This window comes from Amphiura filiformis, chromosome 7 (assembly GCF_039555335.1).
Source record: "Amphiura filiformis chromosome 7, Afil_fr2py, whole genome shotgun sequence".
Taxonomy (NCBI): Eukaryota; Metazoa; Echinodermata; class Ophiuroidea; order Amphilepidida; family Amphiuridae; genus Amphiura; species Amphiura filiformis.
The window spans coordinates 40,651,555-40,723,643 of record NC_092634.1 but is presented as its reverse complement, the minus strand read 5'-3'; the positions used below and the strand labels follow the sequence as shown (position 1 = coordinate 40,723,643).

The following is a 72,089-nucleotide window of genomic DNA, read 5'->3' as shown; positions in this document are numbered from 1 at the left end:
AAATGAAAAAGATAAAAAGTACAGAATATAATAAAAAAATAATTTCCCCACCGGGGGTGCTACTCCTCATAAGACTGTGGTAAATATTCCTATTTTGGGTCTCTATCTCGACATGCCAAGAAGGTGTGACCCCCGTGTAACAGTGGTATACCACATGAGGTATCCGTGTTCTATAAGCTGCATATCCTATCAACGACTGCTATACCTTGTTTAGGACTTTCAAAAGAAGTACCTGCATGTGCAACCATGACTGTTTCAAACTAACCCACTTAGGGTCAAAGGTCATTAAAGGGACCATTGAAAGAAAATATTATTTGGTATCAAAATAAAGCCCATAAAATATAGAATCAATATCTAAAACAATTGAAGAACTAACTATTTTAGAAATTAAAATACAATGAAAACAACGTACTCGATTTACCCCCTTCCGACGCTACATCGCGCGTCATTTATCAAAAGTAGAAAATTGGGCGCTTTTCTGATGACGTCATTGTGGTTACGCGTTTTGTGTTGCGTTGACATTTTTGCCGGGATAATTTGACAACAGCGATCGCGATCTAAATATCAGATGCAATAATCATGATAATACAACCACTTATAATTTAATGGTCAAGTAAAAACAACAGTCCAGTTGATTGTCCACATGTTATCAAAAAGAGGAAGTGGGGGACCTTTTTATTTATCATTTATTAGTTATTTTTTACAATGCAAATGAATCATTCAGGCCTATGTTGGACAGAAGCAAATCTAAACTATTGACAATATTATTAACTTTTGAAACATTTATAAAAAGAAGTTTTCCCTTATAATAAAGAAAATAGCATTAAACATTTCAGACTCCCTCAATGGCAAATGGATTCTATATGTTATTAGCTTTATTTTGAGACCAAATATGTTTTTCTTTCAATGGTCCCTTTAAGGGGGGTAAAATCTTACAATTGCCTTTAATATCTCGACATCTGTAAGGGGTGTGGGGCTCAAACTCAGTGACAACATATCTCATGACCAGGGGAACATTTTACAGGGGTCAGGTCAAAGGTCATGCAGAGGTCAAATTTTAGAAATGCATTTTCTGAACATCTGAAGGGGTAGGCCTACAGGGCTCAAACTCTGTGATAATAAACTTACTGACCAGGGGAACATTTTGGAACGCTATTCAGGGGTCAGGTCAAAGGTTATCTGGGTCAAATAATATAATTTAATTTTCTGGGCATCTATAAGGAATATGGTACTCAAACTCGGTGTGGTGACAACAAACTTCATGACCAGGGGAACATTTTTGGAACATTTTGCAGGGGTCAGATACCTCCAAAACACCAACATGCCCCAGCTAGGTTTGTGGTCTATGTATGACCACCATTTGCCACTAGTGAAAATTTGATCGAAAAAGTATAAAAACCTGCGTTTTTTACCCGTAACACGCGCAAAGTGGATTTTTTTTAATGGAGGGCCTGGATGCGCGACCCCTGTGTACGATCATGGAAATAGACTATCTGTTATTTCCATGGTACGATGTGCCTTAATAAATAATCGGCGAAATTATATTAAGTTGAAAGCGAAAATATTTTCACAATTCTAATTTTAACACCAGAATAATGTTTCAAAGATGTGATTTTATCTGACATTACTGAAAAATGGAGTATCGAACGACTGCTTCCACTACGACTATGCATAACAATAAAAAGTGCAGCTGCAGGTCATGCAGTAGCGTTTTGAGTTAGTCCATGGTAATGCAAACTGGCCTTCAGATATTCTTTATTACCAACTTGAACTTTTATTATTATGCGGCATTAAATGTCGGCTCAGCGATAACAAAATTATAATGACAACTGCAATATATAATAATAATGCTAAATCTGTGTCAGAATGCTACATGAAAGACGACGTTTAACATAATTAAGAAAGCGATCAGATTGATGATTTTATATCTGTCATTGTTAGGTGAGATAATCCCACAGATTCAAGCAATTCCTACATTCAATCAGAGAAGATGAAAAGAGAGGAGATTTAGATTAAGCTGATTATCCCAATTATTGACTCCCACGTCAGCATTTGAAGTAAACAAACACATAAACCTTCATGGCTGAAAAGTTTCATCCTTAAGCATGTTAAGGGAACAACCCAAAAGTTCGATGAAGCCCTATAATAAACGAAAGTCCTTTCGTTAGGGAGGCATAGGAGGGAAGGGGTCAAAAAGTCCGATTACGTTTGTAAAAAAGTAGTTATAACATCGGTCAAAGTTGATCTTTTTTAAGGATTTAATATATAAATTTTAGTATTTTCTGAAGTACGATATTGACATGTTACAGTGGTTGCTTCGAAATAATTTTAAATCAATACACTAGAGTGCAGTACTCGCAACCTGCAATTTGTAAGTTCATTTTTAATCAGCTGTACCGCACCTTGATTCTTTTTTTTATTTGAAAAGAAAATCCAGCAAGTCATAATTTTTTTCGTGCCCAGAAAGGTATGAAGAAAAATATTTTAAAATAAAATAGAATATTGGTTTCTTCCATAAACGTGATCAATATCATTGCATTGTTGCACTCCTCCACATCCCCATCCACCATAGCGACGGTCCTGTATCCTATGAATCCGGGTTGGAATATTCGATATTTGAAAACTTACGTTAGAAGGGAGGGGGAGGGGGTTAGCCTTCTAACGAAAGGACTTTCGTTTATAGGGCTTCATCGAACTTTTGGGTTGTTCCCTAATTTATTCAGTGTTATTTTGCATGCATCGCTGAACAAATTTTCTATAGGGAGTATAACAAAGGATTTAATGTTGAATAGAATAAATTATGGTTTGTTATAAAACACACATCCGAGTTACTAGGATACAGTAAACAAAAAATATATAGGGCTAAAAATGATTTACTAAAATGGTTTAAAAGCACTTTGTATGTAGATATATTTTATAAGTTCAGGACATGAGGTGATGAACATATTTATGTACTTCATAAATGTGCAAGAAAAAAAGAAGAGGGGTACTGATGAAAATCAGGGTATTATACCCCCTTAAACTTTGCTCCTTCAACAAAATGGTAGCTTGTTCTGTTTCTACATGTCTGTTTTTCCACATTGCTGGTAATAAATATCGAACAGTCATAATTTGCGGTCATTTCAAATCATCCCCAAGTCATCGAGGTTTAAGAAAGTTCTCTCATTGTTAATTCATAGGCCTACCTATACAAAATACAATGCCTGGTAACCCACCACTTGAACAGGATTTAGCCAAAGCAAACAAAGATCAGCGCTATTAAAAAATCTATAGCCATCAGTGGCTCCGGAACCGGGGGGCCTGGGGGCCCGGCCCCCTCAATAATTTTGGTGAGGGGCCCAAGTACCCTAGCCCCCCCCCCAATAATCTGAGGTAAAATTCATAGTTTTATGGTAAAATTCATAATTTTAGGATACAGTTCACTATTTTAAGGTAAGATTCACAATTTTAGGTATAATTCAAAATGTAAGGTACAATTCATGTTAAAATTTATGCATTTCAAAAGCTTCCGCGCTTCGCACCGACCATGATTTTTTTTTTGGAGGGGGCGGCACCGGGTCTGATTTGGGGGGGGGGGGGTGGCCACAGGCCGTTTTTCGGCAATATTCCTATGGGATTTTTTAAACTGATTTCAGATCGATTGGGGGACACGTGCCACTGTCTGCACCCTCCGCAAGGGTGCATAATTCGGCAGAACTTTGACGATAATTTTGCCATTTTGGACACTAATGTGCATTCGATCCTTAATTTTGTTTCAATTAGCAAGCACAATAAGGTGGATACCAATTGACCTTTTCGGTAAATCCCATAACCCTTTGCGAGTACACCTGAGAACTCGTCATTTTACGTCACGCCGACTTGCAATGCGCAGTAACGATGTTCGATAAACGATGTGCGCATCAGCGCAGAGCGGCGTGACGCAAAATGACGAGTTCTTAGGTGTACTCGCAAAGGGTTATGGGATTTACCGAAAAGGTCAATTTTATATACATTGATGACATTTTCAAATTTCTGCCCTGCGCAAATCGTGTATTTTTGTAAAAAGATTATCAAAAACTTGTATTGTGAAATATGTCCCTGGTGAAATGATATTAATGCTTTCTAATTTTGTTTTCAGGATATACCGTGCTATAAATTAACAAGAGTGAAATCATGAAGACTTTCTCAACCATATTGATTGTGGTCTTATTCGCCACGATGGTTGCCGGTTATCCAGGTAAATAATATATCGAGTTACGAAATGAAGTTTGCAAATTTTCTTCGTAGGTCAACTTCACATAATGTATCGATTGCAGGCCTTGCCGTCTAGATTTTAAAGGCGAGTGGTTAATCACTCGCTAGCACGATGCTAGGCGAGTGGTTGAATTTTCACAATACACTTATTGGGGGTAAAATCAAGTAGAGCTTCGGTTTTAAAATGGTATTCACGTTCAAATGCGCGAAGCGCGCTAAAATTTGTATACTTTCTTCGCTTTGAGGGGTACAAAATCGATTAAATACTGAATTTGCTGATTCGCTGGCTGATTTTGTGAGATTCGCAGCGAGCGATATTTAGTGTCCATGGCGAGTGGAAAATCGCTCACTAGAAATCGAGTTTGGGTGAGCGGTGGCGAGCGAGAGCGATCGCTCGCCTCAAACGGCAAGGCCTGCGATTGGTTTTCTTGATCTGATTTACTTCAACGCAAACGTTAAAGGCGTTGGGATCATTTCTGCGTAATCATAGGACAGGGGATTCACTCTATTATTTCAAAAAAATATTGAAGAAATCAAAGAGCCCTCGGAGTAAAAATTGAAGTGTAATGATTGACAGGTGCTATTTCAATCAATGACACAAATTAATTTTTGTAATCGATCAAACATCGTAAATAATTATGGTACCTCTAGCTATTTTTAAGCCAAGGCTGTTTTTACTATTTGCTAGAGAACCATTGTTGAAGCTATTTCACATGATACATGTTCAAAAAGCTCCAGAGAAAGAACGGGGCCATATTATTGTTGAAATATCTTTTGCTGATTTCGAATGATAATGTCATGAAGTCGTCAATGTTAAGGTCAAATTCCAAAAACCAAAACAAAACAATCGACGCAGATATTTCCCGACTTAAGGTTCGTTCATACTACCACCGCATTTGCGATGCGGTGCTTTGCGATGCGGTGCATTGCCGCACTGCATCGTACTACAAACTACTGCATTGCGATATCGCAATGCAGTTAAATACATTTAAATACATTTACATTTAAATACATTTTAACCTGGAAATGCGACGAGTTGCGTTGAGTTGCGGCAGAAAGTAATCGATATATCGGCATCGCAAAGCAACGCATCGCAAATGCGGTGGTAGTATGAACGGACCTTAACTCGTTAGCTAAAATTACCGTTTGGAGTTTAATATTACTCATTGGAGTCATAGTGTTACACCCAAATTGTAAAGTGCGCACATTTTGATGATTTGTAGCTTGAGATTACAAAATTGAATACTTAACTTAAATGTTTTGAATGTAGGCCTACATGCCCTCTCGTACATTTTACCCCGGAATTTTACCCTCAACATTTTTTGATCCCCCCATTAGGGACTGAATTTTTGATCCCGGATCATCCCCCCAATATTTTCCAACGCCCCCCGCCAAAGTATTTATGAACACTCCCTAACTACCATAGCAATAGGTTCAAAAATTTTTGAATAGGGCCTAAAAATTCGGGATATTAAATATCTTCCTGACCAGCCAGATCTACGCATGGTCAAAGACGATTCCTTACTAGCCGCAGACCGTCCACTGGAATTAGTTGGAACACGAACCATTCGTTATAATGAACAAAATGGCTGTTGGTCGGACCTCATGTCTTCGCATCACATGTCTACTGTATCCCCATGATCCCGGGATCCCCATCAGTAAACAATAGGAAAGTGTACACAGATGAGTTCGAAGTTTCCACTGTCATCTTGTATTTTATTTCACGATTATAATTAATATTATAACTATGCCTGGTTCCGATGATGAAGAAAATTTTCAAGAGAAACTTGATGCATTACTTCTCCTGTCAGTCCAGAAATCTACCCCATGATTCCTCGCTCGAAATCACGGTCGTGGTCACCGACAACTTGAGGTGCTGCTGGATGATGGATGTATTTTGATGATTTTTACGATCGTCCGGATGAGCAAATCACTTTAAAAGGAAATTCTTAAACCTTCATGCATTTAAAAAAATAAAAACCATTCTTTCATTTCTCCTTAACGTAGACGCATTAACCAGAGGAACGATAAGGAAACACGCACATGACCATGATGATGACGCACATGACCATGATGATGACGCATGGTAAGTAGCCACATAGTCAAGTCTGGAAATTATCCCTTGATATAGACGAATCCAACGAGCCAAGTGATGAGCAGAATTACTCGGCCATTACTGGGTCCCCGGCGCACAAAACTGGTGTTGTGGCTCAGTGGCTGTCCAAATTGAGTGGATTAAAACCGCTTAAAATCGATGTTATATTGGGTCGTTAGTCTAGCCGAGCGGCGACTAGACTTTTGTTTTACTTCTTCTTTCTTTCTCTCTGTCAACATTTGACATCATTTGCTCTAGCTGCTTCATTATTTGACCGATTATAACCAAACTTCAGCAAAAGCTCCACTACCCCAGCCTTTACATTTGACATGACCCATTTGGGGTCAAATGTCACGCATGACTAACTTTTACCAAAATACTTCTTCTTCAGATCACATGGTACATTGAAGAGACTTGTTCATTGGCATCGGCTATATTATATAACACGGATTTGGGGTCAAATGTCATTAAGGGGATATTTCCGGCACATGACCAAACCTTAAATGCTTCTTTTCCTACAGATTACATGGTACAAAGATATGACTGACACATATGAATTGACATTTGCTGGAATCTATTGGGTAAACACAGATTTGGTCATGCAGGGGTCGAGTAGGGCTGAGTGATTACTGAAAATGACTTTAAAATTCACTGTTTGCTGCATATTAAGTGCTTTGATCATCAGAATAATGCCAAAAGGGTTTTAGCAGCATGTGCACATAGGATTGTAATCAGACTTGGCTTAAATGTGGAGGAGGGGTCTGTTTTGGGGTCAAAAGGGGTAAAATGCTAAAGTTTGTCCAATTTGAATCAAAATTAGTACGTGTGATCTCGATATGATTCAAAATATAATGGAGGTCATTACAAGGCCACTAGAGGTCAACCAGAGGTCAAAAGGGGTAGACAAAGTTTGTCCAAATTAGTATATGGCCGTGCGTTTTAAACTGGGTACACCGATAGGGTGGAACAGTACTTTTGTGCGAGATTTTTTGTGCTAATTCTTAGTATTTTTAAGTCAATGGTGTCACCTACCTAGACAAATTACCTATCAATTTAAAGCTTTTGCGACAATCAATTGAAAATTTTGACCTTTCGTATTGTGAAAGGTCAAAATTTTCTTCGAGGACTGTTATTTTAATAATTTGTCATAACATTTGTATTATATCGTGAATTTCAAAAAATGAAAATTATTTGATATCAGAAAGACATTCATAGTAATGCAATTCGATATGTCTGATGTGCTCTCATGTCCCACAAAAAATACTGTCGAAACGCTCAAAACGCTCATTCCAGATCCCTTAAACAAATAAAAACAAACACAATGCTACAAATTGCTAAAAAAAACAAATGCGCAGGGTCTAAGGTAGTTACTTGTTTTTTCTACACAAATTTATATATAATTATATTTATATATCTTACTCTATTACTATAGGGAGGGTAAACTGAGACTTTGCGGAGAAGATTTGGAGGATAAAGAATTCGATATTTGCGGCCATCGCCATAAACGAGACCTAAAAGGTAATATATATATCACTATACACAAATCAGTATCCTATATAGGCCAAAACGATCATCAGATCTAGACCGCACCATTTTTGTCACAATTTTTTTTTTCAAAAATGCCGGATTATTAATTGTTGACTTAAAAACCAAAATCATTTTGTGTCTTCAAAATGAAAAGTTAAACCGTGGTTACATTGCGAGACGTTGGTCCAGAAGGGGATAAAAAAAAATCCGCCCACCCGCACCTCCTCATTCAAAGCTGTGGTGTTAAAATCAAGGATACCTGAAAATATTTGTACTGAATAGGCTATTCCTATGCCGGATTATTCATGGTTGACTTGAACCAAAATCATTTTGGGTCTTCAATATGAAAAGTTAAACCGTGGTTAGTTACATTGAGAGACCTTGGTTCAGAAGGGGATAAAAAAATCCACTCGCCCGCACCTCCTCTTTCAAAGCTGTGGTGTTAAAATCAAGGATACCTGAAAATATTTGTACTGAATAGGCTATTCCTATGCCGGATTATTCATGGTTGACTTGAACCAAAATCATTTTGGGTCTTCAAGTATGAAAAGTTAAACCGTGGTTAGTTACATTGAGAGACCTTGGTTCAGAAGGGGATAAAAAAATCCACCCGCCCGCACCTCCTCTTTCAAAGCTGTGGTGTTAAAATCAAGGATACCTGAAAATATTTGTACTGAATAGGCTATTCCTATGCCGGATTATTCATGGTTGACTTGAACCAAACTCATTTTGGGTCTTCAATATGAAAAGTTAAACCGTGGTTAGTTACATTGAGAGACCTTGGTCCAGAAGGGGATAAAAAAATCCGCCCGCCCGCACCTCCTCATTCAAAGCTGTGGTGTTAAAATCAAGGATACCTGAAAATATTTGTACTGAATAGGCTATTCCTATGCCGGATTATTCATGGTTGACTTGAACAAAAATCATTTTGGGTCTTCAATATGAAAAGTTAAACCGTGGTTAGTTACATTGAGAGACCTTGGTTCAGAAGGGGATAAAAAAATCCACTCGCCCGCACCTCCTCTTTCAAAGCTGTGGTGTTAAAATCAAGGATACCTGAAAATATTTGTACTGAATAGGCTATTCCTATGCCGGATTATTCATGGTTGACTTGAACCCAAATCATTTTGGGTCTTCAATATGAAAAGTTAAACCGTGGTTAGTTACATTGAGAGACCTTGGTTCAGAAGGGGATAAAAAAATCCACTCGCCCGCACCTCCTCTTTCAAAGCTGTGGTGTTAAAATCAAGGATACCTGAAAATATTTGTACTGAATAGGCTATTCCTATGCCGGATTATTCATGGTTGACTTGAACCCAAATCATTTTGGGTCTTCAATATGAAAAGTTAAAGCGTGGTTAGTTACATTGAGAGACCTTGGTTCAGAAGGGGATAAAAAATCCACCCGCCCGCACCTCCTCTTTCAAAGCTGTGATGTTAAAATCAAGGATACCTGGAAGTGGACGGATAAAATTATCCAACATGTCAAAAAAATATTTGTACTGAATAGGTTATTCCTTCTTGAATAATTATTGCAGCCTTATTACCTGTTCTGAAATAGAAGAAAACAAGTATCCGATACAAAATTGTCATAATTATGGAAAATCTTATGAATAGGTTAAATGTTACCGCCTCATGACCAATATAAAACTCAATTATGATCTCTTCAAATACAAAACCTTATGGTGAAGACAAAAATACATACAAAAGCTGCTAAAAGAACCTGCTAGTGGTGTTAAAATCAGTCCAATTATGAGGGGTAAACATCGAATCCCAAAAACTTCTATTACCCGTTCTATGCAATGAAAAAAGTAACTAACCCCCATAAACATGATAAATAATGGCCATTAGGGACGCACCATTAGATATTATCGGGGGGAAGGGGGGGACTAGGGAGTTTTTTGAAGAAAATAAAATAGCCTCACTGATGAGTAAACAAACCAACTTTTGCCTCATTGATGAGTAAAAAAAAAAATTGCCTCAATGATGAGCAAAAAAAAAATTTCCCTTGCCCAGCTCTGTATAAAGGTATACATTAACTTCGCCGCCGATAGCGGGGAAAAAATGAACGTAAACACCGCTAGGTCACGCTACACCATGTAATAATAATAATAATAATAATAATGGAGGGTTCTTAGTAGACGCACAATCTTCAAAAGAACTCAAGGCGCACAAACAATAAAGACAAACAAGTTACATATGTGAATCCGGAAAAGCACAAAGAAAAAGATGAGTTTTAAGTTGCTTTTTGAACTGAGTAAGCGAATGTGTGTTACGGAGGCTGTTTGGAAGCGAATTCCAAACAGCCGGAGCAGCGAAATGAAAGGAGCGTTCACCAGCCGATTTCAGATGAACACGGGGAGATTTTAATAATCTTTCAGTAGAAGATCGAAGTGATCGAGCTGGTTTGTACGTGCAGAGCGTAGCAGACAGATAAGTTGGTAACGTATCTTCAAAATGCCGAAAAGCAAGAACAGCTAACTTATACTGAATCCGAAATTCTAAAGGCAGCCAGTGAAGCTCATATATGACGGGGGTGATATGCTCATACTTCCTTTTCTTCATGATTAAACGGGCAGCGCAATTTTGTATTCTTTGAAGTCTGTTAAGTTGGTCAGTGGTGATACCAGTCAAGGACGAGTTACAGAAGTCAAGACGTGATGTTATAATTGAATTGACAAGACATGATGTAGCTCTATCAGACAGATAAGGCCGAATACACCCAATACGTCTTAAAGTAGGGATGACCAATGAACCATCAACTTGATTAGAACACTCCCATAGACATGCAGGAAGCTCAACTGTGCACTGCTTGCACAGCCATTTCTAAATTGAGCTCATTCTTTTATTTTTCATAATTTTTCTGTAAAAATTGGAGATGTTAATGCCAATTATGTTTTGTAACTATCCTGCAAATTACAGCATCATAACTTATTTGGTTTTTCTGTAAGTGTGAGTCAAAATTGGTCAATCGCCACAGTGCGCTTAATTGCCAGTGGCCCAGTGCAGCACTGCTCAGAATGGCACAAAATATTCAGATGAAAAGATCAGGTGAACACCTTGACCTACTGAGCTGTAATTTGGCAGAGTTGTTGTTATTACCTCTATCATACCCTCTGTAAAAAGGAAAAAAAACCGGACAAGTAGATCTCGAGTTAAAAATTAAATCACCAGCTTCCCTTTGGAATTTCCAAACACCTTTCGAATCATGTTAAATAGACACCTTTCTGAACATAAATGTGAAGTTTCATGCTCATTTGTTGTATTATTCACCTGATCTTAACCCTAAACATTTTCTTATATTTATACCATCTGCACTGACTTGCTGCTATACACGCACAGGAGCTGTACTTTTAAAATACGCGCCTAATCAATAATGAGTCGTTCACTCCATTGTTAAAGTACTGTGCTCTCTGTAGCATATGGCGTGACCAGGCCCTGGATGTGATGGTTTTGTAGCACATGACAGTATTCATTCAAGCCTATCAAGGTCTGTTATTAGCCACTTGCTGAATGGCTGGGCATTATCAGCTATCAAAGAGATACCTTATGCTGCTGCCAATCACAATAGAGGTTAAACATTTTGTTAAAACCCCAGAAGTGATATCAGGATAAAGCTGTGCATGTTGGTACTTGATTGTTTGGATTCCTATGTTGAAAATCCCTTGTAGTACATTAGTATTTTTCTTATGTGTAGTGTATATTGTTGTGGAAAAAAGTTCACCTGGACTTTTGATTTTGTGCCACTTTGGCCATTATGGATGATTTTTGGCAAATGTTTTCTAAAAGCATGATTTCAGTGCCTCGGTTTGAAGAAATACTTAATGCTATTGACTAGTAAAGTGCCATTTCATAAGAAACCCCTTTGATACTTTCACAATATGCTTGTTTCATGTTTGCATATATATTAAAATAAAGAAATATAAAAAGGTAACTATATGCTTATACCAATTTTGCTCACATTGCTATATTTAGACTTTGTCAATTTATTTCGTTCCAATGACCGGTCAGAATGGGAAACTTTGAAAATTCATAATTCGAAAAGTTTTTGACCGATTTTGACCATTTAACCACCAAAATACTTCTGTTGATGAGTTCTTTCCAGAAAACAATCTTTTGTAGCAAAAGGGGCAACATGAAATTATGATGGTCATCCCTACTTAAAGACAAAAATTGTGAACGGCAAACTTCACTGATGTGACTGGACATGGATAACGTTTGATCCAATCTCACCCCAAGGTACTTAACAGACTCCTGTATTTTGATATCAGAATTCAAAAGTGTGATGGAATTACTAGCAACCTGCTTAACACGAGAAGTGGTGCTCACAATCATAACCTCGGTCTTATCTGTGTTTAGCATTAGCTTATTGCTGTCCATCCAACATAAAATGTCACTGATACATTCCTGAATTGCGATCTTAGTTACCTCAAACTTCTCAGGTGGACCACTTTGAAATACAATGGTATCATCGGCATACTTATGGAAAGAGCAATTGTGAAGATTGATGACGTCTGAAAGGGATTGGGAATATAAAGTAAACAAAACTGGCCCCAATACAGAGCCCTGTGGAACCCCGTACAAAAGTGGGCACGGATTTGAAGTAGAGCCATTAACAATGACAGATTGGAATCGTTGTGACACGTATGAATGAAACCATTTGAGAACATTGCCACTGATACCAAAAGTGATTTCAAGGCGTCTAAGAAGAATTGAGTGGTCAAGCGTATCAAACGCAGCACTGAGGTCAAGGAGGGCAACGAGTGAGACAAGTTTCTCATCAGAGTTTGTGAGCAGGCTGTCCATGACACTCAGTACTGCGGTTTCAACACTATGACCCTTTCTATACGCAGATTGATTTATTTCTAAGAGGTTATTGTCAAAAAGGTGTTGCTGCAATTGCCGAAGAACCACTCTTTCCAGAAGTTTTGAGATAAACGGTAGATTGGATACCGGTCTGAAGTTCTTTAGGTTATTACAGTCAAGCCCGTGTTTTTTAAGAATTGGAACTACAACAGCCTCTTTAAGTTTAGATGGAACAACACCTGATAGAAGAGACTCGTTAATGATGCGAGTGATGAGAGGAACCAGACTCTCGGCACATTGTTTGACAAGATCTGTTGGTAGTGGGTCCAGGATGCAGGTTTTATTGGGCATTTCCTTCATCATAGCAACAATATCCTCTTCACAAACCAGAGAAAAATTATCAAACACTGGACCATCATAAATAGCAAAATATGGAGGCTGACAATGCCGAGAATCTAATTCCTCTCTTAGACCTGTTATTTTGTCAGAGAAGAATTGGCAAAACTTGTCTGGCAATTCATCTACAGGAATATTAGATGGAAGGGCACGAGATTTTGATTTGCCCAGAAGCTCACTTGACACATTGAAAAGTTGTTTGGTGGAAAAACCGTCAGAGTCTATTTTACTTGCATAGTAGTCTTTCTTCGCGGCAGTAACATGCTTGATAGTATCGTTCCTTGCATTAATATACACCTCTTCGTGAACAGACAGTTTTGTCTTGCGCCAGAGTCGTTCAGCACTTCGTCGTCTACGCCGCGCATTCCTGACTTCTGTGGTGAGCCAAGGGGCGGATGGTCGGTCCTTAACACTGCGAGTGTTCAACGGAGCATGCTGATCGAGTGTCTGTCGGAGGGTATCATTATAGGTATCAAGAAGACTATCGACAGCCAAGTTATTCATGCTAAGGGACAGCACAGACAAGTCCGCTTTCAGTTGATCTGTATCAATTGCCCTCAGATTTCGCGAGGTCACAACACGTTTAGCAGGAGCAGGTCTTAAGATGATAATCTGTCCTAAAATAGCAAAATGATCCAATATCCCATTATAAATACGAACATCATTAAAAGTTATAAGAGATCTCTCATTCCGTACTACAGCCCAGTCGAGAATATGATTTTTAATATGGGTAGGTTTATCTACAAGTTGCAAGAGTTGGAAGTCGGATAACACAGCATTAACGCGTTTCACACAAGATTCATCAGGCTCATCGAAGTGCAGGTTAAAGTCACCAATGAATGACAAATCACTGTTTGAATCCGCGTATGAGGAAAGCATATCGACAAAGTCGCACATGAAACCATTAAAAGTTACATTATTCTTCTTGGTATGATGGATTCTATATAAGCAAATGCATGCAACTGAAAGTTGGTTAACACACAACTTCATTTCAACACTTTCAAAGGAAGAGTAGTTCAACGGAGTAAATTTGACATATCTGGATAAGTTGGATCTAATGATGAAAGCAATTCCACCTCCTCTTTTCCCGCAACGTGGGAAAGAGTAAGACTTGTAACCATGTGGGGTCATTGTACTTTCATATGCCTCATCACCTTCAGCGTATAGCCACGTTTTAGTTAACATTAAGATGTCTAGGTCATTATCGAGGATAATTTCAGAAATGTCAGTAGCTACTTCGCGACATGATTGAGTATTAAAACACATCCATTTCAGATGATCACGATTAATTTCCATAGGCTTACCATTTTTGCGTTGGTAACGTTTACGTGGTAGGCCAGTGCCAATTTCTAGCGATCGAAGTTTGGAAGCCAAATCTTTAGTCAAGCGTGCAGGTTGAATAGCGATCAATTGATCACGATTGTACGATATTCGTTGCTCACGATCAATGATGGATGTCGAATTACTCGGCCTTGGTTCAGCCTGTTGGTCTGGCATGTATAATGGCGTATGCAATATAGGTATGCATCGCGAAGAAAATAACACTGCCAGAACCAAGAGATGGTATCGTGCTAGAACCATAAAAGATGACCAGGAGAATGAGATCGCCATGGCAAACCATATATCCAAAATTCACAGAGCAACACACAGTACAAACACCAAAAATAAACGCAAACAGGCGGAGCATGAGATCACTCAAACCTCGCGGCAAGCGACCCAATGACCCAATGTACACTATGACTCGTCTTATACTGACAACCCCCCCCCCCCCGCAGATTATTTTTTGTCGTGCCGGGTAGTGTTGTATGTAAATCCGTATGAAGATGCGACGCGTGCTTCAAATACAGAAAATACTTGTTTTTGAAAAGCCCGAATTTGTGGAAATAATGATCATTGATGTTATTTCACAAACTAATTTTTACTTTTTAATTCATTATTCATTGTAGATGCTCTCGCCTTCCTGGAAGATGAGGGAAACAGAAAGCGCCATGGCCGTATCGTAGAAGAATGTTGTAGGGAAACGTGTTATCATGAAGAACTTCTGGAAATCTGCTGACTTCAGGTTATACTTAATATTTTGTGATGGTTTTGCCCCTCAAAACCTTTACACGTAAAAAAACATGCCTACTTTTATCTATTCCATCTCCAGTGACGCCTCATTAAAATCACTGGACCTTTGAATGTATTGTAATAGCAGAGAGGTAGTAGCATTTTACTCTCAAACAATCAATATAACAGGGTTGTAGTGATATATAGTTTTTTATGCCCCATTGAACATAGGCATAATCCTACCCAGGAAAATATGCATGAGGTGTCACTGGAGTAGAGTACAGATATTAAACATGTGGAATTAATAAAATAGAAGAAAATGTATCAAACTGTCTTTTAATCCTATTTTTTAACCTGTTGTCAAGGACTCGCATTTCTTTCAGGAATGCAGTTAAAACACTGTTTAACTGCATTACTTCGGGTATATTTATAAATGCGCTTTTATAAATACGCACGGTGATATCTACAAATATACTTTCTAGCCCTTTTCTTTTCACAGATTATCCATTGTATTTCTTTTGTTCAAGGTTCGTTGCCCCGACCATTATCTAGAGTAATGGAGGTAGCTAGCTGCCCAGAGACCATTATCAACACAATAGCTCAAGATAACCGTCTCGGGCAGCGAGCTAAACAAAAGGAATACTATACATTCTAGAAAAACACTATGGAAAGGATCACAACATACATGTAGAATCTGAGTTGGTTACTTGTCTCAGGTCATGGTATGCAAATGTTACATGACAAGAGAAAATTATAGAGGGCTACTGCAATACGTATAACATTAATATTTTATATAAGACCAATGGTGCTCAATTAATAAACATAGTTTAATTGATGCAAATTAAAATTTAATTGGCATAACGAAGTAATATTCATAAATAAAAAAAAATACTAGTAACTGTTTCGTTAAATATATACTCAGTACATGTATAAACTTGCTATTAAGTTTTTTTAGAAGGGAATCTATCTTATCCTTACCATAGAGTAAATTCCTAGCACCTTGGTCTGGGGCGGACATTTTAAAAATGAATTTAGAAGAGCAGCAACGACATCACTTGCATTACATTCCAGATGTTGAATCTACATCATAGGCAAAATTTGAGGAAATTCGCACGAGTCCGTTTTATTTTACGGCCATTTGTCTATAACTGGTCTTTACATGTAGCCCTATGGAGAGAGTGCCCGTTGAGGGCGCTATAACCCCCATTTTAGGAACAAAAAGCTAATTTAAAAAAAACGGACTCGTGCGAATTTTCTAAAATTTTCAGAGTATGTAGTATGAACATGTAGAAATATAATCAAGTAGTTGCCCTACCTGCTCTTCTCCGAAAAAATAAAAAGTCCTATACCTCAATGATAATGAAACCTAGGTGAGGGCTTAAATCATTAGCATGAGGCGCATTGATATGTAAATAGCGTATTGTCATCCAAATTTGCGCCCTGGCTTATTGCGGGCGGTAGTCATGTTATTGATAAGTGAATACGTAAAATCACCTTTCTTTATTAACTATAAGCTGGTATGTTTTGTATACCGTTTCGTTATAAAAAAAAAAGCCGAATATTAAATGTATCAAGTGTATACACTTTGAGATTTACATGCCTTTTATCGTCTGAAGTGCGGAGCTCCAGCGACTGAAACTACAGCTATAAGCTAGTTGGTGACAACGCGTGGCCGCACCCGGCTGCATCACAGAATCCTATCCCAATAATATGGAATTTTATCAAATACATTTTGAAGTAAATACGGTTCGTCTGCATATAAAAGACATGTTTATTCATAAAGATATATAATTGAGTGTACACAGTGTCATCCAGCTATGTCAAAGCAACAATGGATCTTAAAATGTTCAAGGACATTGATTTACTCGATTTCCGGAACACGCAGACTGTGACCAATCAGAAGTTGGTTCATTTTGGTGTTTTGTATGCATAACTGAAATGGCACTATGATGTGAAATTCTTTACATACATTTAAAAATACTAATTCACTCCGGAAGCCAAGTACCAATATGTCTGATAATTGCAGATTGATAATTATTATCACGCAAGGAAACGAATAGAAACACACATTCAAAACTGGAAGGTCAGATGTGATGTCAAATATTTTCTATACTTAAAATTCTACTTGTATTTCATACCTTACACCTGTCACGCATTTCCTTCGTATTATTGACAGCAAGTCCTAATTTCGACATTACTATTGCAAAATTTTCAAATGAACTTAGTAGACTTTCTTTGAAAAACATATCACTGGTGCCTGATGGGAATTTTCAAGGTTTTTTCTATCGCCATTCTCGCTCAATATATAAAATTGAAATAAAATTCTCTGCCTCATAAACGACATCAAATGTGCCACACATTGGGTATCACGAATCGTTATATATGATGTGCAGTTTAATATTCATATTTTCTTTTATACAGAGGATGCTTCAGTTTTGACAGGAAAAATATTTTCTTGAAAACCCTCTCACTCGGTTATTTCAAAACGGTAACCACGCTTCCCTAGAATGTGCAATAAATTAGCATTAACATTTTTCTTATTCTAACAGCAAGCGTTTCTAAAATGCAGTATGGCGAAATGTGGTGTATCTCTGCACTGATAGAGCAAAAAAACCCTTTCATAGCCCGATTTACACTGGTAATAAGCGACCTCAAAAGTTTTGTATTGATTTGTATTGCATTATCAAAATCAATCGATTAAGATACGAATCCAAGTAGCCAAGTCATGGTCCACACCGACATCGCATGGCTAATAATTATTTGGTGAAGCAGAGACATTAAAATGAATACACGGGATCGATACACGTGAATTGCTATGCACGATTTTGATATCAGACGAAAATCTTCGGATACTGGGTTAGAAAATGATGAATATCTCCCGTAAATGAATTTTTCTCAAGAAACCAGATGTGGTCTCATACACTTGAAAATACGTGTTGAACAGATATGATAGTTGTTAGCGTGCGCTTTGAAAATTGGCCGTGCGCTGTGAACTCAAAATTTGACCAAAACTCTTAATTTTATATTGCGTTGGTCCTGTATGGACTACAGCGCGCAGCAGGCTATAGCGGCACTCACTCAAGTGGAGACCATAACCATTGACCGCAATGTCGTATACAAGCTTGCTCACACAGCGAGAAATCAATTACCCCATATATTGTCAGTAGCCTTAGTCAGGTCACTTCGCTAATTATGTATCTCATAAGGTCCGAATAAAATGGGCATGGGTGGCTGTGGATTCAACCTACCATGGCGATTTCTACCATGAAGATATCGGAGCGATGTCACTGTGTGGTCAGGATTTGGTCGGACATCTTTGGGTAGCCGCTAGCACCAACCTGGTGTTTTGAGCGTCCAATTGTGCAAATAAAAGCCGCCTAACACCTAGAGAAGATGCAAGGACGAGGAGGGTTAATAGAATAATAGCTAATAATATATATAATGGAGATAATTCCGCAGGTAATCCCGTCGCATCTATTCATATACATAGTCCTCTTGTTCGCAAGTACATCAATGCATAGATGCCGCGTATAGTTAATCCGATTATTATGTCACTTCAACAATGAATAGACCATGCTGTGTGTTTTGTCGAAGGGAACTGTATTGTGTTATTCTTTTGTCTACCTGTGTTTTCGCGGAAGGTGTAAAACGGGTGATGGAATGCAGTTTAAAATTTCCGCCAAGGCCGAATCATTTCACATTTTGAGTGCATTCCGTCGTTTTATCTTTTCAGTTTCTGTTTCCGTATCCGTAATAGTTTTTGTAAGTCATTGTTATTCTGAAGTGGTAGTATCCCAGGTGTGACCAATCTTTTATTCTAGCCTTTTGTTAGTTACTGAAAATTTGAAGCTCGTGAATTTCAGTTTTCGTTTTGGTAAGCTATATTGATTTTTTACATCAAACCTTGAGATGTGCGGTTGGGTGCTAATCTAGACAAAAGAAGAGTCTAAATTTTACGGTCCTAAATTCGCGGTAAATTGTACGGCTTCAATTGACTTGTGTTTGGTGTATATGCACTTACGCCTAGACGTAAGAGGTTCGTAAAAATAGTCGTGCATTGAAATATATACTAACTATTTGCCAAGTTATAAGCAAAAGTCTTTCCTATTGGCGATGAAACGAGCGTCTAAAATAGTCAAATACCTCCCAATGAGGCGCGTACAATTGGTGATTTGGGAATCATGTTTTATATTGAAATGCAATACAAAAGAATTACATTGGAGCAAAGATAATGTATTCTATTCATTCGTACCAATGGCAAGCTAATCTGATAATTGGTTGGGTCTATATGCAAGGCTCGGGTTTATTTTAAATGTTTATTTTTGCAGAACTTATTTTCAGTCATGGATCATACTGATAAATTTCGCAAGGGATGGAGAGGGAGGGAAATACTTGAGACTGAACAAGTGAGAGTGGGAGGGGTGAGGAAGAAAGAGAGGAGAGGGAGAGACCGGAAAGACTAGAAAAAGAAGAACTCGAGAGGAGAGAGTGTGGACCGGGAGGGAGGGGGGAGACTGATCACCGGGGGGGGGGTGGCAGGATGAAGCAAAATAGGGAGTAGAAATAGACATTGATGGAAGGGGGATACTGTGGCCATGCACAAGTGCTCTGGGGTTCGACAGGCTCATAAGCGGACCTTTTGTGATTTTAGGGCTTATTTTACAGAAAAAAGTGGACTTTGTCATTCGGATTGGCATGCATTTTGTCAAATTAATGTAGATGAATTTACCAATGTAAAGACGAGAGGGCGCTAGACCATTAAAAACACTCGTGTTAACGTAATATTTTCTCTCCCGGTTTTATTGACATAAGCAATCACCTCTATTGAAATAAGCTGATTGGTACTTCAGAGTTAACAATGAAGTCAGATTACAGTAACTTACTGAATCCCTTGCGTTTTCGTATCTGAACAAAAGACTTACGGAAACTGAAAAGATAAAAAGACCCATTGTAGCCGACGGCTACCCAACTAAAGGCTGCTAGTCAGGTGTAGGAATGCGTGTATTTGGATTCGTCTATAGCACTTGGCATGCTTGAATTGAGAGTCCCAGTTATATAATAGATGTAGTTAAATGATGGCCCGAATGATGGGCGGGGCTATTTTCCATAATTGGATTCATGACGTAGGTCATCAACTGGTTTGGTTTGATCACCGTTTATTCGCTGTCGTAGTGCACGTTAGTAACCATTGGTTACTGCTCCAAGCCTGGGCTAATACACCTGTTCCGAATTTTGATATGCCATAGGCTTTGTGTTGTGATCATTTCGATCAGTGGTTCGTAACAAAGAAAGCGTGATCCAGTTGACTTGGCAACGGTCATATTGTAACGTGCACTACGACAGCGAATTATAATGAGAGTACGCTGCTGGGGGTAGCGAACAAATCTTTAAGGACCAACGCCTGACCATGCTGACGGCGTTGATTATAGTGCTATTTATTGTATACGCTGGAAGTTACGTAATAATCGGATTAACTACCATAGCAATAGGTGAAAACAATTTTTGAATATACCGCGCCGCACTGATATGTTCACGCGGTACCTCTGCATTGAACCATATCATGCTGATCACTTGCACCTGTAAGATTAGTATCTTTGAAAAGACCAGTATTGTATTCAATCTATGATTGCAGACATACACAGGTGATGAGTGTAACCTGCTGGTAGTGTAGCGCGATATGTTCAAAATTGTTTTCACCTATTGCCTTGCCGATTAATTACGTAACGTCGCCAGCGTATTGGTCCTGTATGGACTAATATACTGCGGTCAACTCCCTCCACGTGGAACTCGTGGTCTTTTCAGCCGGTGTCCACGTACCGTGACAGCGTAAATCGGGATGACCCTGAACAAATCCTCCAAAGCCGGGATCGCTTGCATTTGAAAATATTTTCATAGTTGGTGCCAAGCGAAATCTGAATGGATAACCATTCAAGGACGAAATATTGTCTGTCCAGAATCTAAGCTCATAAATTATACGGGCTGCAACAGAACAATGGAATCTGACCACGACACTCGTGATTCAATAGCGCGGTAGGTGGCTCGAGTCATTAGGCTGGCGACGGGACCTAAAGCAGGGGTCATTGATATAATTTGACTGGCGCATGAGGCTAGTGACCTCGCCGTGACCCGCTTGCAAAAAAAAAAAAAAAAATTCTTCTATGCAGGCCTGTAACTTTGCAATCTTGGATTGGGGGATGAAAAAGCGCTCCAAGTTCGAATCAATCAAAAAACCTAGATATTGAATCTTTTGCATAGGTTGCCATACGCACTTTGATTTGCTGGGAACAAAGCCGCTAGGAGTGATGGTGTCCTGAACAATTGCCATATTGGAAACTGCTGAGCCGTGGCTGGGAGATATAATGAGGCCATCAAACAGCGATATTTCACCTAGAGCGTGTTTATAGTGGTGTGCTGTATTTATACGGTATCCTTATACGCATATGGGATTAGGATAGAATGTGACTTATCCGTTATCTCGGCTGTTTATAGTGGCAATCAATAGCGCTATTCTGAATCCGAGGTGATTGAACTCAGCGTGTTCGAGGTCACCGCAATGCAATATGGGGGACACAAATATGGAGCCAGTTTCAAATAGTTTGCCGTCGAAACGATACCGGCCATTTTTTAAAACATTATTGCTACAGTACCGTACTATATTTTTAGGTGATGTGTTATTGCAGTGACAAATTTGAGCTCGGAGAGTTACACTACCCTGGTCCACTTCCTTGAATAACGGTATCGTTAATCCCTGTCTGTTTATAGTGGCCGTATACGGAATGAATATACTGCAATATCCATCGATATCGAAGGATATCAGTTCCGTATAATATCAGAGAGTTGATATTCTTGAGAGGGCACTCTATTCACGTGCTTTCTTTTCCAACGCTAAAAGATCACGAATTTTGGTGGTTTGCAAATGAAAAGTGTCCGCACTATCGATTGATTACGTAACTGTTATGAATAATGTATTAGGTTTTCAATGCAATCGCCTCGACCCATCAATACATATTATCTGTATTTATCAAAGTACTTGGAATAGCAATGTGGTGAGTTCACTGAACTACGCCCTAATACTGATGGAGTTTTAATGGCGTTTAATGGCGCTAATCATCTCCATACACAGATGAACAAATACAATAGGAGAAGGTCAACACATATGACCTCCTATATGACATGTTATATGAGATGTACAACAACCTGAATATCATAAAGATCAGTGTTCGTTTGTGCATATGAACTGCATATTTACAATACTAAATATTAGTCGTTATATATTATGCCAAATATTGGTATTATGACAACACGGTATATGCATTGTATATAAAACAACTAATAGTAGGGATGCCCACTCTCAATACAGTTTCCACTAGAACGATTTTTCATTTACTGTGTGCGTGCACTCACACACGTATTGTCTATGAGCCTGTTTATAGTGAGCCAGATTATCCGGTATTTAGGGTATAAGTACATCTTATACGGTATTGGTCGCCACTATAAACAGACCAATAGCGCTATTTGCCGCACATATTATACGGAACTGATATCCTTCGATATCGATGGATATTGCAGTATATTCATTCCGTATACGGCCACTATAAACAGACAGGGATTAACGATACCGTTATTCAAGGAAGTGGAGCAGGGTAATATAACTCTCCGAGCTCAAATTTGTCACTGCAATAACACATCACCTAAAAATATAGTACGGTACTGTAGCAATAATGTTTTAAAAAATGGCCGGTATCGTTTCGACGGCAAACTATTTGAAACTGGCTCCATATTTGTGTCTCCCACATTGCATTGCGGTGACCTCGAACACGCTGAGTTCAATCACCTCGGATTCAGAATAGCGCTATTGATTGCCACTATAAACAGCCGAGATAACGGATAAGTCACATTCTATCCTAATCCCATATGCGTATAAGGATACCGTATAAATACCGTACACCACTATAAACACGCTCTATGGAGAAACTGATCGATACAAGAAATCCCAGGCATGTTAAATGGCGTACATACTTGTTTTGATCCAAATGTAGGCCTATATCAGGGTGTTTCAAGAAATTCCTGATTCCACCAGAAAACATTCACCAAACTTTTTCCTGTTTGGTCAGTAAATAGAGAGGACCTTCCTGCATGAAGAGATAAACTTTTTTTAATGAAAAATTTAATGAGATGAGAACTACAACAGGTTGAAGTGACACCATTCCGTGCATCAGGTGTTCAAACGCAATTATCTCCGAATTTGGAGTGAATCAGACAAGCAAACTTACATACTCATAAAATTTAACTATTTATGAAGACAAAATGTGTAGGATGTTAAGAAATTTAAGAATGTTTAAGCCTACCGCGGCCCATCTCAAATCATGCACTTCCCCGTGCACTTCTCACTACCATGTCCATTTCATAGGGAGTATAAAACCGGGGACCATCATGGCTTCCATGCACACAGTGTATTGCTCAATGTAGTAAAGATAACCTTTGAGTTGGAGCAAATTTCTCAAAATTGGTAGTGATTAATGTTACCAAACTTATGCCATGATGAAATATAATAATTTTTGAAGATAAAATGTGCTGACCTTAAAAGATTGAACAATGTTTAAGACTACCGCTTTTCATTTGAAATAATGCACTTATTGTTCATCTCCTCTATGGAGATATTTTCCATGGCGGCCATCTATGATCATGCTTGAGGTTTCAACAAACAAACCATGGGTTTTGAGGTCTTATAGTTTTTGTTGTATGTCAACAAAATCGATTAAATTTTCAGGATGATCTTATTTTCATGTTGTTATAAGCAAATATAATGTTCCAGATAAGATAGTTAATAAATACATTAAGAAAAAGTACCTTAAAGTTGCACTTTCTGTTAGTATTCCTTTTGGACTTTAACTTTTTAACATGTTCTAGCAGCCCTATATAAAACCGTGACACTCGAAAGGCCATATCTCTGGAATGAAACGTCCGATTAAGATTATTTAAACGCCAAAATGTTTCTTTCATCAATTCCCATCCAATAAGTTAGGTCTGAATCAATTTAAAAGTACTTCAATTTTTAGTGGACATGCCTACTAATAGATCCTGCTATCATGGCGTCAGGTCATTGGTTCATCATATCCCGTATGTTTCTTAAAATTCATTCATATTTGAGACAAATTTCTGTGCCCATTTTATAGGCGTACAGGTGGATCCGGTTTTTTGGTCATTTTCATTTCTTTTTGATGAAAGAATTAAGGTTTTCCACTGCACGGAGGCCACTATGTGATACTAATTTAATGCTATTTGTAAATGAATGCGGATTCCCGGTTGTTGTTTTTCCACAGTGTGACAACTGTCCACCCATCCAGACAACATCATAACATAATAAAACGTCTGTATTTGTACGATGAGTAAATATTAAACTGAACTTTGCCTTGGAACATTGTGTAAGACGGTGTAAGATTTTGTGGGCGCCCTCAACATCAAGTATGATAGTGTAGGCCTAAACGCATGACTTTTTTAAACACCCCCTAAAACGAGTTTTACCCTACCAGCAAATTTAGGATCAATAGGCCTAAGCTAACTTAATACACTAAAGGAAGTTTTGGATGAGAAAACGGACATTTTGATGAGAAACGGCCAAAATGGTGAGAATTTAAATTTTCTCATTCTTTTGGATGAGAAACTTCCTGGTGTGTGTGTCATGTTGACGGCAAAATCCGGGACTTTGGTTGACCTGTGCTAGACTCCAGCACATGTTAATGACGCAAAGACAGTTGTGGTAACACCATGGTCGCAGACATGCAAAAAAGCTCAAAAACAGATAGTAATGAAACCAGTTTTTATTTTCCTTGCTCTAGCGAATTCACAGAGAAGGTGTTTCTAGTATAATACAGCGTCGGACTCTAGCTGAGAGGGTAGCCTAAGTCCAAACGGACTCCAAGAAGGGCTCTCCATACACAAATGAACAAACACAAAGGAAGGTAGTCTCCTCCGTGACCAGCTTGATTTCGATGGAGCGAAAACAAATTGGCTGCAGAGGAGACGGGTAATTTTGCCATGCAAATGAGGTGAGTGTCATCCCCCTGATAATATGTGCGGCAAATAGCGCTATTGGTCTGTTTATAGTGGCGACCAATACCGTATAAGATGTACTTATACCCTAAATACCGGATAATCTAGCTCACTATAAACAGGCTCCTATTGACCACGTACCAAATTATTATTTCTCTACTGGACTCGAACCCATGGCTGCATTGTACCTTTTGTCAAGGATGTACCAAGCACGGCCAAAGCATGTTCAAGAGACAATACCAGGCATTTATCATGAGGGCTACCATGCTGGTATAATGAATACTCGGATAAACTCTTTTGTTCATATTGCTAACAGAGTATTCTTGTGATGAGTTTATAAAAATTCGCTGTAATAACTTTAGAGTTTAACTGATACCATGGGGTATAGTTATATTCCATGCTATTATTCTGTACTTAAGGGGTACTACACCCATTGATTTTTTTTGCATTTTTTGCATTTTGTGAAGAAATTACAAAAAAATTGGACAAAGTGGTATGCAAAATGAAGGGGCAAATCTTCTCGTTTTATTGGTGGCATCGGTATCAACGTAGCTTACATGCTTTTAAAAGTAGAAGCCAAAAGGTGGTACATCACTGATGATTTAAATTCACTTCATTTTGGAAAGCTTAATATCAACGGATTTCGTTAAAATTTTGGATATGTGTTGCTAACACGTTAGGGAAATAAAGTTGATATGTAAAATGGGAATAAGTGGTTCCTGATTTCTTTTATGACTTCATGAACTTGGTGCTCCACAACTATCAAAAAGGAACTGGTTAAAATGCTTCTATTTTCAATGTTGAGCTATATTTTGTATTTTTAACTTGCGACATTATTTCACTGAAACTTAATTAAGCCATCAGGTAACAGGTGACCACAACCATACTACAGCAATGTTGAAACAAATTGTATTTCTTGTCACCTATACCACCATATTGGGTAGTTTTCCGTAAGCTTAGCTTTTGTGATTTTGGTAACTATTTTATATTTATTTGTGAAATCCATCTCAACTAGGCATTCTAAATTGTACTCACCATTTACATCCCAAGGTATATTAGTATATCCACCTTGCACTTCTCGATATATATCCAGTTAAAGACAGAATAATCAAAATTATTCCTCATTATGATACATTTTGTATCACAGACTCTCACATGTGTATTCAAAATTGATGCTTAAATTTGACCTGAACCAATTGACCTATAACCTGACATACGGTGACCTAATAGCCTTTTCTTCTCCTAACAACATATCAATAACAACATCAATATCAAATTGACTAATGACTATGCATCTATTGTGTAAGTGTTTATTTAATTTATTCAGTGTTATATATTTTGCAAGCACCACTAGATTTTCTATAGAGAGTATAACAAAGGATTTAATGTATTCTATTCATGACCCTACTTGAACATGTTGAAAAGAATAAATTATGGTTTGTTATGAAACACGCATCTGAGTTACCAGGATACGGTAAACAAAAAAATATATAGGGCTAAAATGACTTACTATACAATGGTTTAAAAACGCCTTTTTATTTATTTTTTAAATTTTTTTTATTTCAAATGATCCGTGCATATATCGCCTCGCTATAAATGAAAAAATATTTTTTTAGACCAATCAAACCAATATATGGGTGTAGTACGCCCTTAACTGCAAACTGAAACTCGCTTTTATAAACATCTACCTGTTTAAGTATGTCTGTGTGCTGTGATACATCCGATCGCATGCCGAGGCGTTTCATAGTAAAAGGCAGGTCCGATAAAATCCGAAGATATGACCAAATTGATGGTTGAAGGCGGAAAAATCCGCCAAAAGGCGGAAGATGCCATATGCATGTATCTGTGCATTGTACTTGCATAGACCCTAGAAAACTTTTCAACAAAACTCGAAAAATATCGTAAAACTGGAATACAAAATGTCATCATCATATTAGCCTTTGATGAAAATTTTATCAAAATAGCCCTTCGGAAATGGCTTGAATCTATTCAAATATCAACCCATTTATTTTCTACAATACAGTATGTATTCTTGGGAATATGAGAGTTGTGAAATGATCTTTTACATGCCGGGTTTTGTTTTGAAATTTTTGTATGGATAGTTTTCATAGTTCAGTTACTCAGGATGTTTCGGAAACGCCTCAAAATATCGCCATCAAACATTCCCGTATATCAAGAGATGGCGCTATTTTTTGGGTAGGGAAATATCGCTGTGCATCATCTATGTAGATAAATTAAACAATACCGCGAGCCCGCCAGTTATATATACAAGGGGGCGTGTCATTGTTGTGAATAAATAACACGCACGGTTGAGCCCGAATGGGAGAACGGTAAAAACATACTAGAGAGATTGCGAAATTTACGTGAAACGGGATACGGCAACGCCAACGGCAAGCTACATTACTCGAAAATGAGTTAGTATGCCCTCTAGAGGGTGAAATCTAGTGTGAATTGGTCAATCGTGGAATTACCGTAAGGCGATTACGTTGCGGTTGGTAGCAAAAAATGACGTTCCAAAATGACAAAAAAACGCATTATAAAATGCAGAAAATTGTTATGTTTGTCGTGTTGTGAAGCAAATCAAAGTATCCAAATAGAACAAGTAGAGTCCGATATGTAATGTAATCCATTTTGGGGGTTACAATTTGACCTAGTATAGACAAGAAGAAGTGAATAAATTTAGATTTTTTTTGGCTTTTAGGCAAGATCGTGACGTCTTACGACATAATGCGGTAGAATTGTTTTTTTGGGACGGGTGACAGCAGTTCGTGCAACGTCATTTTTCGCAATTGCTATTTCGTTGTACTAAACAGCTGTCAAAGTGTTTTGCTTATGGATACTATTCAGCAAACACCAAAATGTTTTTAAAACATGATAATGCATTATGTTTTTGGTTTTAGTTTAAACAGTTTGATAACATATCAATATCGGTTTATATAAAAATCATGAAAACTCTTTTTTAAAACGTGTTATACTGAAAAAATAATACAACAACATTTTAAACCAAAATTTTATAGTAAAATATCGTTCGGCAAACATTTTGTGTACTTATTGTCTATTGTGTTAGAATGTTTTCCAACAAGTTTTGAACAAAATGTTTTTTGAATGTTGAAACCTTTTTATACCCTTGACCCCCACATACCCTTTAACCCGACATTTAACGTGTTCTGTAATATATTTGTGTTTGCTGGGTAGTAATCGAACTAGGCACATTAGATTATCTATTTTCATTTTGCTTTAAAAAGTAAACAGGGTACTATTTATATGATAATGATAGTTTGTTTCTTTTTATTCGAATATATACACCATAACGACTTCCTAGGCATCCAACACCAAACTCTGTTTAGGTTATTTAGACAAATATCATATACGTGTGAACATAGGCCTATACTCATTTTCCAATAGCTCTCAAAACTCAAATATCGCTAATCTGGACTGAATGCTCAGAGCAATTATAGATACAGCCAGTCGTATTTGCATATCAATAGGGCCTACCGAGGAAAGTGGGTTTGATGAGAGAAGATTCGATGCACCCAAGGTGAATCAATGTGTGCTCCCTATATCTTTAGATATATTTGTCTCAGCATAGCGCCACCATGAGCTTTTACGTGTAGTCTTGGTTCAGACTCTATGCGGCTATCATAAACATACTAGGAACGACGAGCGTTAGGACCGACACAAACTGGCTGTGTAGGAGGCTAGTTTGGATGTGAACGGCATTATCACGTTCTATCGCATAATGCCGTAATCCGTATCCCGTATGGCGTTTGCAGTGAACGCCTCTTCGCAATCTCTCTAATATCTCGTAATTCCGTCTTTGTGTGACCATGAAAACCCAAGGAATTGTTGATGAGGTGGAAAATTGTCCACGTGGTGATACCCGGACTCTAAGTCGAAAGAGAAATAAAACTGCCCCTGATCCAAAAATGGCACAATATGAGCTAAATCTTCATATTTTAATTTTGACAATACGACATACTGATTAGGATGACGCAAATCTAAGATAAGTCGTCGGATAATGGGTTGCAGCAATACGGCTGTGAATTAACTTGAATTGCGCATTGTTTTATCAACAATTCGGCAATAGCTGCCTCAACAAAATCAGAGTGTTCCAAACTAGACCTGTTATTCTTGGAATAAAGGGGGGGGGGGCGGTTGGACCATAAATGGGATTTTTCCATTCTCAATAACATCTGTGACAAAAGCACTGGCATTTAATTCAGTTTTCTAAAAATGTAAGGAATTTTTCAGGCGGCGGATGACATGATCGAGCCGGCAACTTGTGAAACCGCCCGGCCGTATGGCATTTTCCAATATACTCGGTTAGTTTTGTGGGGTTCGTTATCGAACCCCAACGGTTTTAGCTTGTATGTATATTATTTATTAACATAGGCCTATTTGTTTGTGATATTTCAAGCGTTTTAAAATTTCAAAATAATCCCATTCAATTACACGGTTGACGATGAAATTTAATGAATTTAGAGAATGCAATGCGGCCACCTGGAATTTTTTAATCTACCTGTGACTCCTGGTGGTAAGTTATTGGTCTCTTGGTCATGTTGGTTGCAAAGTCTAGTGGCTGGTTCCTGGTGGCGGGGGTTGGGTTTGGCGTGCGTTTCTAAGCGCTGGACAGTTGGGTCTGATGTGACCTGCGATGCCGCATTGAAAACATGTGCGGTTGTCGATCCTATACGGGCTGTAGCGACGAAAATTACCAAAATTACGGCTGCCAGCACGCTGCAAAGGCGTAGGAAATCTGGGTGTGGTTGATGCAAATGGCAACGCACAGTGTCAACACCCTGTATTATAAATATTTTTTCCATACAGCTCAATACTCCGTTGAAATCAATATTCTATTATTGACACAGATAAAGAAAGTTTACATATGCATTGTGTTATAGGGCTTGCACCTGGAACTTAACTGACTGGGCTAAACGTGTTCCTTTATACCTATAAAGTAGAATTGTAATTCTCAAAATTATTCTGTAGTACAGCTGTAGTAAAAGGTAATTAAGTGGTATCAACTTTTGTGTGCAGCTTCTTGTTTGAATAGAAATATTGAAAAAGTAAAGTAATTTTTAGTAACACAAGCAGTCTAAACGCAGGACAACCGATTCTTTTGTTCTGCTTAGTCGCGCTAAAAGTCGATCGATACATGTTAAAATCAGCACAATTCCGAGATACACCTTTTTGCTATGAAATTTATTTTCTCGGTCAAATATAAAGCAAAATTTTTTTTTTCTTCAGTAATGTCAAATAAAAACATAGTGCTTGGATGAACGCTAAAAAATGAATTCTGCAAAAAGCTCACGGGCGAACTAAAGGCCTATAAAAATCAAAAATATCACACTAAAAGACACAATTTGATGCTTAATTTTAACACCAGGATTTAAAAAAAAAATGCTCATCCAAGCACTATGTTTTTATTTGACATTACTGAAGAAAAAAAAATTTTGCTTTATATTTGACCGAGAAAATAAATTTCATAGCAAAAGGTGTATCTCGGAATTGTGCTGATTTTAACATGTATCGATCGACTTTTAGCGCGACTAAGCAGAACAAAAGAATCGGTTGTCCTGCGTTTAGACTGCAAGTCACAACCACATTTTTTGCCAATAAATGTTACATAGTTACATACAAAGAGCTTTTAAATAGAAATAGAGTCGCAATAGATTATATAATCTTTTGTTCGTTTGATGCCGATTAGAAGTTGGGACAGGCTATTCATAAAAGTGGTACCATTGTTTCGAATAAAAGGGTTCCGCCATTAAATTGGTCACTGATCCGGCATCATATTAACGCTCTACACAACAGGCGAGTATCAATAAGTGACCACACTACAGTCATGTGTAAGGGTAGTCATGTGTAAAGTGGTACCATTAATGTACTCACGTATCCCAAATGTGTGCTTGTGTGGGTCTGAAGTATATAAGGAGGCTTTAGCTGTCGATGCAATCATCTTTACCACCCACCTGACATTAGGCGTTTCATTTAAATAAATTGAATGCTCTCGCTGATCGATAACACATTAGAATGTATGAAAGCTGCCATGTCCAGTCCATATATTACACTATAATGGTAATCGCTATACGTATACATGTAAGTATAAGTATAGGCATATGGTCGAATCCAACCAAAAGTGTCCACGGGCCAAAAATAAAAGTCCGAAATAAAAATGTCTCCACAATGTTTTCCTTTTGCCCATTGATTGATGACATATTGGCCTTATAGGAACCAAAAGTGCCATTACTAATCTTGAAAAATAAATCCAGGACGTGTGATAGTAAATGTGATATCAAAACCCAATGTTACCTACGAATACCACTAGGATGCTTTCACTATCGCAATACTAATCAACCTAAAACAAATGGAATATTCCCATTAACGCTTTTTTCGTGTAATGTAGACCACAGGGTGTCAGGAAAATGCTAGCTCAACCAGATAATATTTGTTTTTATTTTTATAACGCGATCAATATGATCTTAGTCAATTTATGCTAGTTTATTTTTGAAAATGAAGTTTAGGTCAGTTTCTGTATTTTATTTATCAAATGAGTATGAATCAATTTACCATTGTATAAGAACGAGTAGGATATATGTTTTCAAGAATATTAGGAATTATAAGCATACACCTAACGCTTTATACAATGAAAAGGTGAACAAACCCGGGTATTCGTAGGTAACATGAGCGATTTAACAATATCTATATTGAGTTTAGAGGTTTAAAGTTTGCTATTATGGTAATGAATTAATAAAATGGTAGTTTTAGATCTCTTTCAGATGGTACGTCCAAATGAATAAATGCTATTACCTTAGATCAAAATTTTTGATGCTTTTAGCAAGATTTTGACCACTTCATTTTGATATACAAGTAGTTAATCAGCAATTTTACATAATAAATAATTGTTGAATGAATCCGTATATGGGTAATAATAGTGTCCTGGGGTACCGCTTAAAGTTTTTGACAATTAATTTCCATTGGTAGCGACACTTCATTACACATATCATGTATTATGCTGTATTCGTAAGTAACATTTCAGTATTTGTAGGTAAGAATTAGACTTTTGGTGGATATCCCAATCAAAACTTCATTTTATAAAGCACTTTGAATGTATCATTTTCTTTATGTGCGTTTATCGATACTTTAGATCCTATCATGTATTAACAATGTCGGTTCATAGCGGTTGAAAGAGTATTGAAGTAAGAAACAAAGGCACTAAAGTGACTTTAATTTGCTTAATTGCACACAACTCGCTTAAAACCGTTATTACAGACTTGTGAAGTCCATCTTGGAGTTAGTTACGTCTTGTGGCCTTTCGTTTGAGGGCAACTACAATTAGCTTTATACCAGGGTCCATCATTATGTTGTCTAGATCATGAGACAATGAGAACAGTAGTTTTTTCCATGATATTCGTAGGTAACCTTAGCGAAAACGTCAAAAGTTACCTTCGAATAAATCGATTTGGACACAAATTACTCAGACACCAGAAGGTCGTTAACATTTAAAATGAAGCACACATGACAGTTGACAAATCCAAGTATTTATCCCTTCTAATCTTCTTTGAATCTGATTTTCTTTCAAATGAGCAGACCGTCGTCTATTTCAGTACATATTTTTCAACAATTAAGCCGTATTCAGTTTTGCATGGTGGGCATGTATGTGAATTCGCAACTTTCATTGACATATGATTTGATAGCAAACATACAGGCCTTCGTTATGTACCAATATGGGCATTGGCATGAATGGCGGTGTTTCACAATACTGTCATGATGTCAAATTGTATTCGTAGGTAACATTCGGTTACCGAAATTTACCTACGAATACTTGCTTTTATTGTTGACATCTCAGAAATATTTAAACGCAGGCTATTGAAACTTGGTAGAAATAAAGAGTGTATTACCCTGCACCTATTGCTTAACTATTGTTTACTATTCTCTCACTTTGTGGAAATGACACAGCTTTTAACATGTATTCGGAGGTAATGCATATTTTTTACCAAACCTACCTTTGTGCCATTTAGAATTTCTGGCAGCTAAACACAATAATAAAGATGCCCGAATGCAATGCATTTCAGTATTGGACATATCAAAGCTTGTATCAATTGCGCATTTATTAGTGATTTCCATTTTTAAAGATATATCTAGTGCTATGAAAAATTGTATTTCGTAGGTAATGTAAAAAATACCACTCAAAAAATGATCACAAAAATTCATAATTATGTACAAATATGTGAAAAATTGAACAGGCAATCTTTGAATACACGCCCTTCAGGAAATCAATTTAGATTTAATCCAATGACTTCTTTTCATAACTGATTTAGACGTTTTTAAAAATACTTTAAGAAATATTTTGAAAAAATGGGTAAAAATAGCATGTTTTGGGGTCTCTGTGTCTAAGTTTTTCACAGAAGCGGGTCTTATTATATATGGCGCGAAGCGTATGATCAAGGCGAATAAACACAATACAAAAATGAATGCCAATTGATTAATACATTTAAGTTATGGCCCTGAACATGCCGTGTACACTTTTCATTGGATTCGACCATATAAAGGTTGTTTTTAAGAAATTTCCATTCAATTTTATTTTAAGAAGGAGATTGGTATAGAAATAGAGGGAAGGGGGTTGGGGAGGGCAGATTCACTTCTGTGCGAAGTCTTGGGAGGGGAGGAGGGAGGAAGAGGGGAGGAGGGGATATGAAGAATGAGAGAGGGTTGGAGGAAGGGAGAAATAAAAAGATATAATAAAGACAAGTAGATAAATATATAGAAATATAAGGAAAATGATGGGAATGAGAGAGGGAGGGTGAGAGGGGACAATGAGAGCGAGGGAGTGGTAAAGTGTAGGCCTAGGAAAGAATAAGTACAGAGAAGGGAAAAGAAAGGAATGATGAATACATTTAATAATAATTATTAGGCCTATATAATAACTAAACACATAACAGCACTGGGCAGCCATTCTAAGATGTCAATGCCTTTATTCGTTACGTAATTAAAACGCCCAGTCAGATGTATTTCACACCTACCAAACACAACTCACCCAATTTCGCAAACTGGACGTTGAATATACACTCTCATGAATATTGATTGGCAACATTTTCCAATATGTCAGCGCTCTAATCGGAAACAATAGAACAATAGACCCTGCAGAGCGTTGGTTACATAGTTATTCATAAATTACAAGTTTATGTGATTTGATACATGTAAAGAGAAGATGAATAAATCAAGTTCCATATCAGCCTTTTATATTATGCTACTTGGGGCTCTGCTATAATTATGAGTCCCCCCTCAGCCTGCCATAAATTGCTTGCTCCCCTTCTCAGCCTGCCAAAAACTCCATACCCCTCCTTGCATGTAAGGTAAATTTTTAGGAACCCATTTTGCAAACCTTAAATGGTCTTTATCAGTTTTGAATATATATAAAAGTTTCCATACAGTTTTGCAATGCATCTTATTGAAAAGGTGCGCTAAATGTGTGCCCAAAATTGATTGCCTCTCTCTTGACTTGCCAAAAACTGCTTATTCCTTGCCCTCTCCATTTTTGGCTAGCCAGCCCCTCCCCCAATTTTACCCTCCCAATGGCTCATAATTATTGCACATCCTATGACAAGTTGGAGAACATAAAACATTATTGTTATTATCTTAACCCTAACACGCTTAAATACCACAAAATACCTCAATGATAACCATGGCGCATGTATGAATCCCACGTGATGCGATGACACAATCAGCCTAAGTGCTATATGCTCAGGGAATTGCTGACCGGGCCAGCGCAACCCGTGTGGCTACCGGACGGTGATTGTGTGCTTGGCATACAAGGGGGTCTATGGTTCAAAGCCCAGGGGTACCAAGTGACTTCTTTGTTCATCTTCTCTCCTTTCTTGTTGCTTTAACTTTTGATAGCAAAAAGCAGTTAATGTTAATGTGTATTATAAAGTGTCAAGTGTTATTGGACACAAGTTATTCATGATAAATTCCCGTGGATAAATGTATATAGAAATTGTATTCTTATTAAATTTCAAGTTTTTTTTAAATTTCCATCATTAACCCCCATCACCACCACACCACCCCCATCCCACTACCGGCCCTATTTCCCCACCCCAGAGAAGAGGGTCCTTTTTAGTGCTGAATAACAGTATTTTTATAGTATTATTTATTAAAGTAATACTTACCATAATGGAAATGAAATTGAGCATGTTTAAAGCTTTCAAAGTGGGGGCCGGAAATACCAATCTCAAATATACTTAGTGTTTGTTTCTGTAGTACAGCTGTAGTATAAGGTAATTACTTGGTGGTAACAACTTTTGTCTGCAGCTGTTTGTTCAAGGAGAAATATTGGACAAGTAAAAGCCTAATTTTGAAGGTGTAATTTTTCGTAACGCGAGTCACGATCACATTTTTTGCTAATAAATCTAGTTATTCACAAATTAAAAGTGTATGTGATTTGATACATTGGATCTGTAAGTACATGTGAAGAGAAGATGAATAAATCAACTCCTTGTTCAATTATATTTATATGACATTGAATGTGCTGATTTTGTCAAAAATGTAACGCGAGTAACATGGAATTGCCCATAATGTATTAAGCATATTTCTAGTACCAAACATATCAGATTTGTTTTCTTTATATTCAAAGTGAGATTATTTCATTCAACCAAGAGGCAATATCAGACAAATTGTTATTGAATTCTGATCGAAAAATTGCTGCATCATTAGAACTACGTATTAGTTGTGTCACTTGCATACATTTAGTTTTACAGTTAACAGAGTTTGGGAGTGAATTTACAAAAATGATAAATGATAAAGACCCAAGATTGTACCTTGTGGAATACAAAATAACAAAAGTCAGATATAGTAGAAGAAATGTTAACAGCTTGTGACCTATTACTGAGATAAGATATAAACCATTTAAGACATGAGCCAGAAATACCACATTCATGACATTGCTTTAATTAATTTGTTTGTTAAAAGACAATATGGTTGATGGTATCGAAAGCCTTCTTGAGGTCAAGGAAAATTGCCATCATTCATATTTTTAAAACTGATGTAGGTATCAAGAAGGGCTGTAGTGGATGTTGAGGTGAGCAATTTTGAATCCTTTGGTCACGTTACATTTTAAAATCAACAAATGGCCCTTCACAAAAAGGAAGTTCTAAAGAACCTAGAATTATACCCATAAGAGGCACTAGAGTTGTAATCAATAGGAATACAATTAGTATGAAAATTAAGAGAACATTGTATACAAGAAACGGCTGAGATGCTCTTATTTTACAGGAACAGGTACCACAAAAATTCTCAGCGAATATTCATAACGATTGTTATGAATGTTGTTTGGACTTAGGAATATTATTAGTATCAGATATTGCGCGTTTCCCTTCTACATGTACATTATATCAGTTCAGGGTAAATATAATAGAATGATTTCAACATAGTTGTCTTTTGGGTCATATGTGGTCCAGAACAGCCTTAAATAGTTATTGTGTTGCCCAACTTTTAAAATCGTTTATCTTTTTTTTTATTATACATTAAGTTTTATTGTGTAGGCATATAATCCGAGTGTTTATTATGGTTTTTACAACGTTGTAGTAGTGTCTTTTTCGTAATTCCATGTTTGATAAAAAATTAAAAAATAAAAAATAAAAAAAACCTGTAAAGAAAGAAATTTTACAGATCACCAGTTACACTTTGAACTTGTTTAATTGTATTCTGTGGAGTGGAAAATCCGTTGTGTGTATGATATACTTCGGTAGCTCGATGGTATGACATTGGCAGCCATATACAAGAAAACAATGGAATATTAGTTGCTACAAGTTTTTGTGTGTCGTAAATCAGGTAATATTATAATGTTCATAATTTATCTTTGATCTTCAAAATGTTAAATGAGTGATATTTTTGCCATTATATGAGGCCAACATAAATCCACAAAGACAAAAATTGAATAAAAACAGTGATTCATTACACCTGCAGTGACAGTCAGTGTATCGGTGTGTGTAGCCTACACTTTTGCATAGAGGTTATTTTCTGATGGGGGCGCGAAAAGCGCCAGAAAATTTCGCATTTTAATGCTAAAATTGTGTCTGTATTTCGAGCCGGGAACACAACTTCCCCAAGTCAGTAGATGCACAATAGACATACGAGGGACGGTCAAAAGTTCGTAGAACAAGCCCGGGAGAAGTGCTACTTTGTCGCATGGTAATGAATTTGTCATTTGAAAGCTTGTTCCTTCAAAACATTACTCCTAAAATATTTGATTTTTACATCACTGTATATGGACAGGACACTCTGCAGAGGAAGCCTACCTCCTTGAATTCGCAGGTACTACCAGAAGTGAATACATGGTCATCCCCGGGTGGTCATCATGGAAATTTCTCCCGACGGTGATGAAAACTCAAATGAAATTTCACAATGTACAGTTGCTGTAAATGGTGATACCATCCTTGATATTCAACAACAACGAAATGGTCCTTAGAGTTCAAGGATGGAATGAGCGTCCTTGAAGATCACCCAAGGTCCAAAAGACTTGCTGACGTCCCCACTAATGATGTACGGGCTAGTACAGTGGCATTGGGAATAAATAAAGAACCAAACAAGACATATAAGATAGCCACAAAATATGAAACTCTGAAGAAAGTGTTTTCAACATAAATCCATTAACATTTGGGTATTCCAGGGTGTATTCTAGATGGGGTCCCATCGGAATCTTCAGGCACAAAATTGATGCCAGTTGACAGAATCAGATTCACACCTCTTATACACTTAGAATGAGGACCGACACAAGTTTCATCTATATTTGGCTAAAGGTGATAAGATATACATTAATCACTACTGTAGAATTATGAGTCCATTCTGTGGAAGCTCCTGGATCTCCCGCCTCTAAGATCATCACTCGGTCACCACAGTGCATGATCTTCATCGCTGTTTTCTGAAATTCAGGGAGAGTCTTGATGACGGATCATTTGCCAAATGAAAGTACAATTATAGGCATATATCATACAGTTTTGATAGCAAAATTGAGGCAAGGCATCAAGTGAAGAAGGTTGGTGGTAGGAATGGGACTGTTTTCGGATTGTGTCCCGTACACTATCCTCAGTTTGTCAAGCTGCCATTCACTACAGAGGGCTCAGTTAACTAAAGCAACCATATTGTGATCCAGACATGGCCTGCAGCTAGTGAAACCTATTTTAGAATTTTAAGTCCTACCTTCATAATATCAGGTTTGCTGGTGATCAATGTTGGTGAGCCTTCACTGAAGAATGGCTCATGGAGCAATCAGAAGACTTCCATTTTTTTGACATAGAATGTTCAAGAAAAATTCAGACGGGTGCATTAAGCCCTAATGATCACGTTCAATAGTGAGATAGAAAGAATTTGGCTAGTACTCTTTCAAGTTCCTTGTTCTACGAACATATTGACCGCCGCGGCGCTGATGAATGGTGCGGGTGGGGGAGGGACAGCCCACACATATATTTGCCAATTACTATAGGCTCTAGGGGGAGTTCGTGTACATGACTCTTTTAGAAATATACATCTGACATTGCATTTTCATGTATACCAAGACCTTCAAAAAAGTTTGGGTAAGAAATTAAGATCAAGTGCAATTAAAGATGGCGTCCAAATGGCCGCCAAATAGGAGTTTTCCATTAAAACAAACTGTAGCAACATAAAAATGATCTAATGATGAAAAATATCAGCGCAATAATGCTTCTAATCAACAGAAATAAATATATGCCCATTTTGTTTCATTCGCATCTTTTCAATTCAAGATGGCGTCCAAAATGGCCGCCAGAATGGCCTATTTTCATTGAAATACACTAGAACAATATGAGAATGATATAATAATAAAGTATTATCAATAGAATGAACGTTTTAGGCATTTTGTATCTTCCAATTCAAGATGGAATCCAAAATGGCCGCCAAAATAGGCTATTTCCAGTTTACTGTCTAAGTAAATACAAATAATTATAGCTATTGCATAATAATTTCATGTACCCATCATTGCCATCCATAACATCCTTGGGCATATAAAAATTCGGAGAAGATTCTCTGTCACTTATTTGCATATATAGGTGGCTATTTTATTTTTACGTGCCTCCTGGCACGTTTGTGCAGTGAGATTTAAAATCCGTGCAGCGAGAATTAAAATTCCGTGCTTAAAATATTTCTATGCCATGCCATTCAACAAACTTAATAGGGACGGCTTTTAGGTAAAAATGTCAACACTTCATCGCCCCTTTTCTTGAAAATTCCTAATTTTCACAGGGTCTGAAATTTATGCATTTAGAAATAGTTTGGGAACCGCTAGCAGCCCTTTGCTCACGACAGTGAATACAACCATCATAGGCTATTTAATATTAAGATTCATTGTGTTGAAAATGAGATTGTAGTTTCTACCTGCTCAACGGCCAATTATAGTGTGTTTGTTTTTAAACGTTTGAATATCTAACGACAAACAACTTTTTAATATGCACTTTGTATTCTTTTTAAAGACTGTTAGACCAAAAATGGCACAGTATAAGAAAAATGGCAAAACCGTGACGGCAGATGATGGCAGAATACATCACCTTCATTCAGAATACCACCCTCATGAATCACGAGATACTAATGAGAATGTGGCCATTAATTATACTGTGACGTATAAATATGAATATGCCGGGTTCGTGGCTTACACAATGCTGGGTGGTTTTGGACTGTCTATAATGCTAGCCATCATCTTCAGATTTGAGGAGACGACATATACACATTGCGGAGTAAGTATGGTGGAAAAGAGTCTGCTATCTTCAGAGGTCGGAGTTAATTCGCCGTAGAATAGATTGAATACAATACCGCTCTTTTCAAAGATACTAAGCTTACAGGTGCGAGTGATCAGCATATGAATAATCTATATAATTACGATCCAGGTCTTTATCCCTGTTCTGTGACATCTATGGTTCAATTCATAGGTACTGCGTGAACGTTGTAGTGCAGGGCGATATATTCAAAAATTGAATAGTAGTTAATCCTCACTTCAACGGCGAATACAGTTCATGGCCTATTCCAGTTGAAATCCATACACGCATACAGCCCCTTATGGAAGACATGACCTTACTCTTCCACACAAGGAGTTTCAAATGGGGTTAACTGAATGGAAACTCCATCATTTGAAAATTACGATATAGACGAATCCAATTTCACGCATTCCTACACCTCAATGGCAGCCATAGCTGGGTCCCCGTCGGCTATAATCCCCTAAAATATGAAATGATGCGTCCTTGGCGGGGTTTTTAAACTGCATTTCATCACCCGTGTTACACGTATACAATAGAATGATGAAAGTTTACGACACAATCAATATAACATAACATCGCGTTTTAAGCGGCTTTAATCCACCCATTTGGGCAGTCACAACACCAGTTTGGTGCGCCGGGGACCCAGTAATGGCCGACTAAATTCTGACCATCACTTGGCTCATTGGATTCGTCTATAGTTACCAAGCTATATATGCACCGGATAGTGTATGTGGGGGGTACTAAACTTTAGATGTGACGGGTATGTCACCGGCGTCAGGAAGTAGAGCCTATATCGGTATAAATTGATGTTTTTGTGGCGCCCTCTACGGAGGCGCCACAATATATGCATGACTTTGTGAAAAGCTTCTAATTTCACTCTTGCTAGATTGACTTCGCAATTGTTTTGCTAAAATTATGCCCAGCTCAGAAATAAAACAACAATTTGCTTGGATTTTATTTTATTATTGTTTTCTGATATGCACGCCGATAAAATGGTGAGCGTAAATTCTTTGTTTAAAATACAAAATTAGGATTTATAAAAACACCAAATAAATCCTGACCTTTGTATGCGTTCAACCAGTTTACCGTGTGCCTTAGAACCCGATAGACGGTGACATTTGACCATACACTAGGATCCACAACATGCTCACCCAGCAAACACAAAACGTTTTCGACATCATTCGCAAAAGGTTATAAAAGGTTGTCAGAAAACGTTTAAATGTCGGGTTATATAAAGGGTATATTAAGAGTATAAAACGTTTTCATAAGCTTAAAAACATTTTTGATAATCTACTGCTCAGCAAACAAAATGTTTTACAGAAAACGTTTAAATGTCGGGTTATATAAAGGGTATAAAAACGTTTTAATAACATTCCAAAAACATTCTTGAAAACTTGATACAAAACATTCTAAACAGAATGTTATTTTGGGAGTTGAAAAATATTTTGCGAAAATGTTTGCCCAAAATATTTTCAATAACGTTTTAAAAACGTTTTTATGACCTTTATATAACCCGATATTTAAATGTTATTAAAAGGTTTTGAAAAAACATTTTAAGAACATTTCTGTGTTTGCTGGGTTCAAATATTTTAACATAATGTTATTTAAGTATTGACACAATATTTGGCAAAAATGTTTGCAAAAATAGTTGACAATAACATTTTTGAAAACATTTAAAAATATTGTTGTAGTGTGTTTTCATACAAAACGTTTTAAAACGTTATCATGACCTTTATATAACCCGACATTTTAATGTTATTAAAACGTTTTTACTTAAACCAAAAGCCAAAATATAACTTATTTAAAACGTTTTTAAAACGTTTTTGTGTTTGCTGGGCATCTATCATGGGAACAGTTCTTTTAAAAACCCTTATACATTTGTACATTCATCCTTTTGAAAATTTGGGTATACAAACTCATACTCTGCAACTTGAGGTCAAATTTTGCACTATGATTATGTAATTGAGGTTATTGGACTATGCCATTGGGATGAGACTCTTGTGGTCCATAGTGATAAGTTCAATTAACGAGGCCTCTTAAACTGATGGCTTTTGTTTGCTAATTACCATAGAATCTATATAGCGGTTATTGCCAAAGTTGCAATATGGTGGCACAATTGGGTGGCAAACTGTATGCAAACAACACGGCATATTAATTATACATGTTCTGCACTGTTGTATTTTAAAACACTGAAGACCAAAATTGACGTTAATGCCATGATTGGATCATGGAGGTATAGTACTAGCTACTACCTCCATGATTGGATTAAGTAAATAACTAAATCCTGTTATCTACCCAGCAATGTTTGCTTATCTTAATAATTGTAACAAACTGTAGTGTACTAAATGGTACAAGACAGAAAAGGCAAACAGACAGAAATTTAGAGTTTTAAATTAGAGAGTTGACAGGAAGTTGTAAGAGTTAAATTGTTATGGATATGATTGGTGTAAGCGCGAAAATGTTGAATGTCAGATCAAAGTCATCCGAGGTGAATTAAGTAATGTCAATCACAAATTGTTACAGGTCATTTGAGGTGGACTAAGTTTATATTTGGATTGTCAGAACACCTTCCCCAATCAAACACATTTCACTTGCATTTGATCATCTTCTACTCTTCCCTAGAAACATCATTATAATACCAAATCTACACACCATGGAATTCACCATATCACGTCCAAGTTCACATTGGGCGCCACATTCCTTTTTTAAAGGAATTTTTATTTAAAAAAAGGTGTTTTAATAAGTATAACAAAAAAGGAAAAGAACAAGGGGGTCATTGGGTATACATAAGACAATTTCCATTATGTTACTATTTGTTTAAATCCACGTACAGGTAGACAATTATTTACCATCTATCAGTGCAGCCATCGGTACAACCCCGTCGGCCTATGTCTGGCGATTAGCTATTTGTATGAGCAGTTTACCACGTCTTCTATTTGTATTGTTTTGTTACAAGTTCTACAAAAATGTGTCTTGTCAACTACGTTATTATAGAGGTCTTTGTCATCTGTGTTTCATCACTGATATGTTTGAAAACTTATCACTCATAGGCCTGTCTTGCATATCGTCAGATGATAATTATGGTAAGTTGCCATTAAATGCTTTTCGTCACTTTGAACAATATTTATAGTTATGGGTGGCCAGCAGATGGCACGGTACTCTAGGCCCGCATTATTTAATTTTGGATACAGCTTATACAATGACACCGGTACGCAGTTTGGTAGATATACCACTGTCATACAGGCATTAACATTCAATAAAATCTCTTTAAAAAGCACTAATTCTAGACATTGTTGATGTAACTTATGATTTTCTCTATCATTTTCATTAGAACGTTGCCCTACTCCATACCAAAGTGGATCTCTGCCCTATACTCCATACCAAAGTTTCGAATTGATTAAAGCAACCGCATTAGCGGTGGCATAAACACCAATATTACGGTAGTCGTCAAGTTATGCAAGGGCTACCAATATTACACGGTTTGTCGATGTTTTTTATTTTTTGTTATCCACGAGTTTTTGTTCATATCCTTTCAAGTCGCTGCAATGCTACACATGATATTAATGTGTGTTGTATTCAAGATGGCGACCACTACGTATGATGACGTCAAGTACGATGCAACCACATTAGACATCGTCAAGGTAATTATAAAAAAATCACTTTAATTTTATTTTCTAAACAACACAAAATTACTATTACTGTGACATAAGTTTTTATGCGATCGAAGAAATTGATTTTGAATTAACTTTAACAGGCCAAATTTTATCATTAAAACATCCCCTTACAGGTTCGACCACTCAATTCCAAAATAATAACAGTGCTTTTGTCGCAGTTTGTGATCAATAATCGTCACTTTTGGCCCTGATTGCCCTGATATGGATCTATTAAAATAAAGGTGGATTCACAAATTGATTGCTTTCGTACTGGTAGGCAAATTCTGAGCCCTGCGGGGCTGCTCAATACCCTAGGCCCTGTCCACAGCCCGGGGACTGCGGTCGTGTCGGTATAGGCACGTGTTTTAATTTTGCTTTCTAAACAACCATTCACAGGACTAATCGTTGCGATGTGCATTTATGTGTTAACAGAGAAAAGATGCCTTGCAAAGCAAAATGTTTTTGTGCGCCATGAATATCCTTGCGTTCCTGATCTCCGTATATTTCTTCTTCCGACATCAGAATAGATGCGAAACTGGAGGTAAGATTGATTCTCGTACATAAACGAACATTTCTTTGTGTGGGGTGTGTGTGTATGGAGAGGGGTGCAAAGCCAAATTTTTGTCCCCATTTTTCAAATTTACGTCCTCTTTGCCACACTTGCATCCGATTTGTCACATTTTCGTCCCATTTTTATTCATTTTATCGACACTTTTTACTCTTACCCATTTTATCATCAGTACACGAAACGTCTGTAGGCCTACCGGACGTCTGTACAGTGGATATTCCCTGCCCCTAGACTGTAGAGGGTAGAAGCTCCAGGTCCGGGAGGGGGTCCTGGTAGAAATGATACGTGGATGTGCGGGAGATTCGGGTGCATTTTTCAGACATGGTTTAAGATAGAAAGGTTTTTTTTAATTTTCTCAAAATAGTGTCAATTTTTGCAAAGATTTTCCCAAAATTGGTGTCATTTCGGATAACTTTTTCGTCATATTTAGGTTTAAAATCGGGTCATAGAGTTCCACTGTTTCAGCGCACATCTCCACCCAACCCTAAGTTGAAACTATCCCCCCCTCCCATTATCATGTCTAAGTTCGTTCTCTTTCTTCTTTTTTCAGTGTATTCTCTGTTTGCCCTATTCGAATACCTGGTTGTGGTAACCAATGTGTTGTTTCATTATGATACGTGTAAGGATTTCTCAAATCGCTGCATCATCTATGGGCATGATGAAGGACGTGAACATAATCAATAAACTGAGTGAAATATCTCAGCAGGTCCCCAAATTCCACTGAGTGAAGGAAGGTTTTGACAACCGATTTTGAAAGCAGGAGGAAAACCGAGGTCCCGATCTATTGACCTCAAATAAAGGATTCAAACTATTATAATAGCGTCCCTGACCTAATGCGACACATATTTAATGAGGCGAAAAGGGATTGGTCTACTAGTTATGCTTGAGCGAACTCCATGCTCAGTACACTGTCCTATGCCTTATTGTGATGAGGCGGGACACACCGTCATCATCCCTATATCTTCGTGTTAAAAATTGCCGTGATAGTACGATGAATCCTCACGTTTTTCAACAACTACCCATGAGATTTTATTCGAGATAGGCCGTGCAACTCAGGCTAAGCATACAATTTGAGATTTTGAGCGCCTGCCACACTGTTTCTATTCTATGTTTTACGATTTTCGTATGATCAATATATGGCTGGCCGTAACCGCCACAACGTGGAGCTGCTACGCGTAGCATACTTTTCGCTTCGCGGAGCTAAATTGACCAATCATGTTAGATCTTTTCATTACGCGGAGCCAGTGGATGCATCCTCGTTCCAGAGAGAAAACTCTTGCCAAAATTAATGTTTACTATGGGGATTTTAAATGAATCGATTGTAAATAAACCACGACCAGTTGTACAGGATCAATACCATTGTTTGATTAGTGTATAGTCAATGTTACCTTGCATGCATGTGTCATGTGTGTGGCGTGTTTGTTTGTTTGTTTGTCTACTCTGTCAGGCCAGGATCACTGACACCCACGGTACTGATACTCTCATACTATCACGGTGATCATATTGTTGAATGTTGTTGACTTAAAATAATCATGATGCAGTCATGTCTACAGTAGAACTCACCACGACCTTTGAAGGACTTAAACCCTATTAAAAGCTATTAAACCAAGATAACACTCAATGAAAACGGCTCAACTATGTTACATCAGATCTTCTCTGGTTAAATACACACTGCACTTGTGTCTGTTTTACCTGTGCAATGAGCAATGAGCTGGTATTATAGTTTCAGTTGGGTGAACGATTATAAAGCGAACGAAAGGTAACAATACTGTGGGCTTTTGTTTACGAAATGAGACAATAGTCTGCTTATTGTTAACCAGCGTTCTTGAAAATGAGAAGCTTAATGACTTAACACGGTTTAGAAATAATTTCTTCATATTTTTGGTACAAAAGTACCAATATTTCCAAACACCTAAATTAGCTAAAAATTTAGGACATGTTACAAAACTATATTTTCTAGAATTTCAGAGAATACTTTAAATATTGGTCGGTTATTTTTTACACAGTAGTGACGTCAACTAGGCAATGGGCTATACTTCTAACATACACTATTTGTAGAGGTCACGCGTCAATGGTGAGCGCACTGAGTATTGTGTATAGGAAAACGGACAGTAACTACAGTATGTATGGCCTACTACTAGTATATAAAGTAAATCCGAACTGGTTTGCAGTTTGCTGAAGGAGTCGAATTCCGCAGGGACACCGCGCAAGTTATACAAATTAGCTCCCGGCGATACACTGCAGATCGCAGAACTGTGTGCATAGTTTACCACCACTCTGCCTAGCTATATAGTTATGTACAATACTGTATGAGTTTCTTATGAGTGCATGTCCATCTTAATAATAAGTCAGTTCGTACTTTTCATAAACTACTTTTTGAATCATAACTTTCGTGACCGAGGATATCTTGCAACTACGTGACGCTCGTCTGGCAAATTCTTAATGAATAAATTCGCTTCACGTAATGAGTAAGTCGTACCGGTACTTAATTAGTCAGTTTTACCTCCGAGTAATGAAAAACTCTAACATGATCATGATTGGTCAATTTGGCTCCACGGTGCAAAAAGTCAGCTACGCGTATATCCAGCTCCACGTTGTGGCGGTTGCGGCCTACCATATCAGTATCCCATATGATATTTCTATTGCAAGAAAATTTTATTTGTTGTCAGGTTTTATCTTAAATACACTAACTGGAAATTAAATACACTAATTAGTGAGGACCGGTATTTTGCTGTGGATATGTTTTACTGCAATTTGCGGGTAAAAAATTTGAAATCCTGAGTAAAATTTTGATCATATTCAACTCGTTGAGAAAAATTTATATAAAAGAATGCATGTAAAATCCAGCTGCAATACAATGTACATTATTGACACACTATCACCCTCTTTATCTACGGCAATAATAGAATATCGATTTCAATCGAATTGAATACGATGCTCAGTTTTGAGTTTGTAGTTGACTACTAAGCGACCTAAGCGATCGATTGCTAGCCAATCAGATAGAACTCCTTTTCTTGCGTTCGGTGAAATACCAGTCGCCCGTCGCTCACCAACGGAGTATTAAATTTATATTTATCGAATAGGAAGTCGACACTGTGCGGGAGTTTTAAAAACACGGCCCCTGAACATAATATAATGCCCGAACATATTCCGGACAAGGAACAATAGCCATAATACATGTAGACAAACTGTCTGGCAATGACGACGTCACATTAGTCTATAGTATGATCTATGATCAGAACAAAATAGTATGGTGATCGTCTACAGTATGATCAGTACTAAAAGTCCAGAGCGATTTTTTATTTATTTTCTAAAATTAAAAGAACCACTTTTCAGCGGGATTTTTTGTAAGTTACACAACTGATGGTGTGAAAGGGTTGAAAGACTACAATATTATGGCATTTAAGGGGGTACTACACCCCTCAATAAATTTGTGACTATTTTTGCATTTTTTTCAAAAATTAATAACACACTGGTAACAAAGTTATGTATATTATATGGGCAATGAATACAATTACTACACTGGAATTTCAGTGACCCAAAACAAGCGGTTCGATACTTGTGATAGAAAATGAGGTACCGCTAGGATGTACCTCATTTCCTATCATATTTACTGAACCGCTTGTCTTGATTCACTGAAATATCAGTGTAGTAATTGGATTCCTTGCCCCAATAATATACAAAACTTTTGTTACCAGTGTGTTATTAATTTTTGAGAAAAATGCAAAAATAGTCACAAATTTACCACAGGGGTGTAGTACCCCCTTAAACAAGAATAATTATGTTTGTTTGGTCTTTATACCTATTACCTGACGCCTTAAATGGATAAAACTGGAAGAATATGGCCCCTGCTATCCCACTCGCCTTAAATTATTCAAGAAATAAATAGGGACCAATACCGTTTACACTACTTGAAATGCAACTCTTGAAAAAATGAATATTCAATATCCATATATTTTTTATTGAAATGAAAACAATGGCATAACAATATTATAAAACATTATAACCATGTAAATTTGTTTGATTGTCTTTTTGCACTGAGTGTTTAGTTATAGCAAGGATTCTCGAGTACTGATATACTATGGTTAACTTATATAGTGATTGTTACTAGACTCTGGTGTTTTCACCAATTTATCAATGTAAAAATGTTGACACGATCTGATCGAATGAGGCCAAAGCAAAAAAAAGCGGCAAAAACGGGGTCAGGACCACCCATCTCCTAACTGTTTAGGTAGGGGTCCGACCTCCTAAAATCATAATAAAAGAAAACATAAAGCAATAATTGACCTCTGTATCTTCCTTTTAAACACGAAAAACATCAAGTTTTAAATAGCTGTACATGATTGTATAGTCTTTCTGCCCATATACTAAACGTCGATATCAATAATTATGGGGTTGTGTAGTTTTTCTGAAGGAATAAGTTCCTTATAATACCCTATATACGAGATCTGTATAAATTATCAAGATAGATTTATCAAATACACCGCACACACCCTGTAATTTTAGGAATACTGAATATCGGTATAACCGTATATTACGCAACATCGGTTAAAATAAAATTTAACATATTCAATAATACTGAAACACTTCTAGAACTGTTGAATGGTTTCCACATTCCAATGATACCATGAACTGCAGTATTAATAAATAAAATAATATTGAACTAAATATCCTTTAATGAAATGGAGACTAGATGCGAGTTCAAATAGGAGCGTGAAAATCTGAGACGAATCAGGTGAAAATGGCCACATCGTCGTGGACTGCACACTGACGAATAACAGATGACCATAAGCCGGTCCATTTGTATTATAATGACTATAGAGGGCGACATTATCAACTTCTCTGCAGTACAAAGCGAGTATTCGCCTATAGAGTGTATGCAATAAATCAACTGGAACGGTATATCAATTATTGAAATGGCATCCATGTTGGAGGACAGTTCTAAGATAGCTTAAGATGACAGAGGGACAGGTCTCTAGATCGATTCCACAACCATTTATACCTGTTACCTGTTTTATTGTAGGATCATGCGAATTGCCCTGTGGTACCTTATGGAGGACAGAATTTTATTTAAATGAGGATGACTCTGTCATGAGTGACGTCGTATTGCATACCCTCTATTGCGCGGTTCCGCCATATGCGAGGAGAGCCTCGAACTGGCAATATGCATGAAAGGAAGTATTACGTGACTTTACGCCCGGGCTTTACGCAATGTTATATGACTGGTTCAATTCCCATTCATGAATGCTGCCATATCGAGGCTCTCCTTGTATATGGCGGAACCGTGCAATGAGTGAATAATGGCGCTTCCCGTGTTCGGCAAATCGCGTAAGCTTCACGGGTTATAATACGTAGTAGAGGGACGGTTTATTATAGTAGTCTCGTATTCGTTATTATGCGATAAATTATCCCGGACAGATGATAATATCATTATGTAGACTCGAGACGTCCACGTAGTCCAGTGGGAGATGCACTGTAAAAAACAGTATCGCACATAAAACCATCACGTGAAAGCTCCCTAATTCTTGACACGAATTTCAATCGCTAAGAATTCACATTCTGTTGATATTTTGCAAACCATTTTTCAATTTCTTTCCATTGCGTCACCATACTTTGGTCTCTGATAAACTGATGGATACGAAAACGAGGGTGTCTTGGATTATCTGTTCTGTAATGCACTAATCGCAGATCAGTATACGGATCTAATGAGTACGTCTCTCCTCCAAGTTTGACACCGTGGATTTTATAATGATGAATGTTGATTGGTCGCGCAATACTTTTATCTCTGCCGCGATTTTCAAGTGTCGGTTCAGGTTGCCGCCACGTGTTCCTTTCAAAAACTGTCAAAGCATTTTTCTCTTCATCGGACGCATTCCACGGCCTGGCGAAAAACCAATTACGCATGCGCACAGCTGCCAAATGATTGTATGATGGATCTGTCAGATAGTCGATAATCTTTGGTTTTGATTGGTTCATCGGTTGAATGAATTCATCGACGTCAACTTTGACCATCCAATAGGAATCGTGTCTATGTCGCCACATACAATCATTCTCATGCGCTATCTGAACTTCTAAGTATGTTTTCCATGGGGTGTGTGTGTGCGACCACGGTACTATCGTTACAAAGCCGATATCTATAAAAGTTTTCAAAGTACTTGGTAACGTTGAGTCCGATTCGTGTGAGTTATCATATATGTAAACGTGTTCCACACCCATGTACATATAATACACTAACCAATCGGGGATGAGATAGTCCATGCCTTTGACCATGGTACACACAGATAGGAACTTTTTCTTTTTAGCGGTAGCACATATTGGGATGTTGACATAGGCGTAACGCAACTCACTAGATCGGTGGAGCGATACAGTCGTTATCTCATGTTTATGTAAATATGCTAATACTCGAGCTGGAATGGGACACGTGATGATCATATTATATTGAGGTTGACCACCAAAACTTAAATTGTCGTCAACAATAGGATCTGTAGTTGTTACAATGTTGTCGCCAAAGTCACAAAAATATTGTTCTTTGTGCCAACTATCATTTTTATATTTAATACCAACAAATACAACTTGATTATCGGTCATATCGGCAAATGCCGAGTGAATAGTCGGCATGCCATTACAAATTAATTTATTTCGTAAATAACATCCGTTGCCAACTTGTGGCAAGTCATTCGTCTGTACCACGGTGTCACACCACGTGTCGGAAAGTCCAGTTTGAATTTTAATTCGCCGCAATAAATTGGCGCCTTTATTCTCTATACGTTGTAGTAACGTTCTGGAAGACCGAAGGTGTGGAGGAGGCGGGTTTTTGAGATTAGTTGGCTCGCCAACAGATCCTATGTTTGGTGTATCGTGGTTTGTATAGAGTAGTAGAGACACGGCAACATAGCACACTATAAATGCAGCGAGGTATAGTACCAATGACCTCTTCCTTCGTAATAGACACCGTAACATGATTGGCTGAAATCTGGGACTCGAATATAGAACGTTATTCACGACATTGACATGTTGAGTTGGTAAGTATAAAGTGTAGTTTTGATGTAGCAGCTCTTCTTCCGTTGTCTTATCTTCCCGTTATCCCAGCTACATGTTGGTGCAGGAATATTCCTTAGACGTACCTGGAAATTAAAAAGAACAAAATGGTTTAGCACTAAGAAACAACTTTTTCTTTGTAATTAATTCTTTGTTGTTTGTCTCACGTTCAAACGACTTCCTATACGACAAGATGAGATGATACATGTAAGATTCTGGGCCTCGTCAAGTCGACTTCCTAGGGGCGAGAAGATGAGGTGACAAGATCCCTGGCCTCGTCAAGTCGACTTCCTAGGGACGAGAAGATGAGATGACCAGATTTGGATCTTGTAAGTCAACTTAAGGCGAGAAGATGAGATGACAAAATCATGGATCTCGTCAAGCCGACTTTCCAGGGGCGAGAAGATGAGATGACAAAATCATGGATCTCGTCAAGTTGACTTCCTAGGGGCGTGAAGATGAGATGACAAAATCGTGGATCTCGTCAAGTCGACTTTCCAGAGGCGAGAAGATGAGATGACAAAATCATGGATCTCGTCAAGTCGACTTTCCTGGGGCGAGAAGATGAGATGACAAAATCGTGGATCTCGTCAAGTCGACTTTCCAGGGACAAGAAGATGAGATGACAAAATCATGGATCTCGTCAAGTTGACTTCCTAGGGACGAAAAGATGAGATGACAAAATCATGGATCTCGTCAAGTTGACTTTCCAGGGGCGAGAAGATGAGATGACAAAATCATGGATCTCATCAAGTCGACTTTCCAGGGGCGAGAAGATGAGATGACAAAATCATGGATCTCGTCATGTCAACTTTCCAGGGGCGAGAAGATGAGATGACAAAATCATGGATTTCATCAAGTCGACTTTCCAGGGGCGAGAAGATGAGATGACAAGATTTGGATCTTGTAAATTCAACCTCCTAGGGACGAGAAGATGAGATGACAAAATCATGGAACTCGTCAAGTCGACTTTCCAGAGGCGAGAAGATGAGATGACAAAATCATGGATCTCGTCAAGTCGACTTTCCAGGGGCGAGAAGATGAGATGACAAGATTTGGATCTTGTAAATTCAACCTCCTAGGGACAAGAAGATGAGATGACAAGATTTGGATCTCGTCCCATCAACTTCCTAGGGACGCGAAGATGAGATGACAAGAGCCAGGATCTCGAAAAGTCAAATTCCAAAGGGAGAGAAAATGCGATCGATGACAAGAGCCTGCATCTCGTCAAGTCGACTCTATTCCCAGGGACGAGAAGATGAGATTGCAAGATTTGGATCAATAGTGATAAGACAACAAGATCCATGTAGAAATAACCGCACAAGATGAGGTGGTGCGATTTTGCACTTTTATCCTCTTTATTTGTCAATTTCAACATAGATTTTAATGAAAATGCAATGTGTTGAATATTATCAATAAACATAAGTTTGTTTAAGGGGTACTACACCCTGTGGTAAATTTGTGACTATTTTTGCATTTTTCTCAAAAATAATAACACACTAGTAACAAAAGTTACGTATATTATTGGGGCAAGGAATCCAATTACTACACTGAATTTTCAGTGCCTCAAGACAAGCGGTTCAGTATAATATGATAGGAAATGAGGTACATCATAGCGGTACCTTATTTCTTATCATAAGCAACGAACCGCTTATCTTGGGTCACTGAAATTCCAGTGTAGTAATTGGATTCCTTGCCCCTATAATATACCTAACTTTTGTTACCACTGTGTTATTAGTTTTTGAGAAAAATGCAAAAATAGACACAAATTTATCGACGGGTGTAGTACCCCCTTAACACTGCCTAATTGCGCCTGGTCGCGCGATTAACATTGATTATTTTACCGATACATATACAGGGTGTAACAATAAAATTTGTACAATTTTGAAAATAGAATGACACAAGTATGCCACTTATTTTTTGGTTTGATATTTATATGCCTATCAAGATAATTTCTTTAGCCACCAGATAAGCTTTGTTCCAATAAAACCGATGGTATACAAGTGAATATATGGCAAATTATGTAACCTAGTCTTAAAACCGCTTGGGCCACTTTTGTCTAAGTGTTACAAAAGTGACTGAATAGAGTTGAACCATGGACCAGTTGGACGGTGCTCTTAGGTAGTTTTAAACAATGGGTTATTCGAAGTGGTAGAAATGATTACATAATCCTGGAGTTTTTGAAAGTCAAAACTAACTTTACTAAGCACTGACATAACAACCTCATTTACTAGAAATCGTGGCTGCATCTCAACAACTTCAACCCCAATTCACGTTGGAAGGGCGTATTTTTATGGTTGTGACATTCGATAGCACATGGATTGTTTATAGCTCATTTTCCAAACTCTTGTTTTGTACTTAATATGGATGCAAAAACTGTTCTCAGTTTTATCAATGGTATATCTTAGGGATATTACTATTAGAAATTAATGTACTTTATCTTAATTTGAAAGAAATTTCAAGACTTCATTTATAGATTTTAAAGAAACATCATATTATTATTAAGTTCATGTAATTATATGAAGAAACATCACTTATAATTAGTTTTTGTCAGTTCTTTAATGCACGATAAGCATATCTACGCGGTGCAAACTTGATATGCGCAAACATGGCAAAAGTGGCCCAACACGTATTCTGGACGATTTAAATAATCGGACATAACTTTTGAACCCAAGTTAGTAAAGAAACCAACTAAACGTCTTCTTTTAGCCAATATATTACTGATTAAAGTGCACATAATATTTTTGCCATAACTTCTTTAGTTTTTCCCTGAGAAGTCAAAATGCAATTGTACAAATTTTATTGTTACACCCTGTAGTGTAACTTTAAAATGGCAACAATCAAACATTCTGTTTATCACAAAATTATGTTTTTCACCCAAGATTTTTTCCAATTGCATATCTTTACATTAGGCCTACCCGGGAGGTCTACTATTATTATCACGCGAAAAAAGAATAAATGTTTGATTTCGCAGGCAACTGAATTAAATGTAGGTTACCTCTTTCTTTTCATGGCCTATGTTCTTTTATACACAAATCCATGTAGTCTCCCGCGATGTACCTGTGCATAGTTTGGAAACAAACCGTTTCACAAAATAGTGGGGATCATGTAGTCAATGAATCACCTCACAGAACGTCATCGCTTGTTTGAGTATTCATGAAATTATTTTAACGCAATGAATTAACCCAAGTTCGATTAGAATGATAACTAGTGGCAAATGGTGGTCATAGACCACAAACCTAGCTGGGGCGTGTTGGTGTTGTGGAGGTTTCTGACCCCTGCAAAATGTTCCCCTGGTCATGAGGTTTGTTGTCACCGAGTTTGAGTCCCGTACTTCTTACAGATGTTCAGAAAATGCTATTTTAAGATTTGACCCCAGATGACCTTTAACCTGACCCCTACAAAATGTTCCAAAATGTTCCCCTGTTCATCTAGTTTGTTGTCACCGAGTTTGAGCCCCGTACGCCTTATAGATGTCCAGAAAATTCATTTCTAAGATTTGACCTCTGTATGACCTTTGCCCTGACCTCTGCAAAATGTTCCCCTGTTCATGAGATTTGTTGTCACTGAGTTTGAGCCACAAACCCCTTACAGATATCCAGAAAATGAAATTATAAGATTTGACCCCATATAACCTTTGACCTGATCCCTGCAAAGTGTTCCCCTGATCATTAAGTTTGTTGTCACCAAGTTTGAGCCCCATACCCCTTACAGATGTCTAGGAAATGCATTTCTAAAATTTGACCTCTGCATGACCTTTGACCTGACCCCTGCAAAATGGTCCCCTGGTCATGAGATTTGTTGTCACCGAGTTTGAGCCCATACCCCTTACAGATGTCCAGATAATGCAATTGTAAGATTTTACCCCTTTAATGACCTTTGACCCCAATTCTGTATGCAAGTTATAGGCGTGTAGTATAGCCGATGCATATGCAAATGACATCATGCCTACTATATAATATGTGGTAGAAGAAGCATTTTGAAGGTATTTGGTTAAATTCCCCTTAATGACCTTTGACCCCAATTCTGTTTAGACACTATGGGCACTGGACATAGCCGATACATATGTGCAAGTTACGTAATTGTAGGGTGTAACATGTAGGAGAAGAAGCATTTTGAAGTTTGTTGGCAGAAGAAAGACGATTCGGAGAGCATTACACTACCTAGCAGGGGGTTTACACCCCCCAGCTAGGTAATAAAATTGGTGATAAAGAAATTAGTTTATTCAGGTAGTGGTCACTGAAAACATCCCCTGCTAAATTACACATAATTATTTCATATTAGGCTTTAAACTGCAAAATATTTCATCTAAATTGCGTTTTGGACTTATAATTCAACAACGGAATGTCATATGAACTTCATTATTCGTCAGGAATTGGTCATATTAATTATTCATTACATAATTATGTCTAGTTATCTTCAGTAGACAGCATGACTCAATGCGTATAGGGCCTACACGTAACCGCATGAAAAGAACTTGGACTGTTTAACAGAGAAAAGATGCGTTGCAACGCAAGATGTTTTTCTGCATCATGAATATCCTTGTGTTCCTGATCTCCGTATATCAGTTTCTTCTTCCGACATCAGAATAGATGCGAACCGGGAGGTGAGATTGATTCTTGAACATAAACGAACATTTATTTGTGTGTGTATGGAGGGGGCGGGGTGCAAAGCCAAATTTTCTTGCCCATTTGTCAATTTTTTGTCTCGGTTGTTCAAATTTTCGTCCTAGCTCGATCTTTACCCTATTTGCGTCCGATTTTTCACATTTTCGTCCCATTTTTAATCTTTTATTGACACATTTTGCTCTTACCCATTTTATCTATGAAAAGTTTGTAATGGATTTCCCCCGCCTGCCCTACGCAACTGACTGTAGAGGGTACATGTATAGCTCCAGGACCGGATGAAGGGGGCACACCGACATCGCCCGGTTAATAATTACATTATTCAACCAGAGACACTGAAATGAATACACGGGATCGATACACGTAAATATGTGATATATGCACGATTGATATTCAGACGATAAATCTTTGGATACCGGGGTGGAAAATGATGAATATCTCATGTGGTTCCTTGCACTTGAATATATATTTTGAACAGATATGATAGTCGTTAGTTTGCGCTTTGAGAGAGTAGCTTGCGTCTTGAGCTGAAAAAGTGACCAAAATTCAAGATTTTAAATAGCGCAGCGTAGACCCTCGTGGAGGTAGTCTCGGGCCAGACTGTATACGTGGCTATCACGAACATACAGGATCGACGAGTGTCAGACTGACTGACACAAAGTGGCTGTGTAGGAGCCCGTGTAGGAGACTATACGCTGGCGAAGTTACGTAATAATCGGATTAACTACCATAGCAATAGGTGAAAACAATTTTTGAATATACCGCGCTGCACTGATACGTTCACGTGGTACCTCTGCATTGAACCATATCATGCTGATCACTTGCACCTGTAGAATTAGTATCTTTGAAAAGGCCAGTATTGTATTCGGTCTACAATTACAGACATACACAGGTGATGAGTGTAACCTAGAGCGTGTTTATAGTGGTGTACGGTATTTATACGGTATCCTTATACGCATATAGGATTAGAATGGAATGTGACTTATCCGTTATCTCGGCTGTTTATAGTGACAACCAATAGCGCTATTCTGAATCCGAGGTGGTTGAACTCGTTGTGTTCGAGGTCACCGCAATGCAATGTGGGAGACACAAATATGGTGCCAGTTTCAAATAGTTTGCCGTCGAAACGACACCGGCTATTTTTTTAAACATTATTACCACATTACCGTACCATATTTGTTGGTGATGTGTTATTACAGTGGTAAATTTGAGCTCGAAGAGTTAAATTACCCTGCTCCACTTCCTTGAATAACGGCATCGTTAATCCCTGTCTGTTTATAGTGGACGAATACGGAATGAATATACGGCAATATCCATCGATATCGAAGGATATCAGTTCCGTATAATATGTGCGGCAAATAGCGCTATTGGTCTGTTTATAGTGGCGACCAATACCGTATAAGATGTACTTATACGCTAAATACCGGATAATCTGGCTCACTATAAACACGCTCCTACTTGTAGTGAAGCGCGATATGTTCAAAATTGTTTTCACCTATTGCTATGGAAATTAATCCGATTAATTACGTAACTTCGCCAGCGTATAGTAGAGGCAGTCTATAAGCAGATGACAATGGCGAATGTATGCTCGCTGACCGTACATCCAGAGGTTAGTCACAGGCTAATGCCATTAGCCTTAGTCGGATGTCCTTCAGCCCAACGTACTGAATGGTCTATTGTTCTATTGTGTCCGATTTGAGCGCTGACATATTGGAAAATGTTGCCAATCAATATTCATGAGAGTGTACATTCAACGTCCAATTTTCGAAATTGGGTGACTTGTGCTTGGCTGGTGTAAAATACATCTGACTGGGCGTTTTAAATACGTAACGCATAAAGGCATTGGCATCATCGAATGGCTGCCTATAGTGCTGTTAGTGTTAGGCCGGGGGTGTGGGGGTGTGTGTGTGTGTGTGTGTGTGTGTGGGGGTGGGGGGGGGGCTGTGTTTAGTTTCTATAATAATTATTATAAGGCCTACATTAATTATTTGTCATTCATTTCTTTTCCTTTCTCTGTACTTGCTAAAGTATCACTCCCTCATCTACCTTCCCTTCTCCATCCCCTCTTACGTTTTGTCCCCTCTCATTCCTATCATTTTCCTCACCTTTCTATTTATTTACGTCTATTTATTTATTTCTCTTTATTTCTTCCTCTTTCTCTCTTCCTCCAGTCCCCTCTCATTCTTCATATCCCTCCTTCAACCTCATCCCTCCCAAGACCTCTCACAGAAGAGCTGCCCCCTTCAGTACGCCACTGATTATGACGACATTCTCCTTCTTAAAATAAAATAAAATAAAATCTCAATTTGTAAAACAACTTTTATATAGGCCTATACCGGTATACTTATTATATGTTACATGCATACGTAGCTCCCGGGACGTAGCTATTTAATACCATTATAGACATGGCAGCCATGATGTGTAATCATTCAGCAGGCGCATTCAATTTATTTAAATGAAGCACCTAATGTCAGTGGGGTGACAACGAACTATGCATTAGCGGCTAATGTGTGCCTTTTGTGCTTACGGCTACTCAATCACACCCTTGGGTTTATGTATAACAATAGGTACTTTTCGCTTTCACGCGACTTGCATTTGATCACTTATTGACAGTAGCCTGCTAGGTAAAGCGTTAATACACTGTCGGGTCAGCTTACCGATTTAATGGTGGAAGCCCTTTGTCCCAAACAAAAGGTACCTTTCGATGAATAGCTTGTCAGATTTCAAATCGGCACAAGGTTTCAATGCGTTACGTAATCTATTTCCTCTCCATCTTATAATAGCTCCATGCTTCAGCCCACTATGGCGCATTAAAAAACTATTAAACAGGTGGTAACACAATGCCATGCGTGGCTGTGGATTCAACCTACCATGGCATTTTCTGCCATGAAGATATCGGGGCGATGACACTGTGGGGGGTCTGGTAGAAATATTAAGGGTACATGAATACAGATTCGAGTGCATCTTTAGCCATTACGTTTAGAATTCGGGATTCATTTTTAGTAACTTTTTTGTTTATTTAAGGCAATAAATTTCATGAAAATTTGGTTTAAGAAAGGATTTTTCAAGTTCCAAATTTTCTCAAAAAAGTGTCAATTTTAAATAGTTTTAAACTAAATTTGCAAAGACTTTCCCAAAATTGGTATAATTGGTAATTAAGACTAACAGCCCCACCTGTCTAGGTGCCCTTAATAAATGTTATTATTATTCCATATCTAAATTCGTTTTCTTTCTTATTTTTCAGTGTATTTTCTGTTTGCTATATTCGAATACCTGGTTGTGGTAACCAATGTATTGTTCCACTCTGATACTTGAGAGGATTTCTCATATCGCTGTATCATATATGGACATGATGGACGACGTGCACATAATAAATTATTGACCGAGTGAACATGGTGAAATTGTCATAAGCCTCATTGCATATGACAATTTAAAAGCACTTTTACCAATATGACAATTTATAGGCACTTTCACCAATATGTTCACCATGGAAATTGTGGGATAGGCAAGTTACGACGGGAATTCATAACAATTAGTGGGTTTTTAGCGGGTTCGCCATCGGACAAGTTTAGAACTATATCAAGCTTTTGTCAGGAGTAGCTCTGACTTCTTCAGGACAAAGTACCTAAGAATGAGACATGTAGACCGCCCAGTGCCTATGGCTCTGAAAAGAGCCGTTCACTAAAGACTGTCCCTTGTCAACTGAGAACAATCAGATCTCGCCTATCTGCTAATTTTAAAGGTTTTGGTGGCTCTGAAAAGAGCCGTTCACTGAAGACTATCCCTTGTCTACAGAAAACAAGCAGACCTCGCCTATTTGCTAAATTTAAAGGTTTTCAGAGGTTTTCCCGCTTTCACAAGCTTCATGAATCGACCACTACGTTCTGTTATGGGCTTTGTCTCCGCTGTAGGCCTAACCCATCTTTGCACAGTATTTTTGCCACATCAGACACACCATAATTAACCAGAAGGACATTTCTCGTATCGTAAAATGTCATTTGGTTGTCTGGTGTGCTCTCAGGTCGATCCCAAAAAAATACTATGCAACAGGCAATGTGATAAATCAAGCATAACTCGCACTGATGCAAATCGGAACTCAACTGATATTTTGGGGGTAATGCCCCCTAATACAATCATACCGTGTATTCAGCATGCTCAGGCAGTACATGTATGCACCGGGCCTTAATTGTACAATTAACATGATTAATATTACTTATATATATCTCGGCTATACGATCGACCTACCTGTAGTATGCCCTTACATCATGATGCCATCCATGCACCTCGAAAGACTAAATGAGAACAATCAATAGGTAAAATAGTCACATATTTCAAAACCATGCCATTACTTTCCAGAAATCAATTAAACCCGTTCAATACCATATTCACCTTTTAGTGTTTACCATTTTAGGCTATACAGAATGGCCAACGCAACGTGCTTGGAAAACATTCTCTATTTGCGATCAGCTTATTATTACGATGTCTTTGCTTGAACAATTTTGAATAATCGTTTTCTCGTAGAGGTTCAATGGTTAGCAATATTTACCTTGTATTTATCCGAGGCAAAGGGCAAAGTCGACGTCCCAATGAGTGCCAGCGTTGCAGGTCATCGCAAACATGGACTGGTTCACGCGGAAACTCGACCGGATTCCTAAAATACAAAATTAAAAGGTAAATATTGTACACTTATTTCCTGAAAAAGCTGCAAAGCACAAATGATTATTATATTAATTGTCGGATCGTAACCAACATGCAGTTATGTAAGCATTTTTCCCAACACTATCCATCCGATTCCAAAGGTCATGCAATATTTTTGTCCTGGTATTCTTCGCAAATTACACCCGGATATATTTGTACTGCAAAAACCGGAAACTCACTGTTTATTTTGGAAAAAATTATCATCTGTTAACCATGTTTACATGATAGTAGTATTGATTGAGATACACAAATTTGTCACAAATTTATATCGAAACAAGGCTGGTGATGGTGACCGTCATCAGTCTCAACGTGGCTTAATATTTGCTTAACTTTGTTTGTCCTGTCACTGACCTTTAGTTTAAATAAATTTCATTGTATTGACCACAAGTATTAATATGTTTAGTGACCTCAGCTCAACCACCACACGAGCAACAAGTAATTTATAATTTAGATATCAATATAGCCTATAAAAACGATCATAAGTTTTTTAGGCTGCTATCTTCATAAGACAGCAATTATCAAACTGCGCTCATTCATGCCGCACTACATCAATTAGCTTCAATTTCAACCACGCCTTCAACTTCAAGTGAGCTGCTATCTACCTAAGACAGCATTTTATTTAACCTAGCCGTCACTTGAACTTGAACCTTGATTACGTAATCCCCGTAAGTTACTAGGGCGTAAATTACAAAGTATGATGATACCGCTTTCGATCACATGAAGGTATTTTTTTTGTAAAGTGTAGCAGCCGTAGTACTTCAGCAAGTGGATTCAAGACCTGACTCGCGTTGGTGTCCAAAGTGAGACTTAAAAAGTCTCATATCATCAAAAGTCAGATTTTGGCATCTTTGTAAGTGTCATGTGCAACATAGCCTGTTAGCGGAAGCTGAAAATCTTGTATTAAAGACAAAATAAGACATCTATATAGGCACATAATTGCTTAGAGAAGGGGTTTCAACTTTGTCAATACCGCTGTTTTCTGTTCTCGTTTTTTGCCAATTTTTTTATTTCAATTATAGGCCTACCTAACGTGTCTAATGCCAATGTTAATGACTTATGGTTTCGTGACTTTTGGGTAAGTTTTTTACACTTTTGCTGGCATCACAGAATCGGACTTTAAAGTTAACGATACCGTGATATTTTAGAAACTGAATCTGATGACAATGAACGTCTTTTGTTCCCATTTGATATACTACAAACAAATACTATCAAAAATTCTCAAAATTGAGCCAAAATTGCACGGTAAAAAACTTAAACTCAAAATTAAGGGATATATACCGGTATGAGGCCAAAATAAGTCTGAACTTGTAATAAGGGGAGGTATTGGCCATAATAAGTTCATAATACCAACATTTCAGTTTGTTTGTTTGTTTGTTTGTTTATTTATTTATTTATTTATTTATTTATTTATTTATTTATTTATTTATTTATTTATTTATTTATTTATTTATTTATTTATTTATTTATTTATTTATTTATTTATTTATTTATTTATTTATTTATTTTATTTTATTTTTTTAATTTTACGAACGACAATACTTTTCACCTGGAAAAGATAATGGGTTAGGTGATATTTTTCTTAATATCATTTTTTTTTTCAAATATGAAGTTATCTTATTTTACTTGGTATAGATCTACATGTTGCTATTAAAATTCTGAACAAAATGACACGGAAAAACAGCTCTGTAGTGTGTTACATTTTGGAATTATTGTCATAGCCTACGTCCGAGGTCAGAAGAAAAATGCGAGTTTTGCGTATTATGACTTTGACTATGTCCAAAAGCTCTAAAATTAGGTATGAACAACTCACATATCATTCCAAATGGTTTAGATGCAAACACTTATGGTCCATTTAAAGGAGTATTTCGTGATCCTAGCATCCTCTTTTTATGACATTTTTCAGTAGAAAAAAACGAAAAAAGCTTATTCCGAAAATTTCAGTTGATTCCGATTTTACGTTTGCGAGTTAAATGCATGATTATGTGTATTACACTGCTTCATTTACAATGTGTTATAATAATTTTTTGGTATACCAGAACGAAATTATTTCGTTCTGGTATACCAGAACGAAATTAAAATTTCACGATATCTTTGCTAAACGAATTAATCTGCAAGATTTTTTTTTTGTATATAAACATTATGTAGCCAGGGTTTCCAGTGATATAAAAATCTCAACTTTTTTTTTTTTTATAGTGGGGGGATGATGCTGTGGATCACGAAATGCCCTTTTAACATTTAAAGGCTCGTTTTGAACCCAGGATTTTGAATCTTAAATTAGGGTCCCAATAAGGTCCAATTTGGTAATTTTTCCATCATCCACAGCCAAAGTCAAAATTTGTAACGCAAAACTCGAAACCATTTTAATTGCGAATAGCAATGCGTGGTAAAATACCAAGACTATTTTTTAATGGAAAACCTGAAATACGAGCGGGAATACGAGTCACAAATTCTCACAATGAATACATTAAACACAATTTCAAACATTTATGGCCGAATAAACTTTTCTTGAAACAGGTGAAAGTTCAAAGGTGAAATCCACCTGTTGCACCACGTTTTGCTGGTACCAAATATAGCGTATGTAAACATTTCTCACCGTTGAGGAGCGTGCAAAGAATTGGGCTATCTACTTAGAACCATAGAGATACGGTACCCATTGAAGAATACAGTGCACGTTATAGAGAGATGCGAGTGAAGATTTTGCCCAGGGATTTTGGTATGAAGACAGGTAAATGTAGGCTAGATATCATTTTCGTATAAACTTAAAATACTGTTATTAGGCATGCCTTGTATTATGTAAAATGTCATGCAATCTGCAGCGAATTCCACGTCATCCATCATCAGTGCAGTGCACTGCTGACTTCTTCTTCCTATACATGTATAAAGTGTAGACTTCAGGTACTGAAGATTTCACACTGCAAGTGGTAGCACGCGCACGTCCTCATGGACGCATTCTCAAATTACAGGTGCAGTTATTTACAGGTGAGTGCAGTTAAAAAGCTTGGTTTTGTGGTGTCTAGTTGAGGCTGCCCTTCAATGCCGCTTTGAAGGCATTAAGGGATGGCTGCTGTGCTGGCTCCAGTTTGAGTGAATTCCAGTCTCTAGAACTGAAGTTCTCGGAAAGAATGAAGACAGGAAGACTTGAGAGTCGATCAATTGAACTGCACAGAAAACATGGACTAAGTAGAAGATGGTCTTCTCTTTGGTCATCAGAATCAGAATTCACTGAGTTTCGCTTCAGAACTTCTGCACATAATAAGGGACTGTGCAATAATTATGAGCCATGAGGGGAGGGGTAAAATTGGGGGGGCAAGAATTTTTGGCGAGCCAAAAGGGGGGGAAGCAATTTTGGCAAGCCGAGAGGGGGTTAGTCTGTGTTATGCACTTTCAGTTTCCCATGCGTTTGAATGGGAATTATTTTGCCTACTCGCCACAAGTTTAGGGAGCACATTTCTTCAATATTTTGACAAGTTGACATCAAATGTTCTGTTTTATATTGTTTGGCAATAATGTCTTTTGCCAATGAACTAGTAGTATGTCATGTAATTTTGTGTTTTTGATCGCAAAGATCAGATATTTTTATTCCCGATTCCAATTCTGCACTCTTCGCAAGGGTGGAGAATTCGGCAGAACTTTGACGATAATTTTGCCTTTTTGGACACTAAAATGCATTTGATCCTTAATTTTGTTTCAACCGAGTCTTGATTTAGCAAGCACAATATTAAAGGTGGGTACCAATTTTATATACCTTTGATGAAATTTTGAAGAAATTTTTCAAATATCTGACCTGCGCAAACCGTTAAAGTGAGTATTTTCCATAGACAGACAAAATGGTAATTAAACTATATAAATAAAAGGAAGATTGCCCCATCTTGTGCGCAAGTGTTCTCCGAATTGCCTAGACTTTCGACTTTGATTTAGTGGTATATTGATCGTGTACATATTACCATTATTTCATCGGACATTCGTTTTTGCAAAACTATTCAATCACTATGGAAATAACAAAAAAAAGGGTCGGTTGCCAAGAGGTTGTTTAAAAGGTCAATAACCTTACGGGCCAGGTCATGACAAGATACGCGTCAAATGCATGCGGTGTCCAACACGCGCGGTAAGTGGCGAGTCACACACTGGGACCCGTGAGGCCTACTAAATCTCCACATCGCGCTTACATCGCTTCTGCAACTACGGTAGGCCTTATCCGAGACTTTTCATGCCAAACTCCAAGGGCAGCTAAAAAAATGCCAAACGGATGCAGGTCATAACATACAGTAGATCCCTTACCAATGCTGAAGCCTTATTAAGCATTATTTAAGCAATATCATAAGCAATAAACAAAATATGCTTTATTTTAGCAATACCACAAGCAGTGTTGAAGCATATTGCTTATATTAAATCAACTAACTAGCAATATAAATATTTTAGGCAATATATTGTTAAGGGGTACTACACCCCTCGATAAATTTGTGTCTATTTTTGCATTTTTTCAAAACCAATAACACAGTATCAATTACTACATTGAATTTCAGTGACCCAAGACAAGCGGTTTGTTATTTATGATCAGAAATAAGGTACCACTAGGATGTACCTCATTTCTTATCATATATACTGAACCGCTTGTCTTGAGTCACTGAAATTTCAGTGTAGTAATTGGATATCTTGCCCCTAATAATATACATAACTTTTGTTACCAGTGTATAATTATTTTTTGAGAAAATTGCAAAAATAGTCACAAATTTACCATATGGGTGTAGTACCCCCTTAACTGCATCAATGTCCATTAGCAGTATAAATCTAAATACACAATTGATATCAACATTTCAAACAATATACTGTTAACAACTAGTATTATAAGCAATATAAAATTAGCAATATAAAATATTTAGCAATATGACCTCAGGGTCAAATGGTGCATTATGGGAATATATTTCCAACTGTCATTTTGAATTGTGATGACTGCAGAGATGATGTAGCTCCTTGTTTTTTTGATGTTTTCAGCTATGAAATGCCTTCTTTTCATTAACATAAATAACATTGTGATGTTATTTGACAATCAATGTATATTGTGATCCATAGTAATTATTTTTCCCGCAAGTGCAGCATAGCTCTTATTGCTGCTGCTTCCTAGGCTGGTCTTTGGGGGGAGATCCTGATCCTGAACCCTAAATTTAAACCAATCATAATTATTCAATAGCTAAAAACTTTGCGGTCTCCCCTCACCCTCCAAATAAAAACATAATTCCAATTCTTGAACATATTTGACCTTTACAAATAACCTGGGAAATACCCCTTCCCCCTTCAAAGTACAAATATTCCCAATATACTGCAGAGCAGTAGCACACCCCAACTTTACCAAACAAACTCTTCCAATAATTTTATGCTAAGGTGACAACTCACATGTACTTGAACTCTCCAAATGACAACTCACCATATTTAAACTCTCCAAATGTCCCTCCATAGCTGTTAGAGGGCCAAAAAATTGCAACGGTGCACAATTGGTCGACGGGCCAGATCTTGCCCCCTATTGAGAACCCTGGTATATCCATTAAAGGTCCGTAACCCGATCGACAGCATCATCCCCCCGATTTTTTTTATTGTTTTTGAGGTTTTGGTATCACATAATAGATACTATTTTTCTCATTACTATCCTGAAATTTGACGCTCCAAGTCGATGTATTTCCAGAGAAATCATGAAACACAGCGGTTTTTACAGGTTACCAGTTGTTCGCATTTTACACGACACGGGAGTTTTGGGTAGTCATAGAATGAAATCGGAATAGATTCGGAAGACTTCACCCCAGTACCAATTGTCCGCAAAAAATACATCAAATAGGCCCCTAATGTCAAACTATAGATGGCGCTATAATGATATAAAACAAAAAACAAAAATAAAGAAATACATAAGAGGCGAAATAAATAAGGAAACATGACCTATATTGTCAAGCATGATACGAGGAATATGAAAAAAATTATGAGAGCACCTCCCCCATTAAAAAATTAGTTTAAAAATAAAACAAAGAAAAATCATAAATATGTGAAAATGTGCATCATATAGCTAAAAATAAAGAAATAATTAAGCTTAAGTAAATACAGCATGGGCTATCTTGTCAAGAAAGATAATGAGCGCAGTGATACGTAATGTTTTTTAAGATTAATCAGTATGAATAGAGGGTATAAAAGTGTACAGGGGCGAGCCGGTTTTCAGTGCCTTTTCGAACACTTCCTGTTTCCACCGGGACATGCGCCGCCGTTGTTTCGGGATGCCTGACCAGAATGCAATTCACGCTGCACCAGTGTATTGGCTTGCTAATATGCTAATTATTCACATTTATGCTGAAATTGTTCCGTTTTCTCACATAGATGGATAAAGGGGACAATATTTGACATTGTATGTAAGTTTGAAGAGAATCCATATCCTAAACCGATAGGGTTACCCCCCTTTAACATGTCATGTAGTATTAAATGATGCATTATTATAGTGATAGTCTGAGATACAATGTAGTATGATTTAGGTTGTGTTTCTGTTTACCACCTGCTTTAGCTGATCAATTCTTCATTCCAGATTTTATGGTATGTGATTTACACAGGCCCGTAAATGCCAAAGGCCCAAAAAGTCCCATTTTGCGAGTGAAGTGAACACAAAAATAGATGTTTTTATGCCTTTTTGACACAAAAAGTCCCATTTGCGAGCATAGTGAGTGAAAAAATAGAGGTTTTTATGCCCCAGTCAAAAAAGGTCCAAATTTTGAAAAAAAAAGTCCACTTTTTCAAAATCAGCCCCCCAAAAAAAAAAAAAATCCTGGCTATGGGCCTGGATTTATACACAATATAATGGTTCTGTATATTTTCTTTTTCAGCATAATGAGGAACAAACAAAAAGGTGTGATAGCAGCATTGCTTTTTGCAGCAGTTGTCATCACTGGTTACTATTACCATATAGGTAAGATTAATACAGAGGCATGTAGTGTAAGGGTCAGGATTTTGCATAATTTTCTAAAAATGCAAACAAAACATAATCAGCTTAAAAATAGGTCTACAAGAAAATATGATATTCATCTCACTTTTGGTTCAGCTACGAAGTGAAATAATCCTGTTCCATCATAAACATCTTGACATTGACAATGGTGAGACCTGTAAAAATTTTGAATTTTTTGAACTGTGAATTTTTTTGTTCATTATTTTTTATTTGCAGTACCATTTTTAATAACCTAATTGGTGCCTTAGCAGGGGCAAGTCATGTGGGGGATGGGTATTAAAATGGTGAAATTAGCCCTACTAAAGTTTTAGCATGTGGCCTGCAGTCCATGGGTTAGCAACCCCTTGTGTAAAAGCTCATTTTATTTTACACATTTGACAGAATGTAGAACTTTAATAAGCACATTGATAGGGGGCACTCAGACAGTTCACTTGAAAATTCCACTGGGGGACAGTTAACATCATGAGCACTACCTACCATACTAACATTGCCTCTGATTGGTCAATTACATGATATCTCCCCTTCAATGACCAATCAGAATGGAGCTTTGCAAATAATTCACCCCATTTTTTGTGTGGTGAAATTATTCTAACAATATTGCTGATTGGTCCAACTGATAATGAAAACTTCTTTTTGGCCAATCGGCAGGTAGTTCTCATGGGGTTAATCATTTGTGGAGGAGTGCTAATTAGGTCAAATACCGTATATTGCCTTATTTGGCGGGCAAGGGAATATGCTGTCTTTACACATTTTTGTTGGTGATGGCTATGATTATTTTCTAAATAATGTTTTATTATCATACCTCTATAGAAAAAGCTGAACTTGACAAACAGCACCAAATCCGATTGAAACGATTCAGTTATGTGACCCGTGACCCCGATCGGAGAATAACCTTCAGTTATCAGACGTCCATTAACCAATCTATGAATTTTGATGTGAGCCAAGTAGACCTAGCATCAGGGAAAATGCCGAGTGATACCAGGCTGGATCGCCAGATGGTGATAGTCATGGGTTTTGGGTCACGCAGGATGTACAAAGGTCTCGGTTGTGTGGCATCTATTCAGTCGCATATGCCGTTCAAGAAAATTATTGTGTACGACTTGGGAATCCATCCTAAGATGGTTAAAAAGGTAAGTTACAAGGCTGGGACGTGCAGTAATGACAAGAGTTCCATTCAGACCCCGAATGATCTAATGAAAGCACTGTGCCAAGGCACACATGGTGAGCACTTTGATGTGAAGCCCTAAACAGGTGTGGTCCAATGGCCCATCAGATTATGAAGGTAGTAAGGGCAGCACCCATGGTAACTCCTGAATTTTACCTTTTTAAAACCTTAAAATTTGTCAAATTTGAGAAATTAGTGAGAAAGATGTTTTATTGATTTCAAATGAAGACGGTTTGCTATTTTGCCCAACCTTTTTTCCCAGACCTTTTCCTCAACTGACCAAATCTTCAATCCCCCATGAAAAGCATGTTAAAATATGTTCCTCAAACATTAACACTTGTGCAGGATACTATTTTATATTTGTGACATTTAAATTTTTTTTCTGAATATTTCAATCAAATTGAACATAAGAAACTGTACAAATGTAGCTTAAATTCAAATAAAACAGGTGGGTGCAGATTATATTTACAACTTTGTGAAAATTTCAATAACCATCATCCAACCTGATAATATATAAATTCAGGTTTGACAAAAAATCTGCTAAATGATCAATAACTCACTGCACACAGGGGTGTCGACTGTTGACGACAAGTTTAGAAAAATTCAGAAATATCGGAATGGTAAAATTTCATGCCCATATTTGGAATCATCATGAAAAATGCATTAAGATTAGTACAAACACGCCTAATATTGGTTCAGTGGTTCAAGATAGCTCTTGATCTCAAAACTTGTGCCTTTTATGTTGAAGCCTATGCCTAAATTAAAACAGCATTAAAACAGATTTTCAGTTTCAAGTAGATTTATAGGGGTAGGGGAAAGGTATTGAGGTAGGGACTGTGTGGGGTAAGGGGAACAAACAGGGTTGGGTTGGGGTAAGGGGGGATGTGTAAGGGTGTGGTGGGGTAGGATGTGGTGTAGGCAGTGGGTAGGGGACATTTTTTGCTCCGTGTAGTTCTACCATCAGCTAGGGACTTTGCAGGAAATTATAATAGATAAATGTGCCCTTTCTTACTGTCAAAAACTTCTCTTGCCCAAGGTAATTCTGACAGCAGGTGGTCTTGAAAGCAGGTGTGACTTGGGGTTCATGAACCTGTTTGAGAACCTCCTTGTCCAGTTTGTGTTTATGATTATTAATGATTAGTCTATTTTATATACTTGATTTTATTGTATTACAGTTACGTCAGATGTGCAATGTGGAAGTCCGTAAAGTGGATTTCTCCAAATACCCGAAGCATGTGAGGAAAACAGAAAATCATGCATGGCAAATCTTGGAACTTAAGGTAAGTAGGTTTATTTAGTTGCATAATTTTCTGAGATGATATGCACAGCAGCGCAAAGGACTATCCCATTATGCTTTGCAGTACAATAATAGAACTGCATGTACCAGACCATAGAAAATGTGAACAAAATCACTCACTGCAACTTTCAATGAAAAACAACTCACTTAAAGATGCGTAACCCGATCGACAGAGCGACGCCCTCAATTTTTCTTGAATTTTTAATTTTTGCATGATCGTAATTCCTGGGCAATACATTCAAAAATTGTATTCACTTATTGCTATGGTAATTAATCCGGTTATATCACTACTTCTACTGCAAATGCCAGAGGGTTCACTATGTCCAAGGTTTGCTATGTCGAATGTAAATAAGGTTTGCTACATGTCGAATATGAAAGAGGGTTAATGGTTCACCACAGTTAGGGCAAAGCTTAGGGTTAGGGTAGTTTTTAAGGTTTGACATAGCGAAGCTTATTTCATATTTGACGTGGCAGACCATGCAAACCTTTTATGCAGGGAACCTTATTTCATATTCAACTTAGCGGACCTTCGACACGTACAGCAAACTTTCAGCATATCTGGCTTTTAACCTAAAATTTATGTGCATGTAAAATATGTAGATATATATACCTAATTTTATATTCCTCTTTTCAATTTTACAGTCTATCTTAAAAGAATATGGTGCTTTCTTCTACATCGAACCCGACATGCGTCTCCGAGCCCCAATCAGCATGCTGCTCCCGTACATCATCAAACAAAATGGCATCTTAATGGACGTTGAAAGCGACAACACCACCGTTCAAGTCACGCATCCGGAACTCTTTCGTGCACTTGATATGTCCATTGTAAACTTCAAGCGTGATTTTCCCAATGCACCTATCGGGACTAAATTTATCGCAGCAGTAAACAACTCAGCTTTAGTTAAGACTTTATGGAAGCCTTTGGCCGATTGTGCATTATCGTGGAAGTGTATAGCACCGTTTGGTTCGGAACATAAAGATGTTGTACCGGAGGTCAAACTCATACACACAGATATGAATTTTCGGTTTTAACTTTGTTGTTATATCGAACATTAAAAAACGACTGGTTACCGAAAGACGACACCAAGGAAATGATGGAGAGACTGTACAATTTGGTGGATCCGGATTTCATGCATGATTATCTATGGGCGCATTATTGTAACCCACCACAGAGCGAAGTTAACTGTTTGGAAGATGAGAAGAAATGCAGTCCATGAGCTGAGTAATCGGGATGAGTGCCTGTGTGTTTCTACAGTATTATTTGGTAGAATTACGTCCACATGTATGGAATTCCATGTCATTCAATCATGACTTCTGTCTAGTCTGAAGGGTCGCTAGTCAGAAGGTTCTATAGTCCAAAGGGTCGCTAGTCCAAAAACCAAATTAAGTTCGCTAATCTGAAGGTTCTCTAGTCCGAATATAGAATAAGGGTTAGTAAGCCTTATTCTATATTCGGACAAGAGAACCTTATTTATTATTCGGACTAGGGAACTCTCGGACTAGAGAACCCGATATTCGGACTAGCATACATTCTTCAGAATTCGAACAAGGGAATGGTAAATTACCTGTTTGGACTAGCGAACCAGTAGCGTAGCTGCAGGGGGGCAATTGTCCCCCCCTGGCAAAAATTGCCTATTTGGGCCCCCTCCCCTAGTGCAAGGGAAAAAGAGGAAAAAGGAGAAAGAGGAAAAAAGAGGGGAGAGAGAGGGGAAGAGAGGGAGAGGAGGGGCAGAGAGATGGGGAATCCATGCGATATGCAATACCACACGATTATTATCAATAAGCCTGGCAAAAATTCTCTATTTGGGCCCCCGCCCCCAGTGGGAAATTTGGTGGATTTGGGCCCCACCCCATACAGGCTTGCCCCCCCCCCCCTGGAAAAAATCCCAGCTATACACCGCGGTAGCGAACCTTCAGATTAAGGAGCCTTCAGGCTAGGGAACCTTCGGACTAGAGAGTTGTCACCCATTCAATACCAGTACCTGTTGCTCACATACAGGTATATATAATGTCATGCACACAACATGTTGGATTGGCACTCATAGGGGAAAAGTGTACCTTTGGCAAAATGGAATGCAGGGAGAAAAAGTGAAACCTGTTGGCCCTTTGTACTGTCATCTCAAAACAAAGTTCTACACATGTACCTAATAATGT

At 37.6% G+C, this 72,089-nt stretch overlaps 4 protein-coding genes across 5 annotated transcripts in view; 3 read left to right on the top strand and 1 right to left on the bottom strand.

Annotated features, from left to right (window-relative positions):
* The window catches only part of LOC140157165 (uncharacterized), an 18,347-nt gene extending 2,863 nt beyond the window's left edge, over window positions 1-15,484 (top strand). The window contains exons 2-5 of the mRNA XM_072180259.1: window positions 4,118-4,216; window positions 6,241-6,319; window positions 7,761-7,846; window positions 15,004-15,484. Of these exons, the coding sequence (XP_072036360.1) occupies window positions 4,153-4,216; window positions 6,241-6,319; window positions 7,761-7,846; window positions 15,004-15,113 (339 nt within the window). The 5' untranslated portion in view covers window positions 4,118-4,152 and the 3' untranslated portion in view covers window positions 15,114-15,484. The remainder of the gene's footprint in view (window positions 1-4,117; window positions 4,217-6,240; window positions 6,320-7,760; window positions 7,847-15,003) is intronic.
* Window positions 15,485-36,887: 21,403 nt separating this feature from the next.
* LOC140156495 (post-GPI attachment to proteins factor 2-like) lies at window positions 36,888-45,307 on the top strand. Its single transcript, XM_072179438.1, has 7 exons — window positions 36,888-36,988; window positions 39,643-39,903; window positions 42,755-43,004; window positions 43,052-43,076; window positions 43,325-43,562; window positions 44,007-44,115; window positions 44,693-45,307. The coding sequence occupies exons 2-7, from the start codon at window positions 39,658-39,660 to the stop codon at window positions 44,824-44,826; spliced, it is 1,002 nt and encodes a 333-aa protein (XP_072035539.1). The 5' UTR covers window positions 36,888-36,988; window positions 39,643-39,657; the 3' UTR covers window positions 44,827-45,307.
* A 2,775-nt stretch (window positions 45,308-48,082) lies between these two features.
* LOC140157163 (uncharacterized) lies at window positions 48,083-60,490 on the bottom strand. Of its 2 annotated transcripts, none has more exons than XM_072180255.1 (2): window positions 60,352-60,490; window positions 48,083-51,266 (listed from the first exon to the last, which is right to left on the bottom strand). In XM_072180255.1, exon 2 carries the CDS (start codon window positions 51,100-51,102, stop codon window positions 49,687-49,689), a length of 1,416 nt encoding a protein of 471 aa, XP_072036356.1. In that variant the 5' UTR covers window positions 51,103-51,266; window positions 60,352-60,490; the 3' UTR covers window positions 48,083-49,686. The 2 variants fall into 2 exon arrangements, with proteins under 2 accessions (XP_072036356.1, XP_072036355.1); XM_072180254.1 differs by lacking the exon at window positions 60,352-60,490 and adding an exon at window positions 60,051-60,264.
* A 2,630-nt stretch (window positions 60,491-63,120) lies between these two features.
* LOC140156369 (uncharacterized) lies at window positions 63,121-71,580 on the top strand. Its single transcript, XM_072179335.1, has 5 exons — window positions 63,121-63,228; window positions 67,355-67,437; window positions 68,284-68,603; window positions 69,814-69,918; window positions 70,578-71,580. Exons 2-5 carry the CDS (start codon window positions 67,359-67,361, stop codon window positions 70,965-70,967), a joined length of 894 nt encoding a protein of 297 aa, XP_072035436.1. The 5' UTR covers window positions 63,121-63,228; window positions 67,355-67,358; the 3' UTR covers window positions 70,968-71,580.
* The last annotated feature ends 509 nt before the right edge of the window (window positions 71,581-72,089 follow it).

Bases quoted from the DNA above. Each gene is read 5' to 3' on its own strand.
- LOC140156495 (XM_072179438.1), top strand. From the start codon at position 39,658: ATGGCACAGTATAAGAAAAATGGCAAAACCGTGACGGCAGATGATGGC. The intron at 39,904-42,754 runs GTAAGTATGGTG...ATCCACGTACAG, and splicing joins CGACATATACACATTGCGGA to GTAGACAATTATTTACCATC. The intron at 43,077-43,324 runs GTACTCTAGGCC...AATTGATTAAAG, and splicing joins GGTGGCCAGCAGATGGCACG to CAACCGCATTAGCGGTGGCA.
- LOC140157163 (XM_072180255.1), bottom strand. From the start codon at position 51,102: ATGTTACGGTGTCTATTACGAAGGAAGAGGTCATTGGTACTATACCTC.
- LOC140156369 (XM_072179335.1), top strand. From the start codon at position 67,359: ATGAGGAACAAACAAAAAGGTGTGATAGCAGCATTGCTTTTTGCAGCA. The intron at 67,438-68,283 runs GTAAGATTAATA...ATACCTCTATAG, and splicing joins TGGTTACTATTACCATATAG to AAAAAGCTGAACTTGACAAA. The intron at 69,919-70,577 runs GTAAGTAGGTTT...TCAATTTTACAG, and splicing joins GGCAAATCTTGGAACTTAAG to TCTATCTTAAAAGAATATGG.